Genomic DNA, 72,089 nt, shown 5'->3' with positions numbered 1-72,089 from the left:
ATTTGGGAGATTTCTAGGAACATTATGAAAAATTTTTTGGAAAGTTCTGGTTTAATCTTAATAGTCATTTAGTATGTTTTACTTTATGAAAATTATGTTATGTTATATAACTAAAGGTTTCATATATAATGTTTAATTTTAGACTTAAATAAATATTGGACATCCTATGGCTTTACTTTTATAATCTTTAATAAATACCAAATTTGTTTGTGCACACGGGAGTCTTACTAACTAAACATATAATTATTAAAGTTTAATGAATCAGTTTTAAAATTTTTATTTATCTTGTATTGTACAGTTTACACATTAGTAGATTACATTGAAAAAAATATTATTAATATAATAAATCTATACTGAGACTTTAGTTATACACTTAATAACAGCTTTGATTAGCTTTTACCCATATTCAGCTATCAAACAAGTTTAAGATACGAATTCCAGGGTTTTCAAAAAACTTTGAAACCTGGAAAAACCTGGAATTTAAACAAAAATCACTAAAAATCTGAAAAATTCTGGAATGTTGAACAATTTTTACGTGTAAGTTAGAAAAATTCTTATTTTACACCAAATATATACACAAAGATAAAAAAAAAGTTATCATCAAAAATCTATTTTATTAGAATCAAATTTCAAGAAGTTTACAATATCTTTTTAATGTTTTTATCGTATTTAAAGAGTCTTTTCAGTAAAACATATTTTTTAACCACAGATAGACCAAAATATGTGTACTTTTAAAAACTTTGAAGAAATTTTGAAAACCTGGAAAAAATTTGCCTAAAACATTTTGCAACCCTGATATTTACAGCTGTGTGTGGAAAATTTAGGCTAGTATGAACTTTTTTTTGATAAACTCAGGCTAGTTTTGACATATGTTATGAATCTCATATAAGTTTTTATGACAAAAACGACTTCTTACAAGTCAGTCGGTAACTTTTTTTTGATATTTAACTTTAATTAAACTTATTTTTTTATGTTTTTTAGAACAATAATAGTTAATATTTTATTAATAATTAGTAGCCCTGCTAATAAAGAAAATTGACCATAATGTCAAAAAGTACTTCTGAAAATAATAAACTAAATAAGTAAAGTACGCGTTCCAAACAATAGAAGAAAACCCTAATATGTTGCTGGTAGTCAGCCTGCTAAACACTTCGATGTTGTTTATATTGATACAAAGTATAAGATTATACAGTTTCTTTTTAAATATACCTAGAAATAAATTTATTTTTTACTTAAATAAAAAAGTTTAAGCTCAACATAAAGTTGTTTAATATTTTTTATTCAAAGACTTCTACACAATAATTTTTGTTGAGTTATAGTTTTGAAATATTTTATGGTCATTTGATGCATTTCTAAGTAGAAAATTGTGCCTTATATAATTGTTTTATAAATAAAATATTTTTCGTTAACTTGATATTTTACTTGGTTTTCGTCTTCTATTTAAGATATATTTTCTCATAACTTTTACATAATTTTTTTAATTCTTTCTTAGTATAATTTTGATTAAATAAAAAACATTTCTATTGTAGGATTTTTTTTTTAGTTTTTAGTAAAATTTTGTTTTCTTTTTTTTTTTGTTAGCAATGAATTATAGTTTTTTTTTTACCTACAAAATATTTTTTATTAATGTAAGGGACATTTCTTAAAAGTTTTAGGTTAATTGACAATAGAAAATGAAAGAATATATTTTTAATAGGTTTTTCAAAATTCTGAGAAAATCAGAAATGAAAATTTTTCTTCCATATTTTGTGGTGAAAAATGTTTAAACATCTGAAGTGCAAAAATTAGTAAGCATAGTAAATGTTTAATAATATATTTGGGAGATTTCTAGGGGCATCATGAATTTTTTTTTTTTGAAAGTTCTGCTTTATTTTAATAGTCATTTAGTATGTTTTACTTCATGAAAATTATGTTATGTTATATAACAATAGGTTTCATATATAATGATTAATGCCAGATTTAAAATGAATATTGGACATCCATGGGCCTTACTTTTATAGTCTTTAATAAATACCAAATTTGTTTGTGCATATTGGAGTCTTATTAACTAAACATATAATTATAAAGCTAAAGTTAAATTAATCAGTTTTGAAATTTTTATTTATCTTGAACTGTACAGTTTACACATTAGTAGATTACATTGAAAAAAATATCATTCATAAAATAAATCTATACTGAGACTTTAGTTATACACTTAATAACAGCTTTAATTAGCTTTTAAGACACATTCAGTTATCAAACAAGTTTAAGATACAAATTCCAGGGTTTTCAAAAAACTTTGAACCTGAAAAAACCTGGAGTTTGACAATTAAGGCCTAAGAACCTGAAATTTTAAACAAAAATCACTAAAAATCTGAAAAACTCATGAATTTTCAATGATTTTTACATGTTAATTAGAAAAAATCTTACTTGACACCAAATATATAAATAAAAATTAAAAAAAAATTATCATCAAAAACTTATTTTGTTATAATCAAATTTGAAGTAGCTTTACAGTATCTTTAAAATGTTTTTATCTTACTGAAAACAGTTATTTCCGTAAAACATAATTTTTAACTAAAAATAGACCAAACGTGTGTACTTTTAAAAACCTGGAAGAAATTTTGAAAACTTGGAAAAATTTGCCTAAAACATTTTGAAACCCTGATATTCAGAGCTGTGTGTGGCAAACTTAAGCTAATATGAATTTTTTTGAAAGACTCAGTATAGTTTTGATATTTTTTACTAGTTTTTATGACAAAAACTATTTCTTACAAGTTTTGATTTTTTTAACTTACTTTGTAATTATTCAAGTATCTTTGTTAATTTAAGCTTGATTTATATTAAATTTATTCAAAATTTGGCTCACGAAACCTTTTTATTTCTTTTATTTTTAAACTCTGACTAGTGTGAGGTAACCCATGTTGACTTCTTTGTGTTGAAAATTGAAATTTCTGCTTTTTATTAATTCAGCTTATTGATAATAACTTTCACAAGTGGACATTTTGAAAGTTGTTAAATAATTAGGAGAAGCAAAACTTTATTCATATTTTTCATACAACAGTTGAAAAATTTGGTGACATAAAAGCACGTTTTTAAGATTGATATTTTTCTTCAGTTTTCTTAGTTTTGTTCTTATATTTAACAAAAACTCACTAATTCATTACAATAACTACATAAGTTTAGTGAAATTTTAATATTTTCTCAAGTTTTCGAGCATTAGAAGTCATTATTTTATGCACAACCGGTATGCTACTGCTTCTGGTTAAGATTTTCATTCGCTTTAAGTATTTTTAAAATTGATTTGCAGTTTTTGATTTAATTTTCCAACTTTTCTATTAGTTTTGAAATTTCAGTGGCTGGTGTTTATGGGAGATAGTTTGTGTGGTCTTATTTACTGTTGATTGTGCTTGTGTAAGTTGCTTTTTTTTCTCGTTTGCACTCAGTCCGATGTGTTTTTGTAAATTGTTTTCTGTTTAACTTTTTGCCTAGTAAATAACGATTTCTGCCCTACACTCATTCGAAGGAGAAAACGTTAATCACCAGGCAACAAATGAAAGAGGAAATAACTAATAAAAATACATCAAACTGAGTGCAAACTAGAAAAAAAAAATTTCACGAAGACACTTTTGCACGGCGTCACTTTTGTGTTGAGTCACTTTTTCATGATGAGTCTATTTTAAGGAAAACACTTTCGCTAGATTTAATTTATTTTTGTTCAAATTTTCATTTTTATTCAAAGCATAACCGTTACCCCAAACCCTTGGTCGGTAACTTACTCGTTTAACAATTTTTCAGTTTGTTATTTATTTGCTTTTTTTCTTTCATACAAAAACGATCCTTCGTGCAAAAGTGTCTTTGCGCATATTTGACCCGCCCTACTGAATAAAAATACACTCCACTTTTAAAATAAAAACTACGTTAGAATATACTTTATTTTTAGCGCACTAAACTTGCGATACCTCACTTTAAAGCCTGGACACGCCAAGCATAGGTACGTATGTTTAAAGCTTACTAAAAAATATTTGTAGAATCTATAGAACTAATTACTTTTGCTAATCTGACTTTAATTTAAGTCATAATTGAGTTATGTGTAATACGAATAAGAAATAAGATAACTTAAACAGCATTAAGGGCTTGGTCACATCATTATGCCATAATAAATTTCAGTTTTGGAGTATAAAGATAGAAACGAATGAAATAATTTGAGTCTCGGTAAACAACTTATAGTTTATCTGTTTTAGTATATGTAACTTAATTTTATTTTTTCATCAACTACCTTTCAGATATTTTATTCAGCTGGCAAAATGCTTAAATTAATGGTGGACTACTTACTCGAAAAATTTTCAGACGCTGTTTGGTTTTTCAGAGGGCTGACAACGGACAGACGTACCGCTCTGGTGGTAGAAAATGAAATCTATGACGTCATATTCGAATACTTGGAATTTTTAGATATGATAGCTCGCGTGATCAGTCGGTTTGAGAGCGCTGGAAAACGCGTTGACATTGACAAAAGAAAATTCTTCACCGTCAGAAAGGAATTTTTTAACTTTTTGCTTGCCCACAAAAAGCACTTTGAGCTGAAATGGATAATGCTTAAGCTTGAAGACTTGGTTGTGTTCAAAATGAATACAAGCGTTGTGGCTGATGGGGAAAATTTTTTGACACTAGAAAATGTTTCAAATTATGCCGAAGTGATCTTAAGCACTGATCCAAAACCGACAATGTGCTTTGGAATTAAAGTTATCAAAAAAGAGGTTATTAAAACCTTAAGTCTTGCGCCCGAGTACGCAGACGCGCAGCACTTTTTAGACAACCGCTACTTGGTGGGCAAGAGCAACTTCAACCCCAAGTGCTCTACTTACCAACAGCTGCAGGCTTACATCAAGCTAAGGTGTAAGGACTATATGAACGAGTCGGTTTCTGCGGAAAACATCGAGAAAATGTCTTTTAAGTTCGCAGGACCAGCAGAAGAATTCGAGGGCGAAGAATCGTGCGGAATATGCCTGGAAGATTACAAGGCTGGCATGGAAGTTTGCCGACTGCCGTGCAACCACTTCTGCTGCAGAAAATGCACGGAGAAGATGTTCGCTATTCCGTTGGTTAATTCAGACAATGATTCAGACAATGATTTATTAAATGATTTAGGCAATGGTACAAGCAATGATTTAAACAATGGTTCAGACAATGATTCAGACAATGGTACAGACAATGGTTCAAACAATTATTCAGACAATGATTCAGACAATGAAATATTAAATGATTTAGGCAATGGTTTAAACAATGATTCAGACAATGATTCAGACGATGATTCAGACAATGATTTAGACAATGGTTCAAACAATGATTTATTAAATGATTTAGGCAATGGTTCAAACAATGATCCAAACAATGATTCAGACAATGATTTAAACAATGATTCAGACAATGATTCAGACAATGATTCAGACGATCATTCAAACGATCATTCAGACAATGATCCAAACAATGATTCAGACAATGATTTAAACAATGATTTAGGCAATGGTTCCGACGATGATTCAGGTGCCCACTACCAGTGCCCAATATGCCGCGCCGACTGTACTTGAGTGTTTTTTAAGCGTATATTAAATGTAAAAGACAATATAAAACGTGTAGTTATTTAATAATGTATGCGTGTTTGATTTTTTCAAGCACTGATGAGCTCTTTTAGCAAAACTTAGTTTGCTAACAGAACTATGAACTGTTAAACTATTAAGTTTACAGTTAGTGCGTGATTATTGGATGTTAAGTTATGGTAGTCGTTATTTTATTTTATATTTGAGAACCAGTGTTTCCATAAGTAGCTGCGAAGCACAACATCTTTGTAGAATAATAATTTTTTTTTAAAGATGACTATGAGTACGCCTAGAAGGCGTTAATTATAGTGATTAGTGATAAGCTTATGGAAGATTGTTTTAGTCTTTTAACTATAAAAATCCCCTTATTTAAAGCTTTTAAAAGCTTGATGCTTTTAGCATTTAATTACCAAAATAATAGGTTTATGCTCTAAAAACCCTTACATAAAACTAAAACAGCTTAAATAAGTAATAAGCTGAGTGTGTATACGTATAATGATAAATTTAAATGAAATTAAAAACTTTTAAATTCACAAGATTATAGCATACTTTGTTTTATGAAAAAAAAGTAATGATAACAATCAAATCATTCGAATCAATTTTGAACTTGTAGAAAACTGATTTTAAGCTGTGGTAAAAAATAACAGATTTTTCTACTGGTCTAATCCAGGGGTCGGCAAACTGCGGCCCGCGAGTAGGTTGCTTTTTGATTATTATGCGGCCCGCGAGCATGTACAAGCGGTCCGCTGAGAAAAGTTTTCTTTTCAGTCCATTGTTTTTCAGTAGTTTGGCTTCATTTGACTAATCTCGTTTTAAGCCCTTGTGTAGCAATTAAAAAAAATGAAAAGATTTTACTACTTTGGCTTACAAATGTGAAAAAGACAGACTAGCATTAGACTATTGTTCTCGCACATTTCCATTATAATTTTCTTCTTGCAACAGCAAGTTGTTATCTGAAAAAGAGTATAAACAGTGCTTGAATGTGCAAACTAAATGTTCTATTTACAACCAGCTTTCGGTGAAAAAAACTGCGATCTCTTCAAGTAAAATAAAATAGTAAACTGCACATATCAATGTAGCTTAGTTATATGAACTAAAGACTACTGTTTTCCATTTTGTACAAAAGTAGTGCACAGTGGTTAACTAATATATCATTTTTTTAAAGTTTAGGTATTTTGTTCAAATTGTAATTCAAACCTAAGTTTTTTTATAAATGTTATATAACTTATGTTACATTTAAGAGTACACAAAAACATTTGAAACCCCATAAGAATAAAAATTAAGGTTTTTTATATTTTGTTTTTGACACATTTTGATTCTTTTGAAGTTTTCTGTGCACTTTAAATTAATTTCTATGTACACAGATGTAATCACATGCTTGTTTTTTGAACTTTTTTTTTTATTTACCTAGTTAGGTTAAGTTTAGTTTAAAAATAAGATTTTTACTATTGTTTCTACAACACCTAAGTGCGTACGGACACATTTAAGTCAATTTATATGACATACATTAAATTATTTTTTGTTAAGTAAACATCTTCATTTTTTAAACAGAATTTTTCGGCAAACTTTTGGTTCTTTAGCCAGTTTTACGCGTTCTTTTATAAACTATAATTTTCCTTAATTTACAAAAAAAAAACATTTTCAATTAAGCCATCGCCTTGGTTTAATTTTTGGTTGTAAATGTGCGGTCCACTTCAACTGATTTTTTTGTGTGAGTTTTATAGCATCTGAATTTAATTTCTAAAAATTGAAGGTCAGAAAGTCGTGTGGAAAACTCGTCTGTTTAGTTTTTAATTGCATATAAAAAATCAAAATCTTTTTCCAAAGGTTGTAAAATTTTTTACAGTTTTTTTTCTTTTATTTGAATCCCAAATATGCTTAACTTTGTTTTAAAAGTCGTAACATTGTACTGTATCTCATAGAATAACTTGTTTCTTTTTTTTTTGTAATGTCATGTTAGGTTTGTTTAGTTGCGATGTAACACAAACCAGATACGCTGAAAATAATATCGAGTATTTATCTTCTTGAAAAGCAATGTTTACATTTTTACTTTCAAGAAAAGATAAAATTTCATTTCATAAACATAAACTCTTTATAGCATCAAACAAAAACTTAACCAAAGAACACACCAGAAACAAACTAGGTCAACGTGTTGACTTTTCGTTTTTCTACTACTCCTCGTAACTGTCGGCGGTAAAGTTTGTTTCACAAAATTGATTTCACCACTTTAAATGTCAATTGCATTAACTCCTTAAGCTTGTTGTTTCGCACATATCGTTTATTACCAAGTGTATCCAATTGATAAACAAGACATGTCCAATGTCTGGTTTTAAAACGAAACCGCATTACTAGCATGTACCACAACAGTAATGGAGTGGCAACATTGTTTACAACTCAACAGCCATCACGTTGGTGCATTACACCTTTGCTGTTGAAATTTATTTACCCACTGTTGTGCTTTGCATTGGAAGTAAACCTAAAAATTCTTTTATAATGTCAGAGTTAGTAAAAATATTTCTAATAAAAATTCTAAGATGAGCAGTATTTGTTGTATCTCTCATCTAAACAGACTGATTAAAATTTAATCTGATTTTTGCGGCTTTATAATCTTCAGAAATCTCCTAAACAAGACCTCTTGTTGTCACTTAAGAATTAAACAAAAATATTTTACTACCGCCAAAACAATTCTTTAAAAAAGTTTTCGTTTTTAACGGTATCTCCTTTTTAGTAATTACTTTTGCTACTTTATAATTCGCCCTTGACAATGTTTTTCTGATCAGTCTGTAGTTATTGAAGATAATAATGTTCTTTGTTGAACCTGTTTTTTAATATTTCGTTTTTCGCAATAACTCTAAACCAACGTTTTTAAATTCCTCTACCTCGTCTTATATTTCACATTTACCTTTTTTGAATTGCTATAATGCTCCATAAAAAGTATGTTTTTCTACTTCGTTAATAGCTTAATAAAATTTTACACTTTCGTAAAAACATTTAAGAAATTTATTTGGCTATTCAAGCTGACTTATAATATTATTTTTTAAATTTATCTTATTTACTCTTTATTTTGTGAACTCTATATTAAACAGGGCTACCAAAAAAAGGCCAAATAAAAGAGATGAACAACTCAGACTAGGTTAAACCTGTTTAATTTTTTAAACTCAGGTGTGCGTAAAACTTTTATTTTAAACACTTTGAATAAATGTTCGAATTCTCAGAATAGATTTTATGGTTGTATTGTAGTTTATTAACTGTAATTTCTTTCTTGTCCACTTACATATTTTGTACTTTTTTAATATGATGATATTTTAGTTAGGTATTTAAGTTTGATAAACAGCAAATTTTTAGTATTTTCAACTTTTAATAGACTTAGACTGGTTTAATATAACTCCGAAATTTTTGCTTTTTAAGTGGCAACCATGTAAAAGACTAATTAATTATTAATAAATTATTTTATAAAATTATTTGACTAATAATTATGTTTAAAAAAAATTAGTGTTTCTACAATACAAATAGGTATTAATTTTATTTAATTATCTATTTAACGAATTTCTAACAGAGTGCAAACCAGGGGCGTAGCGTGGGGAGGGACACTCGCGCATGCGTGTCAACCAAAAAAAAAAAAAAAAAAGAATGTAATATTTTTATCCTTTATAGTTTATTTTTTCTGCGTAATTTTCCTTTATTCAACTATGTTTATCTAGTATTCAAAAAGTTTAGCGAAATTTTGAATACCAATTAGTGACAAAGTTAGGAAAGTACATGTTATTACTCAATATACTGATTCGGTGCGTAATTGCAAATGCGCACCGATGTTGATGAAAAACTTCATAAGGAAAATTTTATAAGTTCATGAACTTCATAAGAATTTAGACTAAAAAAGCAAGCAATTAATATAGCGCACCGCTGTAGTATAACCTTATGGCAGATTATTTTTCTACAAAAAGTTTACAAAAATACGTCACGCTTAAAGAAAAATTAAACAATTTTACAATTTTCTTTTTATGCTACATCGTTAAGACTACTGCTGGTTTTCTGAACTTTACTTTTGTAAACATACAAGATAAGCGTGTTAGCCTATGAGAAATAAACTTTGTTTGTGATTTTTATTTTAAACAAATGCAATCAAATGAATTAAATTGTAAAAATATACTTTTAACTATTTTACAAAGTTGTAATAAACTGTAACAACAGTTATAAAGTTGGTCTATTTTAACTTCTGTGTAACTTTTTTAAAATTATGTACAATGAGGTGTTGTTGTCACTGTTGTATTGTATATTAAAGAGATTGATATTTTTTTCGCAAATAAAACAGATACTTTCGTTTTATTGAAATATTAGTTTTTAAAGATATAAAGTTTACTATAAGTAATAAAAACAATTATTATTTAAAGTTTACATTTTTGCAAGTATAAGTAATTCTAATGAAATTTATATTTTTATATAATTGTTTAATTTTGTAATATATAGATATTTTTTAAAACAGTTAACGAACTTATTTTACTTAATAAATTTATTTCAATTATATTACTTATAAAAAGTTTTTGTTATAGCTAATTACAAAAGTTTTAATTTAGAAGATTTTTTGAGAAAAAAATTTGCGCACCCCCTGACCAAAATACCACGCTACGGTGCAAACAATTTAAAACGCAATCATTATTTTCAAAAGTAAATATTTTAAAAATTTTGAAAAAGTGGTTCATAATACAAAAATGTATAAAAGTGCGCCATAAATTATTTCAAGCTCGGTTTTTATATAAAGTTAGATTGTAAGTAAAATAGTAAAGTTTTAAGTTAAATTTATTAAGTGTTTAAAATAGTATATAGTTTATCAAAAGTTAAGTTTTGTCAAATTTAAATTATTCCAATAAATTTGTATAAATTAGATAGGCGACTTGTGTGTAGCTAAAACTTATTTAAGTTGTCGCTATCAAGGGTTCTAATTATACACTATTATTGGCCTGGTTTATAACGCAACGTGCGCTTTAACTTGTATAGTAGATGCCCCAAGATAACGCTTAAACTATAGTTGACTTAAATAAACTAATATGACTTACTTACTATTTACTGAAGGTTTAATAAATCAGTTACTTATACTAATTCAAACTTAGTTCGAATCTGTGATAATGATTATATTTACAATGAAATTGCGGCACGAAATGATGATAAAATACTGCACAACATAAACTAATAAATCGAATTATCAATTCTTTTATAAGACGACAATACTTGAATCAAAGAAACAAAAAACTAAACGTTTAAATCAAACTCAAAAATTGTTCTAAAATCGAAATAAACTCAACAACAAGATTGAAACCATTAAAACTTAAGTGCAGAAAAAAGCTGCACTGACTTCAGTTTGCTGCAACGCAGTAGAAACTAAAAGTCTAAATCACGCGCGATATTCTTAATTTATACTCGCTTGAGAGAAAAGAAGAAAATAAAAAAGAGACAATTACCGCGTAAGCGGCACAAAGTAATAAACTGAATAAAAGTAAAATTTTCGTTAGTATGACTAAAACTAAAACCAAGAGATTATTTAAAGGTCACTAAAACTAAAACTAAAGCCCGCGAAGATATGGAAACTTTAAAATTTGGCCCGCGAGCACCAACTGCCTGCCGACCCCAGGTCTAATCTAATGTATGAAGATTAATCGTTAGAATAAAGTACCCTAAATTTTACTTGATATAGTATATTTAGTTCATAATCGTCTGGAGAAAAATCCGTTAAATTAAAAAAATTCTAAAAACCCAGTGGCTTGAATGTTTATGGTATATAAAAGTTAGTTTAAAATAGTGGTAAAAAAAGTACAACAACACCAACAAATGAAATGCTGATAAAAGAAGGAGAAGATGAAGAAAAACTGTTGATTAAGATTGTAGTTTTTGAACTCTAAAAATCAGTTTTTAGATAAACTGATAACACTTTTGGGCTCACAGATTATTAGTATTAAACACGTTAAAAGTTTTTATTGCTTCGTAGTGCAGTTTATTTTCAAAATAGATTAAAATTAAACTAACAAAAAAATTGTTTTAAAAATTCAAATCTTCTAGCAAAATTTTTTTTCTACATTACGAAAAAAAGTTACTAGAAATTTTAGAATAGATATTTTTAACTCCGGTAATGCTACTTTGAATAGCATAATGTTTTAAGCTTTATTCGGAACTCTGATTTAACTTTAAATTATTTATAAAGGTAAATAACATCTGATTTAGTCTTTATTTTTTCAAGGATAAACTTTTTCTGAACAAAAAAAAATGCTTTACTTCATGTGCAATTATTTATTTGCCCCTTTTAATTCTAAGTTATAATATATATATATTATATATATTTATTTATATATAACAAACAATATCAATAACTAAATGAAAAAACCTTGGTGACACATCATTTGGAGAACACTCAAAAGTTTAAAACCTTTTAAGTAACTATACAGTGTTTATTTATAAATTTTTAAACACTTATAATTTTTCTTTTAAGTCAGTTTTTTCTTTTAATAAAAGACTGAAACACCTGTTTTATAAAATAGTTGTACTTCTCTATTCTAGAATTTAGAATATTCTCAGTTCATTTGAAAACTAGGAAAAAGTATAGTTTTACAAAAAAAAACTAAATTATACACATTAGTTTGCTTGTTAATTGATTTTTCTCTGTTTTCCAATACTTTTAGTATTAAGAGCTATGCAATGTTTATTTTAGTTGGTTTTTTTTTAACTTGCCAAAAATTTAATTTTAATTTTTTTGTACTAAGAGCTATGACGAAAATTTGTGCAATTAAAATTCTTATTTCAAAGTTCTCTTCTTTATTTTTTTTTTTAAATGTAAGTCTAAAAGTTATATTTTTGAATTTATTAGTTTAACTAGCTATTTTTAATTTACTTTAAAAGTTTTTTATTTTTTCGAACACTTTAATTAATTTTGCTTAATTATACAAGTTGATATTTGTTCAATACTGTTTATTGAACGATAAAAAAAGCGCTCAAACAGTTTGGACTAAGGACGTGGTGTGCAATAGTTTCTGATGAAATAGTCTCTGATGAATAAATTCTGATTAAACCTCTAACTGTTTACTAACTCAAAATTTAGTTTTAAAATTAATTGCTTAATAACGTAATTTAATAGTGTTCGCTTAAATCAATTTTATTTGTTTGCTTAATAAAAATACTTTTGAATGAATCATGTCTCAAGTTTCTGTTTAAGAAACTATTGTGTATAATGTTATAAATATTATTCTCCTTACATATAAATTACGAAGTTTTATTGTAATCTTATAACTTAAAATTACACAAAAGCATTGAATTTTGCTGAATTAAATAAATCTACTTCTCGACCAAAATCGGCCGGATAAGCGAGGAATCAGATAAATGAGGACCTGATAGGTGAGGAAGTAATATATATATATATATGAATTATTACAACAAAACTAACTTAAATATTTCTGTTTTACTTTTACTTTATGAAGTTTTAGTTTTTATTAAACGCCTTCTTCAACTCAATCATTTTTGTTTGAATAAGTAGTGTGTTTTATATGTTGATATTTTCTACTTTGAAGATTAATTACGTGTACTACTCTTTATTTGTTAATAAACTTTTATCAATATTTATCATTTTATTCTGTTTTTATATTTTTGTTATGCTTTGTTTCACGTTTGTGTTATTTATGGTAAAGTTTATATTTTCAACGTATTTAAAAATTTTAAATGTTTTCTTACTTCTGTTTGTTTAATAATTGTAGAGTGTTTTTTTTTGTAGCCTAAAAATTGTTTTCATAGCTTTTCATTTGTAATAAATAACAAATAACAACTTAGTACCAAATCAAAGCTTTTTGAGTTTTCTAAACTTTAGTAATAGTTCTTTAATATTAATGATTAAAATAAATAAATCTAATAGTCATTTAATATAGACACTTAAAAACAATTTATGCAAGTTTTACTTTTAGTTTTTTTTTCAACTTTTCAAAATTTTATTTCAATTATAAATAATCGATGTAAATAAGTTTGGGATACTTGAAATAGTTAAGAGATTATTTAGAAATACTATTTTAATATAGTCTTGTTAAAAAAAAAATAAAAATAAATTTATATTCCTAGATGAATTATAAATTTTTTTTCCTATAGTTGTTAAAAAAATATAGTTAACAACTACTTAATTCATGTTATTGGCTTCTAGTTCATATAAAAGTGAAAAACTGTTGTATAATAATTTGTAATGATAAATTTTCCTCGAAAAGACATTAAACTATATCAAAGTAGTGTACGACTCGATAATTAAAGTATTGTTCGTACATCAGGATCTTTAACTGAACTTTTTGTACGTTTTATTTTGTCCAAAAGACAATATTAATGCTAACTGCTTGTCTTCCATCCTTATATGTTATATTTTGATCAAAATTGTCGCTTTTTGTAGTTTCTAGTTGCACTACTATTTGCTTCAAATTCTATCTAAGATTATGCAACTCACCTTTAGTTTTAGAATGCTAACTATCATTTCTCCATTTTGAAAGAGGGTAAAAATCTCAAGTCAATATTTCAAGTATTTTAATCATGGCAACTGTGCTACACATGAAAAATATAAGATTGTTTTTTTTTCCTTTATTTGGTGACTGTTTAATGTTTGTTTAATTTTCACAGATATATGTTATTTGAAAACTATGGAATATTTTTGTTGTTACTTGTGGCAAAAGTAAAAAAAAATGAAAACGTTTTTTACTGGCAGGTTAGTAATTTGAAAATTACTGTTTTTAAGCATAAGCTTTAAAAGTGTAGTTTGTTACTATTATTTATGGTTGTGCCTAAGAGGTTCAATATACCAATTTATTAAAACGATAAAAAAGTAAGAAAAAATTTGTAGTTTCTTGTTTATAATTGCCAAATCAAAGTAGCTGTTAAATCAAGCTGCTTTTTTGTATTTTGCTTTATCTCAAATTTATTTTATTCAAAATGTGTTAAACGCATCTTATAGCTCAGTATAAACAAGATCACACGGTGAAAAAAAGTGTTTTAACCCCCTATGCCCTTAGATTTATCCTTACCTTGCACGGATGCCTAACTCTTAAAGATACTCTTTGAATGCAATAGATAAATAATAGTAGACTTTTTATTTTATTTTTTTAAATTATATGTGCTTACTTACATAGTTGTACAAATAAATAAAAATAAGGAAGTGATGGGCTTTGAACCCTAACACATTAATTATCAGACTAAAGAAAGCCGTCTTACCCACTCGTCCATAATGAATATTAGTTCTTTGCAAATTTTGCGTTTATATATGTCATAATTTTAACAATTTTTAAAAAGCTTTTGCATTGAAATTTATTTATAATTGTTAATTTATTAAAAATATGATAACATTATTAATTATTTACATATTTTGTTAACATAACAAAACAACTAAATCAATATATAAACTAATTTAATCATTTTACTTAATCAAGTACAATTCTTGCTTTTTATAAAAAAAACAGAATAACAAAACAAAAATTATACGGAATACACCCAACAAGTTAATAAATAAAACAAACAAGATAGATGACTAACTTAAACTAAGTAAAAATAATAGTTATATTAATTTAAACTGTTATGCCTAACAAGCTTAATATTTTAACCAACAATATAAAAACTTTTTAAAATTCTACGCCTACCCTTTACACTCATTTTATGTCTAATTCATATGGATCTCATAAAATTTACTCATTTGTAAAAGTAATAGTTACTTTAATTTAAACTGTTATATTAAGTTTAATATTTTAACCTACAATTAACCAATTAACATACAATACAATTTAACCTACAATTTAACCTACAATCCCCCATATTGCAAATCAGTAAATACAAACATAGGTAAAAAGTTTCTAAAAATAGTAAACAAGCACTTTGGAGAAAATAGTAAGTTAAAAACATATTTAAACTAACAATATAAAATTAAGCTACAGCTGCATGTCAAACATTGAAACAAATATAAAAAACCACAACTAAAAAGTAATAAACAACATTAAAGTAAACAAAGATAAATCATGCAACTGCAGAAAGAATGAAACTTGCCCCCTTGAAGGAGTAGAATGTAGGGCAGAAAATGTAATCTACCAGGCAACAATAGAAACAGATAATTTAACAAAAATATACATTGGACTAAATGCTAATCAACTAAAAAAACGCATATCTACACACAACACAACAATGAAAAGCAATCCAAATGACAAAAACTACTTCCAGTATAAACAAGCAACTGAACTCTCAAAAATAACCCATAAATTAAAAAATGAAAATAAGAAATATAAAATTAGTTGGAAAATATTACAAACGGAGAAAAAACCAAAACCAGGAATTATGAAATGCAGGTTGTGCTTAAAAGAAGCTCTATTAATACTTAAATCCGGTACAAATTGCATCAACAAAAAAAAAAAACGGAATTAATGAACTCATGCAGACACAGAAACAAAATTTATAAATTAACTGGAAAGCAGACAAAACTTAAACCAACCATAATTAAAGTAAAAAATAGGTTATTTTTCTTGATTTTTTCATTGAGTTTTGGTGACATTTGGCTTAAATTGAAGAAAAGTAGTTTTTTTTGGCCAGTTCTTAATTCAACTTAGATAAATATTTAGAATTTTTTTTAGATAGTTCTTAAACCCGTTTGAATTTTGACTGTTATGTTAATTAACACAAATTAGATTTTGAAATCTTCAGTGACTTTGAGTTTTATTAATGTTTTGTTGACTCTTGACTTAAAAGCACAATTTTGGACAATTCTTTATTTCATTTAGATAAATTTCAAGGTATAAATGTATTTTTTTACTATTATTACTTTTTAAGAAAAAGCCCTGAATTCAGTTTTTTTATTCGACTCATTATATCAATATTAATTCAATCCGTTTTTTTTTTTAAACTAGTACCAATTTTACCTAAATATACTCTGATATACTTGAATTTTCGAATATGCAACTTTTTAGTTTTTGCTTATATTCTTCACGCATGAATAATTTTTAAACAACAGTATAATTAACTAACATTGTTGTATGCAGTTTCATATTTTGTTTTTGCTTGAAAAGGTCGCAATCTCTTGCCACCGAAACCGGTCCCGAATAAAATATACAATTTGCATAAATTTATTTAACCTACAATTAATAAAACTTTTGAAAATCCTACGCCTACCCCTTACACTCATTTTATGTCTAATTTATATAGATCTTATAAAATTTATTCCTTACCAAACTAATTCTTAACTATTTTTACACTTTTGTTTTTCAATAATTCTAAAACCTATTCAAATGCACTTTTGTGTTTATTTTTGCCAAAAAAAAAAATTATCTATTGTAAGTTTATATAAAAAACCTGCTTGGAAAATTTTTTTTACTATTTTTTATTTATAATGTTTTTGAACGAAAAAAAAAGCGTTCAAATGTTTGGTCCTAGGACCTGGTGTACGTAAAAACTTTCGGTTATCGATTCATACACCAGGATACAGTTTAAAGTTATGTCAAGGACATATGTGATATATGGGGAAAAACCTCGACTCAAGATGATTGATAAGAGTTTTTATTTTTATTTTACTTAATTTTTTGTTTTCTATAAGTGTTTTCCATTAAAGCAGCTTAAAAACAAATAAAAAACATTTATTAGAAAAACAAACAATTATTGTAATTCATTACTAAACAGGTTATCAACCAATGAGAATTTAAAATAAAGTTTTGAATGTACGAATGTTAACCTTTATTTAATTCCTTTGGTAGACCTGTTTGAACCATATACATTTTATTCTCTCATTTATGTTTTAAAGGGCTATAAGTAGAATTCAAAATATTTTAAATATGATTCCGTGTCTGTTGAAACGTTAAATTTTATTTATACTTAATTTTTCTATTAACTTCTCATAAAACCATATATTAATAAAATTTTGATATTTACATACAAAAAATTGATTTAGATGACGTTTAATTGTTTATTTTAAATACAAGATATACTAAGTATCATTGATTTTGTTGAAACTGATTAAGTTATAACGTCTAATTCTTTATTTTAATTTTGTTACGTTTTTTTATTGTTTTCCTGAGTTTTAACATAAAAGTTTAATTACTTTTGATATTTATATATTTTTTACCCCAAAAGTGCGTTTCTTTTAGTTGTTTATTTTAAAATTTACGTAAATTTGATTTTTATAAGTAATTATTAAAAAGTTTATTAAAACTTAGTGGTTTATAAAAACACAATTGAAACTATTAAAAACTAGCGATGTACCGGACCCACAATTTCGGGTCCGGTTAGACCCGGATCCGGAATTTTTTTTCAAATTAGAATCCGGCCGGAACCGGACTTTTTTTTCAAACTAGAATCCGGCCGGAACCGGACTTTTTTTTCAAATTAGAATCCGGCCGGATCCGGATATCAGACAAAAATGGCAATATCCGGCCGGACCCGGATAGTGAGTCCGGTACATCACTAGACTATAAACTAGCCTGAGTCAGAATTAGGTTTTTAAAAACTGAAAAAAAAGAACTTTAATCTAATAATAAGTAGAACAGCTAGCTACAAGGTTTACAAATTTAGTTGTTATTTACAATTAAAAATCTGAAATCAAGTTCTTGAACAAAATACACTAGAAAATTAAAAAATATTGAAAACTGGATCAGCTCAAGCTCATTCAAAATCTAAAAGAAAACTAGCCTGAGTTTTATAAAAGACTAAACTATCCTTAGGCAGTCCAAGATTTTCTAAAATTCCCAAAAATTTTCAAACTAGCAGTGTTGTCTGTGTTTAAGTCAACAAAACTAGCTAGAGTGAGTATAAACAAGCCTGAGTCAGAATGAGGTTTTTAAAAACTGAAAAAATTTCTTTAACCTAATAATCAGTAGAACAGCTAGCAAAGGTTGACAATTTGGTAGTAAAGTTGTGGACTGATTGTGGTACACTTAACTTATTAGTACTACCCATTATAACTAAATCCTACCTTATTTGATTAACATCTAAAAAATTCTAAATTCTAACTGAGACTATTTTCTATAATCAGACACGACAGTTTTGAGTGATGAATCTTTATATAAAACACAACAAGAAATACTAGCATATACAAAACTATTAATTACTTTGGTAACACTTTAAAAACTGGAAGCTATTTAAATCTATATCAAAAGACTTAAAACAATAAACTAAAAATTAAATAAAACTTTTGGTAAACAAGAGACTGTAAAATTTTTAATTAACTATTAAACTATAAACCTGGCTTAAATATTTAAACAATTAAACACCAGTTGAAATATTCACTTTTAAAACAAAACACTACTTACAATAAGCATTCACAAAAAAGTTCAAGATATTTTGTTGCTTCAAGCTGCACACCAAACTAACTAACTGCTTACATATAAACTGCCTGTCATGTTCTGATGTTTTGTTGCATCAGTATTTAGTTTGAAACATTTCGTCATATGATTCTCATTAGCTCGTACATTCAACCGTATTTACCCTAAATATTCTCTGAGCTCAAATTTAAACAATAAATAATGCAAGTATTCATTCCAAAGTTTTCAATTTTACAACATACATAAAGAGTTGCATTTCTGAAATGTTTATTTCATAGTTTAAATGTAAACAAATGTAAATTAGTCACGTGTACAAAATGAGCCAATCACGGTAGGTGTTTAATTTTAACTGACAAAAATGACTCTTATTAATTTACACAGGGTTTGTTTTTGAAAAAATACTTTTCAGTATGCTCTTTTATACTAACAAGATCCGGGTCCGGCCGGATCTCTGTTAGGATCCGACCGGACCCGGACTTTTTTTTTCAAATTAGAATCCGGCCGGAACCGGACTTAATTTTTCAAATTAGAGTCCGGCCGGAACCGGACTTTTTTTTCAAAATAGAATCCGGCCGGATCCGGATATCAGACAAAAATGGCAATATCCGGCCGGACCCGGATAGTGAGTCCGGTACATCACTATTAAAAACTAATTGTTTAATGTAATTTAAGTTAATTTTCAAGTTAAATTAAAGTAGGCAAGTTTTTTTTTACATTATTAAAAATATTTGAGTTGTTTTGGATTTTTTATCAACAATATGTTTGCTTTTTAATGTTATCGCACAATTTTGTATTAATTTAGAAGAATTTAAAAACGTTTATGCTCTTTAGCGCCAAAAATTTTAAACAAATCAGCGACTCATTGGTGGAATATTCAGCAGATAAAAACTAATAAATGTTTGTTTATTAATAAACTGATAACCAATTGATAAAGCTTTTTTAGTTACTTTTTCAATTAACTCAACAAGTATTTAAGACTTATGTACCACTCAACAACTTGTTTAGTTTGTACTACTTTTTGAACATATATTGAAAATTTAAATAATTTTTAAATAAGTTTACTAAAAATAACTACAATTTTAAATATTTCTAAAACTATTAATTACTAAAACAAACTTCTTTTTTAACTATGATTTTTAAACTTATAAATATACATTTGTATGTATTTAAAGTACTAACAACTATTTTTTACTAGAAACTTAAAACACTAAGCATTAAACTAAAAATGTATGGAGGAGCTGCAAATAGTAAAAAGCTTGCAAAATCTATTGCGGCTACGCGGAAACAGCCGTTTGTCCCGGGTGATCTTGCTGCAGATTCGTCAGCTGAACGGAAGTTCGCGCTAAAAGTGATAGCGCTTCAATTGTCAGAATCTGATGAATCACAAAATGTCAAAAACGATGATAAGAAGAAACGAGCATCACAAAGCGTCAAAAACGAGGATAAGAAGAAACGAGCATCACAAAGCGTCAAAAACGATGGTAAGAAGAAACGAGCATCACAAAGCGTCAAAAACGAGGATAAGAAGAAACGAGCAGCACAAAGCGTCAAAAACGATGATAAAAAGAAACGAGCAGCACAAAGCGTCAAAAACGAGGATAAGAAGAAACGAGCATCACAAAGCGTCAAAAACGATGATAAGAAGAAACGAGCATCACAAAGCGTCAAAAACGAGGATAAGAAGAAACGAGCAGCACAAAGCGTCAAAAACGAGGATAAGAAGGAACGAGCATCACAAAGCGTCAAAAACGATGATAAGAAGAAACGAGCATCACAAAGCGTCAAAAACGAGGATAAGAAGAAACGAGCATCACAAAGCGTCAAAAACGAGGATAAGAAGAAACGAGCATCACAAAGCGTCAAAAACGAGGATAATAAGAAACGAGCATCACAAAGCGTCAAAAACGATGATAAAAAGAAACGAGCAGCACAAAGCGTCAAAAACGATGATAAGAAGAAACGAGCATCACAAAGCGTCAAAAACGAGGATAATAAGAAACGAGCAGCACAAAGCGTCAAAAACGATGATAAGAAGAAACGAGCAGCACAAAGCGTCAAAAACGATGATAAGAAGAAACGAGCATCACAAAGCGTCAAAAACGATGATAAGAAGAAACGAGCAGCACAAAGCGTCAAAAACGAGGATAAGAAGAAACGAGCATCACAAAGCGTCAAAAACGAGGATAAGAAGAAACGAGCAGCACAAAGCGTCAAAAACGAGGATAAGAAGAAACGAGCAGCACAAAGCGTCAAAAACGATGATAAGAAGAAACGAGCATCACAAAGCGTCAAAAACGATGATAAGAAGAAACGAGCATCACAAAGCGTCAAAAACGAGGATAAGAAGAAACGAGCAGCACAAAGCGTCAAAAACGATGATAAGAAGAAACAAGCATCACAAAGCGTCAAAAACGATGATAAGAAGAAACGAGCATCACAAAGTGTCAAAAACGAGGATAATAAGAAACGAGCAGCACAAAGCGTCAAAAACGATGATAATAAGAAACGAGCAGCACAAAGCGTCAAAAACGAGGATAAGAAGAAACGAGCATCACAAAGCGTCAAAAACGAGGATAAGAAGAAACGAGCATCACAAAGCGTCAAAAACGATGATAAGAAGAAACGAGCAGCACAAAGCGTCAAAAACGAGGATAAGAAGAAACGAGCATCACAAAGCGTCAAAAACGATGATAAGAAGAAACAAGCATCACAAAGCGTCAAAAACGATGATAAGAAGAAACGGGCATCACAAAGCGTCAAAAACGAGGATAATAAGAAACGAGCAGCACAAAGCGTCAAAAACGATGATAATAAGAAACGAGCAGCACAAAGCGTCAAAAACGAGGATAAGAAGAAACGAGCATCACAAAACGTCAAAAACGATGATAAGAAGAAACAAGCATCACAAAGCGTCAAAAACGAGGATAATAAGAAACGAGCAGCACAAAACGTCAAAAACGATGATAAGAAGAAACGAGCAGCACAAAGCGTCAAAAACGATGATAATAAGAAACGAGCAGCACAAAGCGTCAAAAACGATGATAATAAAAAAACGAGCAGCACAAAGCGTCAAAAACGATGATAAGAAGAAACGAGCATCACAAAGCGTCAAAAACGAGGATAATAAGAAACGAGCAGCACAAAGCGTCAAAAACGAGGATAAGAAGAAACGAGCAGCACAAAGCGTCAAAAACGATGATAAGAAGAAACGAGCATCACAAAGCGTCAAAAACGATGATAAGAAGAAACGAGCATCACAAAGCGTCAAAAACGAGGATAAGAAGAAACGAGCAGCACAAAGCGTCAAAAACGATGATAAGAAGAAACAAGCATCACAAAGCGTCAAAAACGATGATAAGAAGAAACGAGCATCACAAAGTGTCAAAAACGAGGATAATAAGAAACGAGCAGCACAAAGCGTCAAAAACGATGATAATAAGAAACGAGCAGCACAAAGCGTCAAAAACGAGGATAAGAAGAAACGAGCATCACAAAGCGTCAAAAACGAGGATAAGAAGAAACGAGCATCACAAAGCGTCAAAAACGATGGTAAGAAGAAACGAGCATCACAAAGCGTCAAAAACGAGGATAAGAAGAAACGAGCAGCACAAAGCGTCAAAAACGATGATAAAAAGAAACGAGCAGCACAAAGCGTCAAAAACGAGGATAAGAAGAAACGAGCATCACAAAGCGTCAAAAACGATGATAAGAAGAAACGAGCATCACAAAGCGTCAAAAACGAGGATAAGAAGAAACGAGCAGCACAAAGCGTCAAAAACGAGGATAAGAAGGAACGAGCATCACAAAGCGTCAAAAACGATGATAAGAAGAAACGAGCATCACAAAGCGTCAAAAACGAGGATAAGAAGAAACGAGCATCACAAAGCGTCAAAAACGAGGATAAGAAGAAACGAGCATCACAAAGCGTCAAAAACGAGGATAATAAGAAACGAGCAGCACAAAGCGTCAAAAACGATGATAAGAAGAAACGAGCATCACAAAGCGTCAAAAACGATGATAAGAAGAAACGAGCAGCACAAAGCGTCAAAAACGAGGATAAGAAGAAACGAGCATCACAAAGCGTCAAAAACGAGGATAAGAAGAAACGAGCAGCACAAATCGTCAAAAACGATGAAAAGAAGAAACGAGCATCACAAAGCGTCAAAAACGATGAAAAGAAGAAACGAGCATCACAAAGCGTCAAAAACGATGATAATAAGAAACGAGCAGCACAAAGCGTCAAAAACGATGATAATAAGAAACGAGCATCACAAAGCGTCAAAAACGAGGATAATAAGAAACGAGCATCACAAAGCGTCAAAAACGATGATAATAAGAAACGAGCATCACAAAGCGTCAAAAACGATGATAATAAGAAACGAGCATCACAAAGCGTCAAAAACGATGATAATAAGAAACGAGCAGCACAAAGCGTCAAAAACGATGATAATAAGAAACGAGCAGCACAAAGCGTCAAAAACGATGATAATAAGAAACGAGCATCACAAAGCGTCAAAAACGATGATAAGAAGAAACGAGCATCACAAAGCGTCAAAAACAAGGATAAGAAGAAACGAGCATCACAAAGCGTCAAAAACGAGGATAAGAAGAAACGAGCAGCACAAAGCGTCAAAAACGATGATAATAAGAAACGAGCATCACAAAGCGTCAAAAACGATGGAAATGGAATACAAGCAGCAGAGAAAGAAGAGGGTGGATGGATGGAAGCTGCTATGAAATTTTTTTTTGTATTTGCAATGATTTGCCTTCTTATAGCAGCATTTTTACTTTTTTTCTGTTAAATTAGCTAGAGTTTAGAAGTTGAAATTGTTTAGTCTGTCATTTTTTAACCAAATGGGTTATTTTATGATGTTTATGTTTTTGTCTTAACTACGTGGTCTCCAGTAACTTACTAACTGCTATACTTACGAGAAGTAAATAATATACTAACAGTATAAGTTACAAAACTATTTCCTAAGTTATGTATAAAACACACTTTGAATAAATGCAATTTACTTTATTTTCAATAATAATTCTTAGTTCTAAAGAAAGAAACTATTAAATCACGACACAAATAAAATCTATAAAAAGTATCAACAATCGTAAAGTTACATAAATACTAACATCAACTCCGCTATGTAGACGTTTTCTTTATTCTCGAAAATTGAAGTAAAACGTTGAACTTAATCGTAACTAGATCGTACCGCAGAGAAACTTTGCAACTAACTTTAACGCTTATTTGAAAGACAAACGCCGATATATACTCGTCGGAATGAAATTAACTCCTTGAAATAATAAAAATGTTTGTTTTTAATACTGGAAGCACGTCACGAAATCTGCGTAGACAGTTTACAACATCCGCTTTAAAATACGAAAATGAGATGTTAATATCATTACATTGTTTCTTTTTAAATTTTCAATTTTAACGTTTTAAGCCTGGTTTTAAATAATTTAAATCCTTACAGTCCTACTTAACTTTAAACTTTTTTATAATTATTAAAAGGCCGCGTCAAAAAAAAAGTAAGAAAAAGAAACTGAATAACTTATTATCTCAAAAATTACATAATTTACAAAAACTTAGATAAAACACAACAAGGTAACAATGATAGTCATTTAGTTGTCCTCAGGCTTCTTATCCTTGGGGTTCTTGTCCTTGTGCCTGTTGTCCTCGGGCATCTTCTATTCCGGCGTTTCTCTTCCGATTTCTTCTTCTACGGTGGTCTATTTAGCAGGAACGAATTGTTTTAATTCGCTTGTTCTTCTCTAAACTTCAAATTCAAAAATTCATCGAATTCACATGTTGACATAGAAAATATTCATCTTTTCATTTTCCATCATTGTAGTATTCATTTGAAAGAATTCATTTCAAAAAATACGCCGCTCAAAAAAAAAGTTGAGATATTCTTTCAAGAAAGTTTAGTAAAAACTACTATGTTATTATGCCACAAGACAATAACGAAACTGTCAGTATTTACGTTTAAACCTATTATTTTATACAAAACAAAACATTTTAAGCATTTAAAGGTGCATTAAATAGAAAATTAATATTTTAAAACACATGAAACATTTTAATTTTGTTTTTAACTTAGAAAAACATATGTTCTTAATATTTAACTCGCAAACTTTAATAAACAAAACAGAAAACATTTTTTTTAAAGTATTTTACAAAACAATAAGTACTATTTTCATGCACAAACTTTTATAGGATTCAAGTATAAAGTATTTCTTTATAAAGTGACACAAAACTTATGCATTATAGAAATTTATAAAGAGAAAAATTTAGCGAGTGCTTTTTGATCGTCAACAGTCAAAACTAAATGGGAGTTGAAAATACTTTTAAATTCAAAATTTATAGGAAAAGTTTATCACGAGTCGAATTTGAAAGCCTTAAACTTGAACTTGATTATTTTACGAGCAAAAAATCTGATAAATCAGTTTTGTTTTAAAGTTAGAGAAAAAAAGTAGTTACTAAAATTTTAATGCAAAAAATAGGCTTATTAAACTTTTCTTTATTATAATTGCTATTTGATAGCTTTTAATTAATAGTTCAATTACTAAACTGTAATTTATAATATAAAAAACTTCATAACACATCATTAAAAGTAAAAAAGCTATAAACTTTACAATTCAGAAATTGTATCAGAAAAGAATACAAAATAAATACACTTAATAGGTTCTTTCATTTTAACTTCTTAAAAAAATTACCTGAGTTTAAAAAATATTTAAATAGATTTTTATGTTAACAAAAAGTCTGTTTCGTTAGTTTTGTGAAAATGTTTATATTTTATCTTCAAAAGGGCTTTATGATAAATGGTAAAAGTTTTAGACCTGCTATTAGTAATTCTGACTCTTTTTTATTCTGTGTTATAATTTTTTTTGTCAAAGGAATTAAGTACCGTCAAATTGTTTTTCTCTTTAGCTAATATGTTGCTTGATACGCTAGTTTGTGATTTTGTTTTTGAAGAATTGTAATAGCCTGAGTCTTGTTTATAACTTTTAAGCTGCACTGTTGGCACTTGATATTTTGGCTTGCTATCATACTTTTTATTGTAACTGCTATTTTTCTGATGTTGTTTCTGATGTTTTTCTTTGATAAGTTTACCTTGTTTTGCTTTAAAAGCAAAAGCTTGCTTATAAGCTCTACTAGCTTTTCTTTTCTGCTGTTGGGGGTTACTAGAATGATAGTTTGCGTCAAATATTTTTTGTTGAAGTTTTTGGTTGTAGTTTGAATTCTTATCTACAGCATACTTAGACCCTTGAACTGTTTTACCATTAGGACCTGTCACGTTTGCGGCTTCTGACATGTTATTTTTACCTACAACAATATCAAACTGGACTTTTTCTCCTTGTGCAAGAGACCTTAAGAATTTGTTAGGGTTATTTTTGGCGATAGATGTATAATGAACAAAAACATCGCTGTTCCGATCATCACGTTGAATAAAACCGTAACCTTTGCGAACATTAAACCATACTACTTGACCAGTTACTCCAATTGCTTTAGTGTTTTTGGTTTGTGAGCTGCTGTATCTGCCCTGGTATCCATTTTCTTCTGTTTGGAGCGCGTGGTGATTTGTTGTAAAGACAACGGTTTATAAGTATCTTTATTCTTATTATGATGTTTCGACATATGATTTTAATAAAGTAGGTTTAAGCTAAAATATATTTCTTTTTTAGTTGTGAAATTTATTTACAAAATTATAAGAGAAATAAGTGCATGCAAAAACTACAACACGATTAAAAAATAATACAATAGTTACAAGACTAACAGTTTCTTCGAATGTATACTAACTATCACCCAACAATCGTAGTGAATTTCCGAACTCTTAGTCCCTTATGCGTCGATAGCAACTATTGATTTAAATATCTTGAGTGAATAGATTCTCTACGACGTTACTTCCCACAGTTTAACAATGTTTAGTGACCGATGGTTTTTAGAACTCACTCTTTTAAGAAAACGCGCTGATTTTATATTCATTCAAAGGAAGTTTTTCTCCTTATATAAAAAAATGTTTGTTTTTTTATAAAAATATGTTTGTTTTTTTAATACTGGAAGCACGTCACAAAGTCTGCGTACAACAGTTTACAACATCCGCTTTAAAATACGAAAATGAGATGTTAATATCATTACATTGTCTTTATTTTACTAAAAAAAAATGACGTTTTTGGTGTAACTTTTTAATAAATACAGATCAGTTCTTTTCCCACCTAGTTAAACAAAAAAAAAATTTTTTTTCACTACGGTTTTTTACAAAATAATCAGTACTTATTCGAGAAACTGTAAAATTAAAACAATATACAATTAACAAAAACAAAAAAAAACACACTACTGTAATAATTCACACACCCTATTTACAAAAAAAAAAGTGTTCAGTCTACTTCCAAAACTTTTTACAGATGTCAATTATTCCTGACAAAAAAAGGAACGCTGTGTACGTCCGTGATATGACCTGGTAAGCTGCCTCGGCGCCATCAATCAATGTTCTGTAGTCCACTCTTCTTCTTCTATAATCCGGAAAATCGTCAACAGAAGTATGATGTCTTCTAATGTGTCTGGAACCTCTCGGACTTCTAGAGCGAGTCCTCGTTTCACGTGTGGGTGTAAGTCCGTTGTACATTTTGAAATATCAATACAATAAATTTCCAATGGCTGCTCGCATTATATAACGGAAAGGAAAAAATTTGGAGTCGTTTTTTATGCAAGAAAAATACCAATAAAAATTAACGATGTCAAAAACGAAATAAAACTGTCGTAAAATTCATTTTAAAAAAAATAAAATTTTTATTATTGCATTTAAAAATTCGTTTGAACAAACCGTTGTGAAAACAAAATCAAGGAGTTATTTGTCAAAACGTTCCATTTAAGTTATTGTTTAAAATTATATCGAAATTCGACAAAAATAATACTCGCATAGACAACTTTCAAAACCGTTTTAAGATCATTTATATAGTTCGAAAAATATACAAACAATCTCGAGAACAATTTAGAAATCGGTATAGTTTATTATTATAAGGTATATTTGTTGAAAAATTAAATGAATTTAAAATTTGAAAGTTTAGTTAAATAAAACGACATTACATAAATTTGGTTAATATTACAACCGTAATTTTAAAATCTAATTCTAATTACAATTCAGTAAAAATTTGTACAATATTTGATATTAAAGAATTCAAGTTAAAATACTGTAGCAATAGAATTTTAGATTATATCTCTAGTATAAATTATTAAAAATACTTCTACATACACAAGTTCAACTTATTGTTCAATGTTTTTGGTCTAAGTTTCTGGTTGAACCATTCTTTCCTTTCTACAAGCTTTTGAAACACATTCTCTGACGGTTTGGATTATTACGATCACTAATAACAAGGTTATACCAATTGTGTACACTTTAGTCAGAAAATCTAGAACGTTCTCAGTTTTTCCCCAAATTCCGGAACTAATTGATTTGAAAATATCTGTAATAAACGATGAATCGAACTTCCGACCTTCAACTAAATAAGGTTCTATATCAATGCCATTGGCCTCATATGTCTTTTTTGTGAGGTAAATTAGGTTGTTTAACTGCTGCTTTGTATTTTCTTCTTCGGAATTCGCTATACGTTCGAAGTCGTCCGCCATTTCTGCTTCGTCTAAGCTGAACAATTTTTCGTTCAAGTTTAGGTCTTTGATGGTTATGCGATGAATTGAAGGTTGTTCATCTACTAAAGTTTCATTTTCGAAAAACAGGACATTTTCTCCGAATTCATAAGATTTTTTGTTTGTAGTAAATACAGTATTAGTAATAAGTTTTGATAAGAATCGGCCTTGGCGTAAACTAGCGGTAATTGTTTCCAAGCCAACATAAACCTTAAATAAGGGTCGATCAGAAATACGACCCTTATGTTTCAAGGTAGGCTGCAAGTATGCTTCCACCATAGTGCACTTCAACTTTTTAAGGATTCCAGCTGAATATACAGCGTTTACATTGTCATTCAGTAGGAAACTCAGAGTTTTGGAAGGATTTAGTTGTTGAGAACCCATTAGGGAAATCAAGCTGGCGCGTGCGTTTTCACATAATGCGTTTTCGAAAACACGTTGGAGTAATTGAATATTCAAGAGATTTGCATTCGCTACAGTCGTTATTGCAGCGTAGATTTGTTTAAACTTTGCAGAAGTGTTCATGAGCCCTGAAGCTTTTGTTAAAGAAACATTCGCATTTTCTTTAACCTTCAACACATGCCCACTCAGGGTACAAAGGAATTTCTCCCCCTCTTTTTTTGAAATGCACTTCGTAGCTTTTTCCTCACATTTAGCCAGAACAGTGCTTATTAAATTCGTCCCTTTTACTTGATAAATAACTCCATTTGCAGTCGTATGCAAAATAAGGCTAGCGTTTGATTTCTTAGGAATATTGTGACAAGTTTTCACTTTCTCCTCCTCATAAAAGATAGACCAATTATCAGATGAGCATATATTTTCTTTGGAATCGCACTGAAGGTCACCCAAGGTAATATGAGAAAATTTATTTGTGAATAAATCTTTTTTGATCGAGAGATACGCTAAAACAAAATTCTCATTTTTGATTGTGTTAGTATACCACCAATTAAACACTGGTTTAAGGATATTCCTCGTAGAAAGTTTGTGTACATCCTCCGGAAATAAAATTCCTTGTTGTGTATATCTATTTCTATGGGCTCTTTTGCACGAGTCAGTATCCACTGGCTTATAGATAACATTCGACAGTAAGCAACTTTCAGCAAAAAAGAAAGACAACTTGCATTTGTGAACTTCAATCTTAATTCGACATGCTGTAGCTTTGATATCTATCGTGTTGTCCATTGGCTTATACACATCAATTGGGAATATAGTCCTTGTTGAGTTTTCTGATTTGCACGGGCCTGGGTCTCTCAGCATATACGATTTCACTGGAACGTTTTCGCACAATGGCAAAACATGTTTGCGGATAACTTCGTCCGCTTCAACGAAATTTAAAGCGAATAGAGCAGTTAATACTGTCAGCATTTTTAGGTGAATGCGTTGCTTCTAAACGATTCTAATTATATACCGAAACGGTAAAACAAAAAGAAAAAAAAAATTGCCATAAACTCATTAATATTTATTATGTCTTATGACAAAAGGAGTTTGCTTTAAACTAGACTAAACATTAAATTTTAAAGTTAGTTAATTCTTATTACTGCAGGTGTTTCCGCTGTTTCATTTAATAAAAAAAACGTAAATTGGATAGCAGTTTAAGTTTTAAAAGTCGTTATTGTTTTACAACACATGTGAACTTCATAAAAGAAGTTTATAACTAAAGAATTGTAAAAAAACATTTATTTATAATGTGTCGTAAAATAAATTTTGACTAAAATTTAACATGCACTCAAAAAAAAAACTTATCAAAGTTTAACAGAAAAAGAGAAAAATAAGCTGTTGTCATGTGCACGTGGCGAAAGCAATTACTTAAGGGAGTAATAAGTGCTTTATTTTTATCCGTAATAAAACGTCAAGTATAAACTTGAACTTGAATTTGAATACGTGAATAGAGTTTGATAACTGTATTATTATAAGGGAAAAATTTAAATAATAATAAAAAATGAAATTTAATTGAAACCTGTCACAACAAAACTCTGTTTAAGACATTAACTTTGTTTCAATAAGCGTCATTATTTAAAATATTTCAATAAATGTATTCATAAGTTGCTACATAACAACAGTATTTATAGAAAAATTTAGAAAGAAAAAAGTATTTCACAACCAAAAAAGTTATTGAACCCGTGTTTACTGATAAGTAATTCTGTTAAAGTTTAAAATTTGTGTTTCCCAAAAAATTAAAGTTTATAATTAAAATTACTTTTATTTGCAATTTTAGCCTAGACATTAGTTTCGTCATCGGACGAACTTTCTGCATAATTAATTTTGTTTTTGCGTTCCCTTAAGTTATATGCCATGCTTTTCCCTACTATTTCACCTTTTTCGTTAAGGTTTTCCCTGGGAATATAAGCTTTAATGTTTCTTATGCTTACTTTCAAAAGCTTTGAATTTTTATCAATAATCGCCGAGTGTTCGCTAAATGAATGCACGGGGTAAGGCCCTTGGTATAAAGAACTGAGCTTTTTTCTACTTTTCCGTTTTAACCAAACCTGTTCGCTGTTAAACAGTCCCGGTTCATAATAAACGGATTTCTGTTTGTAATTTTTTTGTACTTTCTTAACCTTTGACATTGTATGTAGAAAAATTCTAGATTCAAAAACATCATTTTCCGATGCGATATCGCTTACTTCGTTTAACATCACACGACCACTGACATTCACACACGTTCCCAACGCATATTGTGATGGTGTAAAAGGTGAACCTTCCATGAAAGAGTTGTTTATGCTTATAGTAATCAATGGCAAATGTAGGGGCCAGTTTGTTTTGTCAGGAAGTGCTCGAAGTGCTACATTTATTGGACTATGTACCCTCTCGATGAATCCATTAGTTTGAGGACTGTAAGGAGGTGAAAATCTATGATCAATACCAAGTTCCTCGAAAGTGCGAGTTAGAATCGAGTTTGAAAATTCACGTCCATTATCAGTCATTATGACTTGTGGAATGCCATAGTGACCACACCAGTTTTGAATAAAAGCTTCTCTGACTGTTTCTGCTTTCTTATCCACAATCGGAACAGTGGCTAGAAAGCCAGTTGATCTGTCTCTCATTGTAAGAAAATAGTTATAATTTTCCGATTCCTTTTCAATCGGACCTACGAGGTCTAGATGTACGAATTGAAAACGCTCGATATTGGCTGGGTATAGCCCAATTTTTGGGCAGTTATGCCTAGTTGTTCTCGTGGCTTGACAGGTATAGCATGACTGAACCCAGTACTCTACATCTTTTCGTAAAGTTGGCCACCAATAGTCTTTTGCAGTTGCTAACACTGATTTCTCTTTCCCTAGATGTAAATAACCATGTGCTATTTGGTAAGCAGATAATCTTAAAGCAAAAGGTAGGATGATTCTATGCTGTTCATTTTCAACTATTACTGCCAGATTTTCTGGTTTTAAATATTTGACTGTTTTTTTATGCTCATATGCTGTTTTTATCAAATCAGGCTCTTTACTTTGTAGCTTAGCTATTTCTTCCTTGTTTAAAGATTCTGAAGTAATAACTTCTTCTTCGCTTTCAGATGACTGATAGTCAGACAAACTATCTTCGGTATCTTCTTCAGATGTATAAATGTAATCCGAATCATCATGTGACGTTTTAACGTACATAGCTGTTACTAAAGGTGGTCGACTTAATGTATCGGCTACTTTATTTTCATCTCCTGTAATATGCATAACTGTTGGATTAAATTCTTTTATTGCGGCAATGTAGCGCTGTTCTATTGGAGATTGGTTCCCAATAGGATTATTAATAGCTTTTGCCACGGACAGACTGTCAGTCTTAACAAACAGTTGTCGTCCTATAATACGACTTTGAAAATGTTTTAAACTTAAGTATAATGCACGCAATTCTTTAAAAAATGTCGATTTGACAGCTTTCAAGGCTGGCAGTTTTTTAGAAAAAAATGCGAGGGGACGTTTTTCACCATTCTTACCCTCTTGTTCCAGCACTGCTCCGACATGGCTGTCGGATGCATCTGAATAAACAATTAATGGTTTTTCATGGTCTTCAAAAGCGAGAGTCGCTGCTTTTGATAACGTAGCCAACGTGTCGTTGTAGGATTTAATTTGAGTTTCGTTTAGATGCAAAGGTCTCCTATTTGTAGATTTAGGGCCCCCTGATATTTCGTTAAGTGGAGCAGTTGTTTCGGCTAGCTTTGGGATGTGCCTATGGTAATAGTTACATAACCCAAGAAATCGTTTTAGCTCTTTGCGGTTCGTAGGTTTGGGAAGTTCCCTAATTGCTTTTATTTTGGTTTGTAAAACATCAACCCCGTCAATCCCTACCGAGTGACCGAGGAAGTCAAGTCTATGTTGAGCAAAAACGCATTTCTTCATATTAAGGTATAACCCATTTTTGTGTAAAGTTTGAAAAATTTTTCTGAGGTGATTTAAATGGTCCATTTTGGATTTACTAAAAATTAGAATATCATCTAGATAAACAAACGTAAATTCATAACAACCCGCTAATATGCTTTGCATCATGGACTGAAACGCCATAGGGGCATTTTTCAGCCCGAATGACGTGCGTTGGGGTATGAATACCCCGTGGTGAGCAATGATTGCGGCATATTTTTGAGAGCTGGGTTTTATAGGTAATGAGTAGTAAGCTTCTTTAAGGTCTAGACAAGAAAAATACTGTGTTCCTTCAGGTATAATTTCTGCAAGTTCATCAATCCTAGGCAAGGGGTAAGACATTGGGCGTGTGTGTGCATTAAGAACTGTATAATCTATACATACCCTAATACTATTGTCTTTTTTTGGAACAATAGTAATGGGTGAAGCACACATGTCTGACGTACCACGTGACATTGCTCCCCTATTTATAAGATCATCGAACGTTTGTTCAACCATTTTGCGTCTTATACCATTACATCTACGCGCTTTAACTAATTTAGGATTAAAATTTTCAACTATGATTTCTAAAGAATGCCCGTGTTTTACCGGTCGAGTATAATCAGGTGTTTCTGTAAGCTCTGGAAATTCATTAAGTAGATCCCTACATTTATTTTGAAAGTCCGAAGTAATTTCACTATTAACTATTTCTAGATTGTGCGAAGAAACTACTACCGATTTAGGCAATTTGTCAGCTGTATATAATTTGACTACACGTTTGGTTTTGTATTGATACAACCTCAGTTCTTCTAAAGAAATAGAGAGTTTATGAGTTTTTAAGAAATCTAACCCAATTATTCCATAATCCCTATATTCTTGTGTGACCCAAAAATTATGTTTAACAGCTTTTAAATTACCAAACTCTAATATAACATCAACACTCCCTATAGGATGTATAGGAGTGTTACCTATTCCTTTAATTGTTTTACTTTGTGGTTTAAAATAGTGATTAATGCCATTTGTAAGATTTTTGGGAAGGATGGAAATCTCACATCCGGTATCCACCAAAAATAAAACATTAGAATTATTATCTATGGTGAATAGCAAGTTTTGTGGTAGTTTATAAAAATTAACAGGTGAAGCCTTTTTAATTTTGAAGTTCCAGATATTATTACATTTTGAACTATTAGTATTAAGGTTATTGTTAGTTATTAGTTTAGTATTTGAGAGAGAATTTTTTGGACTATTTAGAGTTAATTCAGGTTTGTTATTGGAATTTTTAAAATAATTTAATTTAGGATTTCGCATATCGTTGGTTTTATTATTTGTAAGTTGGTTATGGTTTGTACGATGGGATATATTAACTCTTTTAACAGCGTTACTAAGATATCTATTAAGAGGCTTATTTCTGCACCCATCGTCTCTTCCTCTTATTGTCGGGACGACGGGGAATCGTTTCCCTGTTGTCGACTTTGATTGTTTGTATGAGCATAAGGACGTGAATATGAATTTGAATAATTGTAGTCTCTCCTTTCATTATCTCGGTATCTTTGAAAAGATTGGTTCGAGTTGTAGTTGTTTCTATTTTGTTGTTGATGACCAAGGTTGTTGTTTGTATTATTATTTCTAGGATAAGACTCTTGTTGAGGGTTAGAACGCATCCTTCTTTGATAATTATTTTTTTTGGTATAATGATCAGGTCTGTGATATCTATTGTAATTCACTTGATTCGACTGTAATGCGCTTTCCTTATGAGCGTTCCATATAGCTTGACTTTTACGTCTAAAGACGTCCAGTTCTGCATCGTAATACTCTTTAATTTTACTTTTTATTGAGGATGGCATTAAATACGCTAGAAAAAACTTTATTCTGTCTTCTTCCGGGCACTTCGCCCATTTCGTGGCGGTGGAAAAGATTTGATTAAAAGTTGTTTTAGTTTCCCAGATAGGAATCTTATCTAAAATTTCAGTTAATTCGTTGTCGCGGTTTAAACAAAAGTTTTTTAGTGAACTATAATTTCTTTTATTTCTTTCAGACATCTTATAGTAATCAGAAATGTCGACCCTTGGCCAAAACCCTATTAAATAATTGTATTTTTCTAAATCGTTTACAATACCTTCACCATGTAGTTCTTCTTCAAAGTAGTTAATAGTATCTCGAGGATTTTTTACAACGTCTAATCTCTTAAACTTTTTACTTAATCTTTGTGCTCTGAATGTATCGTTAAAATTATTATTTATATAACTTTGATTTTCGTAATTTTCAAAAAAAGGGTCGCGTTTTAGTGGCATTTCGCGCTCGTAAGGCTCTGGTATTTGTTCTACCCTATTATAGCCTAATGTAATATCTAACTTACTAATTTCGTTTCGCAATTTAACTAGTTCTTCCTGCTCTTCTAATTTTTGGACCGCTGCTAGCTTTTGGTTGTACATTTCTCGTGCTTGCGTAAGATCGTCTAGGCCGCGGTTTTGAGAAGCTAAATTAATATTTCCCTGACTTTCTTGGGGGTTAATTGACGGAAAAGAATTTTCCCCCTCGCGTATAACGTTATCTAAATCGGGAGCATTTGGATTAAAGGTAGACTTTGCGCGATTTCTTCTGTTATTTTTTTTGTAACCGTATGTTTCGAAGATTCCGGGTTATTATTGGACGCTGTGTGATCTCCACTGTGAGCTGCTATATCTGCCCTGGTATCCATTTTCTTCTGTTTGGAGCGCGTGGTGATTTGTTGTAAAGACAACGGTTTATAAGTATCTTTATTCTTATTATGATGTTTCGACATATGATTTTAATAAAGTAGGTTTAAGCTAAAATATATTTCTTTTTTAGTTGTGAAATTTATTTACAAAATTATAAGAGAAATAAGTGCATGCAAAAACTACAACACGATTAAAAAATAATACAATAGTTACAAGACTAACAGTTTCTTCGAATGTATACTAACTATCACCCAACAATCGTAGTGAATTTCCGAACTCTTAGTCCCTTATGCGTCGATAGCAACTATTGATTTAAATATCTTGAGTGAATAGATTCTCTACGACGTTACTTCCCACAGTTTAACAATGTTTAGTGACCGATGGTTTTTAGAACTCACTCTTTTAAGAAAACGCGCTGATTTTATATTCATTCAAAGGAAGTTTTTCTCCTTATATAAAAAAATGTTTGTTTTTTTATAAAAATATGTTTGTTTTTTTAATACTGGAAGCACGTCACAAAGTCTGCGTACAACAGTTTACAACATCCGCTTTAAAATACGAAAATGAGATGTTAATATCATTACAGGTTACCTGAGCTTTTTCTTTGGCTATTTGTGACGCTTTAGTTATATTAAATGTTTTTGTGGGTAAGTATTGATGACACGACAAACACTGTGCTATGTTAACATTATTACTACTATTACCATTGTATGATTTTCTTGGTTTAAAACTATCTCTATCTTGGTTATGTTGACGATAATTGTAATTATGATTAATACCATTATTTCTAAAATGAAAATTTTGTTGATAATTAGGACGAACTCGCTCATGGTAATTTATTTTAGCCCTATGCTGACTTTGCTCATACTGCTGTAGTCTATTGTAATTAACTTGCTTAGGTACTAATGCGTTTTCTTTATAAGCATTCCATATGGCTTGTCCTTTTCTTTTAAAAAGTTCTAAGCTTTCATCAAAATGTTCCCTAATCTTATCTTTGATCGAAAAGGGCATTAAGTATGCAAGAAAAAACTTAATTCTATCCTGTTCTCGACATTTGGCCCAACTTACGGCTGTAGCAAATATTTTATTAAAGTTTGTACACTCATTCCAAATTGGAATTTTATCTAAAATTTCAGCTAATTGATTGACCCTATTAAAAAAAAAGTTTCTTAAAGAACTGTAGTTTCTTTCACCTCGTTCTGTCATTTTATAATAGTCTGACAACTCTTCTCTCGGCCAAAACCCAGTTAAAAATTTATACTTTTCTGTATTACTAGAAATATTTTCATTTAACATTTCCTCCTCGAAAAAACTAATAATATCACGAGGGTTTCTTACAAAGTCTAACCTTTTAAACTTTTTACTTAGTCTTTGCGCCTTAAATGTGTCGCTAAAGTTATTAAAATCATTTTGATTACTATTTTTGTAATCATCGTAAAAAGGTTCGCGTTTTTCTAGCATCGCACGTTCGTAATGTGGTGATCTAGACTGCTTTAATCTATTATTTAGTTTTTTTATTTGCTTTTGCAAAATTCTTAACTCTTCTTCATTTGTTAGCTGCTTAACTTCGCTTGATTTTCTAAATTGTTGTTGAATGCTGTTTGACGGATAAAATTCAGCATTATCATTCATCATCTCTGCTTGATGGGAATTATTAAGATTGATATCGTCATTGTTGTTTGTGTGCATTTATTTTGTTGACTGCTTAAAGATTCCTAACCAGAAAATTTAAGGTTCTTAAAAGACACTGCGTGGTTTCCACTTTAACCAAATAGGTCTCCACTTTAAACAAATAGGACTTTACTTTCGAGCTAGTTTAATATAGTTACAAACTTATTCCTAAGTTATAAATAAAACACACTTTGAATAAATGCAATTTACTTTATTTTCAATAATAATTCTTAGTTCTAAAGAAAGAAACTATTAAATCACGACACAAATAAAATCTATAAAAAGTATCAACAATCGTAAAGTTACATAAATACTAACATCAACTCCGCTATGTAGACGTTTTCTTTATTCTCGAAAATTGAAGTAAAACGTTGAACTTAATCGTAACTAGATCGTACCGCAGAGAAACTTTGCAACTAACTTTAACGCTTATTTGAAAGACAAACGCCGATATATACTCGTCGGAATGAAATTAACTCCTTGAAATAATAAAAATGTTTGTTTTTAATACTGGAAGCACGTCACGAAATCTGCGTAGACAGTTTACAACATCCGCTTTAAAATACGAAAATGAGATGTTAATATCATTACAATTTTAATATTAAATAAACTACGAGTCTAAGCATGAATTATCTTATATAACTGTAACCAATCTAAATTGCTAGGGGTAATTAAATGGGGATAGATATTTATAGATAAGATAAATACATCTAAGATACTTAAAAGTTAACAAAAGTTTATTTACAAATATAAATTAGACACACGACACCTAACTAAAACTACAGTTAACACAAGTAACAAGAAGTATCTTAAACTAAAGAAAACAAAGCAATTCAGACTTAAACTTAAACATTTTGTAATACAACATTTCAAGCTTTACCAAACACAAATAACACTGCTACTGCAAGTAAATGCAAGTAAAATTCCGTTTTATAAGCACTGAAATAAATGTAACTCCTTTAAGTAAACAATATTGTTTATTGTTTTAGAAAATTGTTTTAAGAGTTATAAAAACTGTTTTGGAAAAGCTTGTTTTGAAAATAATGAAAAATGTTTTGGAAAAGCTTTTATTGTTACAAAAAATTCCATATTTATTCACAAGCTTTAAAATACTAAAATGAAATGTCAGTTTCATTACATAGCTTATAACTCCTAAGCAATGTATTAATCTGAACTGATTGTTTCGGTAAGACCTGTATCTTAGTGTCTCCGGGTAAATTTCATGAGCTAGCCAAAAAAACGATCTGTCACCAATAAGTTCAAATTTCCATAAATAACTTATGTGCATTTAATCATATGAAAATCATCAAACTTTTGTTTTAAGTAACTTTGTCTTAGCAAGAGTAGAATAATAAAAGTAAAACAAGTCTTAATCAAATTAATCGTTTTAAATAAAAAGTCTTTTTTATTTTACAAAAAAATCTACAAAGTTATAAGTACTCGTTACATTGCCTAAAGTACTTTCAAAAAAACTCGTCTTTAGTAGGCAATTATATTAGAACTGAATTAGTTCAAAATTTTCTTGCTATAAAAAGTTTTAAAAAAATATATTATGACGTAGTTAATAATCAAGTTTTAAAGTAAACTTTGTTTTAAAATGCCTGGCTTTTAAAATAGTAAATTTTGTTAGTATCTTTAGTTTAAACTCGCAAAAACTAAATGAAATTAAATAACAAAAAATTAAATAAAATCAAAGACAAAGGACTAAATGAATTAAAATTGTTAAACTTTGATGTGTTTGATTTAATGTGGTATAATACTTTAAAAGATACTAATAAGATTTACTATTTGAAAAACTTTTTAAATTTTCAAAGCCAGGCATTTTAAAACAAAGTTTACTTTAAAACTTGATTATTAATTACGTCATAATATATTTCTTTAAAACTTTTTATAGCAAGAAAATTTTGAACTAATTCAGTTCTAATATGATTGCCTACTAAAGACGAGTTTTTTTGAAAGTACTTTAGGCAATGTAACGAGTACTTATAACTTTGTAGATTTTTTTGTAAAATAAAAAAGACTTTTTATCTAAAACGATTTTGATAAAGACAAAAAAAATCACGGAGAACAACACACAACCAAGGAAAGATTTGAGATACTTAAAACTATACTATTCTTACTGTTAATTAAATTAAGAAACACTATTTTTGTAACTTCTATATATGCTAGTATAAATATGCCAGTATAACATAAACGCTAGTATGAAACCTACTTTAAGTTCAAATATTAAATTATATGCGCTTTACTATTAGCAGTAGAACATTTTAATAGCATTAGCTAGAATATAAAAAGATTAATCAGGCAAGGTACATCCTTTTACGTTCTAATAGTTCTATTATTTTTCACGAACTTATTTAAAACACAACTAACGCCAAATACCTTGGATGCGAAACTGTGACTGTCAGGTTCTGTGTTTTCATTTTTAAAAGCTTATCAATATAAAATTCTGCTTATATACTATGAATTTATACAAAAATATGTTTCAGGTTAATTAAATGAGTTCATAATAACACTGTCTACAGTAAAAATTTATTGTTGCTAGTTCAAACTACAACGACTTCCACTACAAAAAGACAAAAATTAAAAGTAAATTTTTGTTCAATGGAGCGTGTGGAAACAAGGCTGTGTTTTGTTTAAAACGAAAAAGTTTTTTTTTGTAGTGTTGATTGAAATGTTTAAAAAAATATTAAATTAGTTTTTATCAGAATAAAAACATTGATCAAGTACTATAAAATAAACGAAACGAATAATGGTATTTTAGAAGTCATAAAAACAGCTTTTGATATTTTACAAATTGTGCAAAACATGAAACACAAGGTAATGAAATTAAGGCTTTAATAGCGTAAAAAACAGACTTTAACCAAAAAAAGTTCATGGCTTCAAAGAACAGCGACTTTAAAGCTCTGATAAGACTAAGCGAAGTTTGTAATCGTTAAAACAGTTATTTAAAACAATTCTCAAAAGTAAATTAACTTGCCATGGAAGCGTAAAAATCGCTACTTATTTGCTCTTGAGTAAAATGTTTGCATCGTTATTTTGATTGCGTTTCTCTTTTAAGCTGAAAACGAAAAATTAAAACTAGTATTATTTCGTCATGCGACCGAAATTCCACTTTTCTATAAAAAAAACTCAGTATCGTTGTGACGTCGCTTTGCTCTGTGACGTCACAGGCCGTCCTGCAGCAGCTGCCGGAGGTTCTTCACCTTGAGCAGCTGGTCGGGGGTGACGCGGGTGGAGCACATCGGGCACGAGCCGTCCTCACCGGTCACGTGGTCCTGGAAGGGTTCGTAGAAGGCGAGGAACTGGCACATGGGGCACCTCGTCACCGCCTCCTTCGTCGAAATGTGCCGGCCCTGTCGGTTGAGTGTTGAAGGAAATTAGTGGTGCATTTTTACCGTTGCAGCCAAACCAAGTTTTTCTCAGAGTTGTTTAAAATGTGCGTGTTAAATTCAATTCTCATAAAAACATATTTTAGATTTTTACAAGCCTTAAAATAGAAGTTTAACCTAAAAAAATGCAAACAGTTTTTATGGTCAATTTAAAGTCTTTCGAGTCGTTACAGGTGGTTTGTATGACATAAAAAAGCGATCGCCAACAAACGACTCACAGTGGCCACGCAGTAGGGAATGTTGTTCCTGCAGGACGGGCACACCAGCTGGAAGTCGGCCACCTCGAACTGGCAGAACGGGCACGGGGAAGTCTCGTCGTCCGCGTCCGCCGCGTCCCTCATCTCCCGCTTCCTGTGTGACGTCATAATCGGTTAGGTGACGTGACGTCATGACATATGTTGCGCGGGTTGGTTGCAGTGAGTATTGTTACATTTTAGTTGTGGAGGTTGTTACACACTTAAATATTGGTAGAAAAAAAATTGACAAAATACTAAAAGCAATTTTGAAATTTTTGTTAATTGTTTGGTTTAAATATTTTATTGTGCACATTATTCGTTTTTTTTGCACATTGGCTAAGTATATAAACTTGCAAAACTCTCGAAAATAACATATTCTAAATTAAAGTTAAAAAGAAATACAAGTTCTTCTTTTTTGTTGTAAAGTAAAAAAGCCGAATACTTAAAATCTCAATTAAAGTGAAAGCTCTCGAAAAAAACCTGACGATGTTTTCGATTTTCCTCCTGATTCCGGGCATGATCAGGGACCGGTACTCGGGCCTGAGCACCATGGCGGCGTAGCCGAAACTGGACTGCAGCAGCTTGGACTTGTGGCACTCGACCACCGTCGACGTCAGTATGTTCACTATGTCTGTGTGTGTTTGTTGTAGTGCGGTAATTATAAATAATGATCAGCAATTTTATAATTGGTTTTCTTTAAGGTTTTTGAGTATGAGCTGGTTGAAGTGAACTTAAAACTAAATAACGTTGAAAGTAGTAAGAACAATAAGTTTCACAGTTTAAAGTAGTTTATCGTGTTTAAACAGTTGTAGTGTGAATAACTATTTATTGAAATTTTGGTTCGTAGTGTTTGTGAAACAAACCAGGACACTTAAATATTAAAAAATAGTTTTTTTGTTATATATTCCAGTGAACTTGTTTTGCTAGGATCTTTTGTTAACAAACGCTTAAAATTATATTTTGAATAGTTAAATAAATTTTGTAATTTTAAAACTTTACATATGAAGAAGCTGTCATTATAGATAGTTCTAAATAAAAAATACGTAATTACTACATTTAATTTGAACATCTGATCAAAAGTTACAAACAAGTACCGGTTGGAAGCTGCCATTGTAGTTGTGTATACATTTTTAGACTTTAAAACGTAAAAAAAAGCGAAAAATTTGTTTAGCTTTGAACGTTAAAATAACTTTAAAGAGGGAAAAACAGCATTTCAACGTTTAATTAAAACATTTTTACATGAGCGGTCGAAACTAACGGTTGGGGAACTTGGAAATGTTCTCGGCGACGCGGACGAGCAGCCTGGCGGCGGTTAGGTGGTCGCCGCCCTTCACGTGGTGCTTGACGATCAGGTAGCTGTGCAGGATCATCAGGTTCGTCTCCATCTCCGTCGGCACCTTGATCTGCCGCTCCTTCAGCTCCCGGAGCATGCTGCGTGGATGCATTGTTAGAACTAGAGAGTAGGGGTCGGCAGGTTTATGTGCTTTAGAAAACACTTTTAAAGCAAATTTTTTTGAAAAAAAAATTAGGCTATTTTTATCCTTTAAAGATAACATTAAACTTTTATTTTTGCGTTTTCAAGAATGTTAATATATTAAACTAGTTGAATAAAAGTTTTAATTTGGCCCGCGGGCCGCAGTTTGCCGACCCATGAACTAGAGAGTCGTTCCGCAACGGGGAGTATTGGGAAAATAAAACAGCGTTTTGTGCAGAGTTTGTTTTACTGTGCGCACAACAATTTATGAGTGAAATGTTTTAGATGCAGACCTGAACGCATGTGAAAACATTTGTTTTCAACAAGTTTAAATGCCATTTAATCATAAATACAAATGAAACAAAATACGAGTATAGTTTCAAAATGATTTTTTTAAACTAAATGATCTAGTGTGCGTTATGAAGTTATGCAACAAAAACATCTGAAAAACCAACGTGATATTTTTTCTATATAATGCTTCAACAAACAATTTGTTGAGATTTTATTCTCAATATGTTATATTTCTCTATATTGTTTTTGATTGATGTATATCATAAGTAAATTTTTTTAATAATAATCATTGTAGCAAAGTTGGTTTTTATCTAACTAAAGTTATTTTCTTAATACTCAAGTCTGCATCTAAAAACTTCTTTTCCCGTTTGTGAGTGTTTACTGATTTTTTCTTGGCATATGTTTAATAAAAACAACAAAATAAAGAAAAAAATATCTAATTTCAGATCTCCACATGCATACTTAAGCGTATCTTCAAATAATTTCTAAGCTTTTTACAACGCCAAACTCGAAACTTTCAACTTGGCCTCAGTAACTGTTTCTCAAACCCACTCAACCTCAAACCGTTTTGTCAAAACTTCTTGAACCAACAGCAAACGAAAAACCTGAAGAGCAGGTCGTGGGCCTTCCTGTAGTTTCCGTTGTTCTGCTCTTCCTTCGAGATGATGATTGCCGTGTGGGCCGCTTCTCCGTACTGGCCCAGCGCCATGTACATCTTGAACAAGTAATTGGGATCCTGCGAAAATTGCGTAGAGTTAAATAAAAAAATTATTGAATTTTGGTGCATTTAAACGTTTATGCATATTTATTTCCTTACTTTAACTTATACTAATATGGTTAGGACACGTTTGAAATCCACCCGCATTCAAAATACACCCGATCAAAATCCACCAAGTCAAATTCGAGAAGCGCTTTCCGAACGAGGGTAAGGGTTAGGGGTAACAGTGATAGTGAAAAATAAATAAAAAAAAACTTTAAAAAATTCAAAAAGTATATCAAACAGATAAGTAAATAAGGAAAATGTAAAAAAAATCATGCGGATTTTGAACGCGGATGGATTTTGGTAGTATACCAATGTGGTTAAACCAGACATTAAAAGTAACATGGTAAAAATTACTCAATTCATTTCGACAAAAAACTATGTGACCTTTCTTTACTATATCTAAGGTAATTTTCAAATTTTTCTTCAATTGTAAGTAAAATCTTTTTTTTTTTGGTTTTTATTTTCAATCCCGAATATCGATGGTAAGTTACAAATTTTGGTTTAGAAAGATTTACATGCTCACGGGCTGGATTCCACTTAACTCTGTAAACATTAGAGGGCCGGATCAGGCCCGCGGCCGTACGATACCCACCCCTATTATAACGAGTTCTAAAATTATATTTAAATTTATACTCATATGAAATGGCTACTACTAATGAATGAATGATATGTCATGATTTTTGTAAGGTCTTGTAACATTTGTAGTTGATTAAATCATAGTTTCGGAGACAACTGTAATCTATCAAAGTGTGTTATAGGCTTAAGTGAAATCATAGTAAACCTATTTAAATTACCATGTACGTCTAAACAAGTAGTTTGGATCCTACAAAATTAAAACTTCTACGAGTAGGGGTAGCAAGTATTTGGGTGATGTTTGCTTGACTTATAAGTCCATATGATGCAGATATGTTTTTGCTTCATTAAGAAAAAACTGCAAAAAAAAATTATGCCAACCAAAAAACTAATTTCTACCCCAAAAATCGCATATTTTTCGATTTTTTGACTTAAACAGTAATAAAATAACTTTTTCATGTCCTAAACTTTTTAAATCTTAAATGAAAGCTTATACTTATTGACATAAATTTAAAAACATACTAACTGCTTTTGATGGATTATGAAGTCATGATCACCATAAATATGCAAATTTTGTCTATAAAATGGTGCTTTTTGGAAAATTAAAAAGCATAGCTTGTATTAGTATATAATCAACAAGTATTTCACAAAAATAAATACATATAAGAATCGTAGCAATCTTGTCAAAATGTTTGCAATACAAACCTTGGGAAGGTTGTCGTTTTCACCGAGCAGATAATCGGATAATTGTCTGGTTAATTGAACATCCTGGGCAGCCGCAACCGCTTGCACGGATAAATGAATAACTTCTTCCTCGTCTTCAGTTTCACCGCATTTCAGCAGATGTTTCAGCGCCTGGTTGTAATTAAATGTGTATAAATACGGCAGTATAGCTTTCTATTTTTAAAATTATTACAAATTATAACAATAAAATGTTATACAAAATGGTTATAATAATTTCATGATAATATTGTATGTTTTTGTTTTAAGAAAACAAATAATATTATTATTATATTAATAATTATTAGCTTGTAAAATCAATTCTTGAAAGAAGAAACTCATAATTTCAAAATAATATCAAATTTAAACAGCATCCGTTTTTTATTACACTAACACAGGTTTCTGTGTGTTAACAAGTTAACACACTTCAACGGAGCTCTGTAAAAAATGATCACTGTAGGAAATAATAGAAGCTAAAGTAGCTATAGGGGGGCTCAGTGTGAAAAATTTAATTTATTAAGTTAAATAACTTAATTCTATATATATATATATATACGTGTTTAACAAAAATAAGAATAAATACTATAGATTATTGTAGATTGATGGTTAATAGCAGATACAATATATAATGTTAAATCCAACTGTTGTAAAATATTTTGTCACTATTAAGTATGAATTATGAGGAAGTAAAGTTTAATACAAAATAAAATAACAATTCATAATATAAAGCACTCACATGAAAATTTAGAAATACTGATTCATAAGTTTAAACCGTTGTTAAACTTCAAGAAAATATATAACAATTACGTCTAATTTACGCTCTACTACATAAAATTAAAGCAAGTCATTTACCTTGGTTTGCAAACTAGATAATTTATTTTTTATGTTTGAAAAAAGGAGTATGACACTTTTATTAATTATAAATTATTATTTAATAAAAATACATTTATTTTAAATATATAGTAAGTAGTCTATTATAAATAAAAAGAAGTAAAACAAAATACATTAATTACTAAAATAAATTAATAAATAGCTTAAGGTGGTTAAAGCCATAGAAACTTGGGGTAGTATGCATTTATAAAATGTTTATAATGGTAAACTCTGCATTATAACATTACTAAAGTTAGATAGAAGTTAAAATAACAAATTTAAATATTAAAATTTGAACCACTTACACGCAGACCCGGAAGACGCCAAAATTAAAATTGTTATTTACCATTCAAAGCGCTGACCAATAATTAAGTTACAGCACCGTACATAAAAACAACACAACTTAAACTGTAGATACATTACATGTTAAGTAAGATAATTAGTTAATAGTTTTAAAGCCAAGAACGATAAAAGTAAAAATTGTAACTATCGTAAGTCGGGTAAAGTAAATTTCTGTTACAAGGTGATATTTGTTACGGGGCTACGTTGAAGTGTGTTAACTTGATAACACACAAAAGAATGTGTTAGTGAAATAAAATATATTTCATTGTTATATTTACCAGTAAACTTTTTTCGCTAGGATCTTTATTAGCAAACGCTTAAACTTATACTTTGAGAAATTGTAATAATTTCATAAATATTTGTGCAACCTAATACTTTTGCGAGCGTGCAAATTAGTTAATTTAAAATTTTAATTTTTCTTATAATTTTCAAATTTTTTCTTTCAAATATAAGATTGAGAACTTAAAATTACTTTGAATTCTATAATTAGATTGTAGTCTCAAAAATAATAAATAAATAATTTTTTTTTTTAATATAGATATATCATTCTTTATATCATAATAATGAATTACTAGCATTATTTGTTGATGTATGTAAGAAGTATTCCTTAAGCACAAAAGGTCTCGACAAAACTAGTTTCGGAGACAAAGCTAATATTAAATCGATTTATTGAAACAAAGGCAACGATGCTTCACCCCAGATGGATCTTCAGGCCTACAAAATAAAAAATAAGAAATTAAATAATAAAAAAAAGTAAATTTACTTATCCATCTCTTATTTTTTATTTTGTAGGCCTGAAGATCCCTCTGGAGTGAAACGTCATTGCCTTTGTTTAAATAAATAAACTTAATATTAGCTATTATTTGTAATAAGTAGTGCTTAAATTGGTTATAAAATGATGATTTTTTAATATTATTATAATTATAACATCAATCAACATGTTTCATTATCCACAAAACCAAAGGCTAAACCACATCATAAAGTAAACTAAACTTTTTATAATATATACAACTCTACGAGACTATTAAATCGAATTAACCGGGGTCTGACCAAAATCTCAAAAATAGAAAAGAATTGAAAACATAACACACTTAAATAAAACCAAACCGAAAAACCTTGTAATACTTGCCTGTTATTTTTATATAAAAAATGATATGCTAGCAATTAATCGAGCAAAATTTTAAGTACCTTATAAAAATCAGTTGTTTTTTTTATTGTTGTAACATTACAAAAACAGTTGAAAATACAAGATATATTACCATTTTAATCGAACAAACCTTATGTATTAGTATTGTAACGAACCTTGTAATACTTGCCTAATACTTATATAAAAAAATGATATACTAGCAATTAATCGAGCAAAATTCTAAGTACCTTATTAAAATTGGTTGTTTTTTTTTAATTGTTGTAGAATTAGAAAAAAAAAATTAAAAAACACTATAAACAACTATTTTATCGACGAACCTTGTGATACTTCTATTGTTGTAACATTAGACAAAACAATTAAAAATACAAGGTATACAACCATTTTAATCGAACAAATGTACTAGCATTGTAACAAACCTTGTGGTACTTTTTATATTGGTATAACATTTAAAACAAAAAAAAAAAACTATAAACAACTATTGCAACAAACCTTGTGGTACTTGCCGCACTTGAGGAAGAACTTGCCTGCCATCAGGTGGTTGTTCTCGCTCTCGAAGTGGAGGGCGATGCTGAGGAAGTCCTCCTCGGTGGCCTGGTCGCCCACTATCTCCGCGTACACCCCCATCTGCGAGTGCAGCTTGGCCGTGTGGAACGCCTCCACGTTGCAACCCGACAACACCAGGAACTGAATGCCCGAGCCGTAGTCGCCCAACTGTGAATATTTGGAGAATTTTGGGTGATTTTATGATACAGTAACCTCTCGCATCTTTACGCACTCGTGACGTTACGCACTCTCGTTTAGTTACGCATTTTAAAATTCTAAAATATTCAAAAATTAAAAACTTTAATTTTTTTAATATTGCTCAAATAAGTTTATTGTAAATTAGCATTTGGATAATTTTGGGTAATTTTATGATATTAAAAAAACAATTTATTGTGTTTTTTGATTTTTTTATATGGCAAAATAAAGGATGTTTCTCAATAAAGTTTTCAAATTTTAAACAATTTTCTGGTTGCGTTTCGAAGTAAAACAAAAATATACTGATTGTTCTATGGTTAAAAAAGCTGATACTAAAAGTAAGGTTTTTTGCCAGATACTTTTTGAAGTTAAAGAAAACTAAGGTATTTACATTTAAAAAGAAGTAAATTACTAAATTTTAAAATTTTCAACATGTTTTAAGCTTTTTTTTTTAATTTTACTTTATCTATAAAATACTCTTAAATACTTGGGTTAATGTACACGGAGAATTTAACGACTACTAAAAATTTACATATAAGTAAAGTGCTTATTCACTTATCCGGAAAGTTTAGTCGAGAAAAAAATTAAAAAATTTTTCAATATCCACACATACATTTTAATGTGATACAAATATTTAAGCTTTAATGCTGTAAAAAAAATTTAAGTGAACTTATAAAGTCTGCAATTTAGTTCATTATTATGATGTAATAATACTACTAAAGCTTACATTCTAACTTCGTTTAAAACTAGATTAGTTGTCAAAAAAATTATATATATAAAGTAAGTCAGTTTAATAAAAATTTCTTAACAATGTTATTAGAAACATGACTTAAAGTTATTATTTAATTTCTTAAAGTTTTCTTTATAGCTGATTAAATTCCAAGTTTTTGTTTAGAAAACAAATGTAGAACAGTTCTTTTATGTTTGATTCTTGATTTAAACTATAACACAAAAGTTGTTAACTCAAACAATTTTAGTTTAAGATGAGGTGCATGACAATTTTTATTGCTTTTTATCATTTAAAATAATCTTATCACACTCAACATACCAGGTTTAGAAATGGAAAAGAAATTAAAATAAATAAAAAAACAAGTTGCACTAACCATTAAAAAAAAAAGTATTGCGAAATGGTGAAAATAATGTGCCAAAGTTGTTTATAATCGAGCGGTTTAGCATAGACAGGTCGGCTTTGTACGACATTTTGAAAATTAAAAAAAAGTTTAAAGCAGAAAAAGAGCAACTAAGCTTTTATTATTTATGATGCATTGTATAATACACAGCAATTATATTGTTTTATGATAAAATTATTTTTTGTGCTTATCCGGAAATATGCTTTTACAGAAGAATCTCGCCCAACATGTCCGGATAAGTGAGTAAGCACTGTACAAACGTTTAGAATAAGCTTAAATGTTGTTACTAAAAATTAAAAACACTAAACAATCAAATACTTTAGTCTGACGTTAAACCTAAAAATAAAGCTACATGTTTTATGGTAAACTATAACAATTAGATAACACAACTACAAAAACAATCAATAAAAAAAGCTAACAAAAAAAGTTAAAGTTTAATCAACGCACTCACTCTAATAAAAATCTCACGACAACCTTTTTATAAGAGTTAATATTGAATTTGAAAAACATCAAAAGTAAAAACAAAAAACCCCGTCTGACCTTGATGAAGAAGTTGGCGACCATCTTGGCTCCCTCGCTCGACCCGGACGCCTTGACCACCCTCACCGCCCTCTCCGCGTCCTTCAGGTGGTCCAGGCACACCCGGACCTCGTGGTCGTACTCGTTGGCGCGGTGGTAGGCGTCGCACGCCTCCGCGTACTTCCGGTCCTGCTCCTTCGCCTTCGCGTACTGCAGGTGGATCTTCAGCGACGTCACCTGTAAGGAGTTTGGTTTGTAAAGTGGGGATTTTTTTTTATTAAATTAATAGTTAAAATAACAGATTTCGATTGGTTTGTAATTAGGGGATTTTTTTTTATTAAATGTACTGTTAAAAAAAAAACAGATTTCGATTGGTTTGTAAAGTGGGGATTTTTTTTTATGAAAATAAGCTATTTTGGCTTGAATTCAGTGGTGTCACCTGAAATTTTATTCGGAGAGTTTGGTGGTAAATTTTTGAGAATAAATAATTTTTAAAGGTTTTTGTTCAGCTTTTAGAGAGTGTAATTTGTAACTTTTAATGTTTAAAACTTGATTTTTTTACATGACTTTTTAGCTGAAGAAATGAATCAGTTGTATGTGCTGTTTGAGCTTGATTTGAAGCTTCAATTTTTGCTCATTCAACGCTTAGAAATTAGGTTTTTTCTTTTTGAAAATTATCGTAAACAGTGGTTAAAAATATCAAAAAAGTCAAGATGTTAATAAGTTGTTAACTATGATCTTCAACCAAGACCTTTATTTTAAATATATATTTGAAAAATAAAGACAAGACTATTTTGCAGTTCAACATTTTTACTCACCTTAGGCAGCAGTTCGCCCACTTTGTTCCAGTTTTTAGCCCGGATGTAGACGGCAGCCGCCTTGTCGTAATTTCCACTTTTCTCGTACAGCGAAGCGCTTTCCAGGAACTGGCGCATTTGCTCCAAAATCGCAGCGCACTCCTGCGAAGATAAAAACACTTAAGACGATTTTTATGTGTCATTATATTTCAATAACTAGTGTAAAGCTAGTAAAAACACACCAACATGCGAAAAGTTTGTCAGAACTAAAACCAGTTTGCTATATACAGGGTTGCCACTCGTTTTTTCAAAAATTTTTCCAGGTTTTCCAAATTTCTTCCTGGTTTTTAAAAGTACACATTTTTGGGTCTATTTGTAGTTTAAAGTTAAGTTTAAGGTAAGAATCCGTTTTAAATAATATAAAATCATCGAAAATATACTGTAAAGCTATTTCAAATGTGTTTTTTAAGGAAAAAAAATTTTTATGATGACAAAAGTTTTTTATTTGTACGATAGATTTTTTGAGTCAAATCGAAATTTTCCTACTGATAATGTGAAAATTGTTAAAATTCCTGGTTTTTCCAGATTTTTTCATAATTCTAAAATTCCAGGTTTCCAGGTTAAGTGGCAACCCTGTATATACGTAGAGAGACAATGAGAAACTTAACAAAAAGTTATATAGATCGAAACCAACTGCTACATATTCATAACACAAAGTGCACCCAATTTTTCGAACATACAAACTTTAATAAAGAATTTTGAACAGAAAAACAAAGTGACTTATACATTATCAATTATAAATGGGTAGCTTCGAAAACCATGTAAATCATTAACATAAAAGTAGCAAGTCACATTTGCTGTAACAGCAAAAAAAGAACCTTTTTTTAATGTCATTTTTTATCTTAATCACTAAACATTATTTTTTGTTTTTCTTGTTTGGGTAAGGTGGGCTAAAGATAACGGTACATATAAAAATATCTAAAGCTTTTTATCTTTTTTATATGTACATACCGTTATCTCATGTTTAATTTTTAATGATTAAAATTAAAAATGACATTAAAATAAGGTTTTCGCTGGCTCATCAAATACGCAAAAAATTTGCACGTTTTTCAAGATACCAATCGCAAATCTTCACCTTTTTGAGATTGTGGTTGGGGTGCTTGAGTGCGATGTCAAGCCCCTTCCTGATGTTGCCCAGCCTGATGAGGGTCCGGGCCAGCCCTGCCAGGCACACGTCATCGTGCTGCTCGTCCTCATTGGTCAGCCCCTTCTCGTAGTTCTGATTGGCTAAGACGTAGTTGCCCCTGCGTGCAAATATTTTGTGATGAAAGTTTATTATTTTATTTTATAACGTTAACGTTAAGCAAGTATTTTATCATTGCAACGCAAAGGTTGTACGATTGTAATAAAAACATCAGGAAAGAATATCCGTTTATTTTAGTATTAAAATTCGGGAAAAGTTGCAGTTGTTCGAACGTGTGTGCTTTTTTATTTTCAGAAAATATTTTATGCAAAGCCTTACAAAGTAGCTTACAGCGATAATCTTTTAAAATCAGCTTGCTTTATGTGTTAAAATTTTGGAAAGCTATAAAGTCAAAGTTATGTGAATAAAGGGGTTTCTTGGAAACTGAACCTGCACGCTAAATTAGGTTTGATTTTTTTCATACAAATTCGTTTAGACAATTTAATAAAAAAAGGAGTAAACAAAAACAATTAATACCAATACAGCTAAATTAACTATTAAGATAAGGACTTCCCAAAGGGGGAATACCGCAAACAACACTTTTTATTTGCAACGCAGCGTCACTGTATGCACACTTTTCAACAACACAGCACCAACGTGAACTCCAGCTGCTGGGCGTACTCCCTCGCGATGAACGGTATCTGGCTCTGGTCCAGCTTGCCGGCCAGCTGCAGCGCCGTGTCCCAGTGCATCAGGTCCCGCCTCAGCTCCAACGCCGCCGCCGGATTGGACGATTTCAGCAGCAGCGCTTGCGATTGGTCGAAGTCGCCCATGTACGACGCGATCGTTCCCGCCACCAGGTTCCGGTCTTCCACGTCTCTGTTGGGGTACTCATACTTTTTATATGGAAATTTGACATGTAACAGGTAAACATGACAGTTTTAAAATACAAATTTTAAGTTTTGTAGAAAATAGCGGTGCACCGGATTTTGGTTTGAAAAGAAAGGTGCTGGTTTTTTAGCAAAAAAAAATTTTATGTTAGATAACGGAAAACATGTTTAGCTAATGACTAGTTTTGTTTTTTATGGAAAAACGTAAACGTTATACCATCATAGTCCGTGTTTAAATTCTAAGTTTAAAATTACTTCAAAACAGTTGAAATAAACAGAGCCTTTATCAAAACAAAAGACAACTTTTAAAAATATTGAAATCTAAATTTTCCTATAAAGTAGAAAAAAACCGACAGAACATTTACCAGCACAAAGCACTAATTATTTAATATAACAAAACTTTTAATTCTTCAAAACACACAAACCTCAACTTCTGCAGTCCGAGCACCATGCCAGCGTCCTGCAGCTGCCGGTACACTCTGACGGCGAAATCCACGTCGAGGCTCCGCAGGGCCGCTTCACCGAGCAATTCCCAGCACTGCTGCTTGCTTATGTCCACGCAGCAGTCCCAGCACTCGTTCCAACGCTTCAGCGCGACGGCTTTCGCGAGGCAGCCCTCGTCGTACTGCAAATTGTGTGCGTGTGGTTGTGAAACAAGAAACAAGTGAATTTATTTTCATATAAACGGTTTTTAGGTATTGTTTGAGTGTTTTAGTCGTGATTACTAGATAGGTTTCTTGTCTCATGAAATTAAAAACAGCTTGCAAAATTTATTTCCGACCAAAGTTTTTTGTGATCCACATTTTAATGAAACAATACTGACAACAACACCTTGTTGTTTGTAAACAAAACAACATTTACAGTGTTGAATGTCAGTGTGAATATCATAAACCCTAATTACTTCTTTTGTGCTGACAAGCACAAATAAACAACGCGCTAGTTATAAAAAAAAACATTCATCAAAACCAAACAAACAACGAACCACCACGGTGTTTCCGGCTTCGTCCATCTGTAGGAACGAGTGGGAGTCCAGCAATAAAGAGGTGGCCTTCCCGCTGCCCAGCTGCAGGGTCACCACGCCGTTGTTCAGCAGCAGCGGTTTCTGGTTGAACGGCAGCCTCGTTTTTCCCGCCAATTTAATGTGCGCTCCTGTGCGTGCGTGGAAGGTTTGTTGTGAAATCGTTATATGATGAAAATTTAAGAGCAAAAATTTTTTAGATAAAAGTTAAAATATCTTTGTCGTCTTTTTCATGTAATATTTATGACAAACCAAAACTATACTTTTTGAAATTTTATCAAAAAAAAAACCTCTCTATCTGTTATCACCAAAAATTTAAAATTGTCTCATGAAAAAAAAACATAGTTTTATAATTTTTATTTCAAAAACATTTTCGACAAGCAAAATCTGTGCCAGTTGAAGTTTACTAAATTTTTTTTTTTAACTTATCCAACAAAACACCACCTTGCAGCGACTCCCTGTGCAGCACGTAAGTGTAGATGTTCTCCTCGTCGAACACCGCGAACACGTCACGGTCTATCAGGTTCGTCTCCCATAGCAACCCCCGCGCGTTGCTAACCATGTCAGGGATGGTGAGCACCAGCCCGTCCACAGGGTTGTATATGACTCTGTTCGAAATTTACTTATTTGTTTAATTCATTTAAAAATTCTGATAAGTTAGTAGAAACATTTTAGCTTAATACGTTACGATTAAAATACTGCTATGTTCTTGTTTTGTATTATAAAGATCAAATGTTTTTCGCAATAGTATGCTTGGAAATACGCTTTAAGCAAACGATCCTTTAAAACAGTATGTTAGTAAGATCAACCTTAATTGTTAACAAATAAATAAATGTGAATAAAAGTTTATAATTTAACCATTAAAATTATATATAATTACTTATGTAATGAGAGATTCAACTACTTTTCGTATATTTTCAGTTTAACTAAGTGAGAAATTTAGTCAGTTATAAACAAGGATCATATGTATAGAGTTTATTATTTGAGTATTTGTTATCTCAATTAGAATTAACTAAATTTTAGAGAACTTCCTTATACAAACTATTGTGTAGATCGAGAAACTATCAAAAACATCACTGTGTTTATACGAACAATAAACCTATTAATATACATGTATATTTAAACATTATAAAACCTTTAAAATATACCAATAAATTTAAAAAAATTTACACAAATTATCTAAGCGTTTGCTTATCAATTAATTGGAATAGTTCTAAAAAGTTATTTTCATTCTAGTTCTTGAATTTTTACTGTTTGAGTTTTTGTATAGAACATACATTACATTTCCATTCAAAAAAAAAAAAACAACTAAAAACTTGTAAATCTTAACATTTTCCATATTGTTAATATAAGACTGTAGCATAACTAAAATATTACAAAAAATCTGATTATGAAAAAATAATAACAGAATGTTAAAGAGAATATCAATTACAAAGCACGTCAATATAAAAATGTGATGTTTTAAAAAATTAAAAAATCAATAAATATTTTTATCAAAAACTATTCAATTCTGTCATGACAGCCAAAAACAAACCCTTCATTGTTGTGGTCGATGAAGGCTACGTGGCTGCCGCAGTCGTTCATGTGAACTTGCTTGATGCTGTTGGCGTGCTTGTAGCTTTCCACCTCGCTCCAATCTTCAAGAAGGAAGTATACCACGTTACCATTCTGCACATTTGTATATTAAATAACGTTTTTGTGATTGAATTTACTGTCTGTTTGTTTAGACGGCAATTAAATGGAGCATGATTAAGGTTATATAAAAAGGTACTTAAATACATATTTAAAAATTAAATACCACAAGTAGTAATTTTAATTAGCCAATTCAAACATAAAAACTGCTGTTGTATTTTTATTAAAATAAAGATTTAGGTTAATTATCAATTGAAGAATGTGTAGGTTTATCACCAACTTCCAACTAATTAACTGTCTATTTGAACGCAACCTAATCTAGTTTTAAAAAAATATCGTTTGCGTTTTAATAATGAAAAACGACATGTACCAAAATATTAAACTTATTGAGTTAAAATTGCTTTAATGTCTCAGATCGTTTCAATATTTTTTTCTAATATTGCAAGAAACATTTCCTAAAAGTAAGAAATTAAATTATCAAAAATTGAAGGAGAAGATAAATTTTAAGTTAATTTTTCAAATTCTGAGAAAATCTGCAATGAATAATCAATCCTCCATACTTTTGTATCGGAAATTTTTACGCATATTACTATATCTCATAAATCAATTAACTTTTAGTAGTTCTGTAAAAAGCATCTTATAGCTTTGTAACCAATGTTATTTTTTGCAAAAAAAATGTCGGACCCCCTCCCATGTGGCCTTAATTATATTTACAGTTTGACGCACCTGAGTTCCGTATACTAAAAAGTCATTGGTGAGAGTGCAGCACGTGATGTGATCTTCAGCGCCATCCGGCGGAAAAAGTTTTTCCTGTCTGAGTTGCTGCGTGTCTCCGTTGCTCATCTGTTCGTAGTTGGATGCTTCTATCTGTTTTAGAGTGTTATGTGTGGATGTATACATGCAGTTTTATAGAAAAATTAACAAGTATCAAACCAAAAATTAGTTTGGATTCATTATCATTTTAAACAGTACGATCAGCTTTATTTATGATTAACTTAGCTCTTGAGTCAACAAATCTTACGATAGGTTTTCAAAAAGTTTGTTTCTAATAATAAAAATAAAACTAATTAGAGCCCTATGAAGAAAAAAACTAGTCTACCATACTTTATATTTTTAGAATTTTATTTTATAAGTAACGGTGTTTAAAATATTACCATTAAAGCTTTCAAAAAAGTACAAAGATTAGATAAAAAACCTAAAGGACCACTTGAAGATATACTTAACAATCTATAAATTTTTCTATACTCAGGAAAAAAAAAACTTAAACTAAAAATCAAAAATTCTAATCAATTTCTTTTATAACATATTGTGTTCTCCTACTTTAACCTGCAATATCATTTTTAAGCTGCGCAAATCAACTTATAGCTTAGTTAAATCTCTACAAATTAAGATCAAGATGTATAAAGTTATTAACCCTTCCCCCATATACCCTAAAATCAACCTATAAACAAAAAAACTATTAGATATATATATCTACCATATTTCAAGCAATAAACAGGGTTTTCACTGGTTTTTGAGAAATTACTTCCAGATTTTCTGAATTTCTTCCAGGTTTTTGTATCTATTTTTACCTTAAAATTAAGTTTAATGTAAAAAACTGTGTCAAATAGTGTAAAAACATTGAAAAGATACTGCGAAGCTACTTTAAATTTACTTTTTTATTTAAAAACTTTTTGATGATGACATTTTTGATGATCGATTTTTTTTTTAATTCAATGTTTCTCCAGTTTTAGCAATTTTTGTTCAAAACTCTAGGTTTTTCCAAGTTTTTTTCAAAATTTCCCAAACTTTAGGTTTTTTCAAGGTTTTTTGATCTAAATTGACAAATTCCAGGTTTTTCCAGGATTCCAGGTTTTATGGCAACTCTGAACAAAGAGTTTTATGTATTAGTACATATAAGAATTTCTATTTAAACTATAATTAAACACTATCTACTATGTTATCAAGCCTAGTAGTATTGTTGGCAAAAAATCAGTCTAAAATGTTTAATGCTCCTAGTTAGATAAGACAACTTCAAATAACTAATTAAATAAATATAAAGTATACTAGCATTTCAATGCTGTAACACATAAATTTCTTTTTTGTATTTACATAAATAAATCCGATCTATTATTATGGCATTTAATACACAGCTCGGTAACAATCAACAATTACTTGATGAAGCTGCAGCTTCCCATCAAACATGACAGCTGCGTGGGTCAGGTTCATGCTCATGCTTTCAATCGTGCCCAAGTACTCCTTCGTTGTTCCCATTTCTGCAGGTATAAGATAATAAGCAAGTAAACTTTGGTTTAAGTGATATAATTTTTTAAGTCGATTTTCAACAAGTTTTTTTATGTGTTGATAATTAACGATAAAAGTCTATCTAGCAATAAAAAAAATAAACATGACAAAAAAATCAATAAAAATGAGTTTTAAAAAGCAAAAGTAAACAACGAAAAAAGAAAAGTTAAACAAAAAATAAATAAACTCTCAAAATTAAAACATGACAACATTTTTTGCGGATTTTAAAATATGTTTAAGTATTAAAAAATTTTAGTTAAAATAAACCATGTATAAATAAACTATAAATTATTAATCAAAACGAGTAAGTAAATAAATAAAATAAATTCATATTTTACCGTCTTCGGTGAAGTCCCCGGGGGCTACCCTGTAAAACCAGGCCCTGTTGTTCATGCCCACTGAAATGTGGTCCGGTCCGCACGCCACGAACGTGGGTTCCACGGACACTTTTTTGACCCGGGCACTCTCGCCCTCCACACTGTTGAACACCGTTACTTCCAACAACGACGTCAGGTAGGCCACTCTGGATGGATGAAAATGTCAAATAGAAAAATATAAAAAAATGTAATTTATAATTCGAAAGCTCAATAACACATTTATACCTGCACATAATTGTTTCCGCTTAAATAACAAAGACTTTAAGGCAGGTCGCTTTGGATGAAGATGAAAAAAAAATGTTTAAAAATATTGAATTAAAAAGTGCATTAACAGGCGACTCTTGAGAGATGAAGACGAAAGATAGAGATAAGCAAATTAAATCAATAGTTTGTAATTTCATTGAATTTTAACTCCACTCACTGTTTGCAATTTGACGTGTTTTATTAACTTTGAAATTTTACTGTCCCTATCTCTAATTTATAAATTGCGCGAATCTTAATAAAAAAACATCAAATTTTTTTCTAATGTTTAAATGGATATATCAATTCGTAAACCTGTTAACTTGTAATTATTTTTACTTGTTTTTAAAATAATTTTAAATTACGCCACATGAAATAATTTGACGTAAGACCATTTTATAGATAATGATATTAAATCTCATACACGTTACCTTTAACCTAAATACTGTAATTATAGAAAATAATTAGTTTTGTCAAATTGAGATAATTTATCTACATTAATTACTTTAAGGAAGTTTGAAGTATTTCACGAGTTACTTGTTTTGTTATCCTATACAAAAAAGTGACAATAAAACTTGTGCGAACAGTTTTATTTTTTAGTGATTAAAAGCAAAAAAATCTGGGACACTTAAATCAAATAATTGGAAGTTTTTTAAATGCAAACTTATTACGATTTAAAAACATATACAAAAACAGACGTTGAACTACCAATCATCATTCAATACGAAAATGTTCAATCAATGAACATTTTTCAAATGTGAACTGACCTGGTGCCGTAAGTGTCGGCCAGCATGGGTAGCTTGGTCAGGTAGCAGTGGAGCCTCCCCTTCGCGGTGCTGATCGCCAGCAACTGCCCGTCGCTCGTCCACTGGATGTCTTTCAGACCTGAAAAAATTGTTCTAATGTTTACAAAAAACCGAGGAAAATTTATATAAATAGTGCTACCATGCATAACTGTAAACGCTATACTAGTTTTAATTGCAAGTTTTTTTTTTCACTGTAAGAGTAATTTTTGTTATGGCTTTTCTGTTTGCTAACTTAATTTTATTTATGTATGTATTTTTTATTTAAATAAAAATTTTCCTAGAATTTCTTAAGTAATTTTATTGAACATAGTTACAAAGACCTGAAAAGTTTCAGACCTGAGAAGATTGTTCTAATATTTACTGGAAACTAAGACTTAATCAGTGAGATTGTGATAGTTATTTTTTCTATTAAAAGAGTATTGATTTTAAGTTCTGCTAGGATATACATAACTTTATTTCTTATTTTAGTGATAATAGAAGTTTTTTTTTTATTTTGAAAAATATAAAAAATTGTCTGTAAGTAGTAAGTAATTTTATAACCCGTTTTTTAATTTTTTAAAAGTATCATTAATTTTTTGAGATATGGCCCTTGAACTTTTTTCTAAATGATTTGAATTTTTGAAATTTTAATCATCCAAATTTTAATTTTCGTGTACCCTCTTAACTCAGTTTGAAATCAAAACAGCCTGAGTTGCCCTAAAGAACGAAAACCTTGAAATAAAATTAACATGATTTTATTTTCAAATCCATCAAACAGTTTACTAAAACTTTTATTAAATAGCCAACTTCTACATAGTTTATAGAAGATCTACCTTTTCTGATCTCAAAATTCAAAACGGCCTGAAAAAACAACAGCCCTGACCTTAAACTATCATTAAAAATTTAAAGTTTCACTCACTAAATAAAACTTAACCTTTCTTGTGCTTGGCAGCGATGATAATTATGAAAGAAACTAAAAAGAAACACCTAAAAGATTTTCTCAAAAAATATTGAGCTTTTTCTACAAAACGGCCTGAAAAAGCAACAACCCTGACCTTAAACAAACATTATTTTCTTAACCAACTCAGCAACAAATCCAACCTTTCTCGTGTTCGGGGGTGATGATGGCGCCGATCTCCTCCAGCTTGCTCATGTCGTCGTGTATGTGCACCGAGGAGTCGCCGCACGTGGCAGCAGAGTTCAGCGACGGGTTGACCGCCAGCGAAGACAGGTAGTCGTGGTGGTTGCGCACGTGGAAGATCTCCTGTGAAAGTATTTTTATAATATCCTGTGAAAGTATATGTTTACGTGGAAGATCTCCTGTGAAAGTATATGTTTACGTGGAAGATCTCCTGTGAAAGTATATGTTTACGTGGAAGATCTCCTGTGAAAGTATATGTTTACGTGGAAAATCTTCTGTGAAAGTATATGTATTAACGTGGAAAATCTCCTGTGAAAGTATATGTATTAACGTGGAAAATCTCCTGTGAAAGTAAATGTTTATGTGGAAAATCTCCTGTAAAAGTAAATGTTTACGTGGAAGATCTCCTGCGAAAGTATGTGTGTATTTTTATAATGTCCTGGGAAAAAAGTTATAGTTCCTGCGAAACTTTCCTTTATGATATTTTTCTGTTCTTGATCAAAAGATCTGCTGTGAAACAACATATGATGGTAATAATTTGAAGTGTGTATGGGTGTAATGGGAAGTAGGTATTTTAATAATCTTTAAATGTTTACTGTATATGTTAGTGAAAAGTGTTGCATACAAGTCACAATTAAAAAGCACTCGAAGTTTAAGCGCCTCTAAGTTTTTTAGAATGAAAGATCTCCTGAGAAAAATGTACGTTTATAATAATTTGTAAACAGTTAAAATGCAAGTATTTTTTAAAAAATTTAAATATATATTGTATGTGAACCTTGCATTCTAAAGATTGCTAGAAAGCACCTAAAGTTTTAATGTGGATGATCTCTTATGAAAATGTGTGTTTTAGAATCAACTTGAAACAGTAAAACGGTGTTCTTTTAGTTTGCATTCCACACAAAAAAAACTAAATAAATGAAGCGGATCGTTGTACATTAGAGCTAGAACTAATTAAAAACAAAATATGCTTAAACAAAATTGACATTTCTTTTTAAATGTGCGTTTGAGACAAACTAAACGTTTTTCTTTTCAGTTTTAGCTTAGAAATACTTAACTGGCTTGAGTAGAGCGTGTTTTTGTATTGTAAAAACGCAAACATGTTTTTTCAAAGCTGTTTGAGCATAAATTACAAAAAAGCTGAATACGTTAGTGCGAAATCTTGCATACAAAACATCTTTAAAAACAACTTAAAGTTTTTTTGTAATTAAAACAGTTAAAAATTTAGTTTAAATAACGTCCATGAAAATTTTCAAGTTACTGTTACTAATGTAATACTATTTCCAACTACACGAGCTCATACAAAACTGTTAGGAATTTGCAACAAAAAACCAACCTTTCCAATTTCGTCGGGATGGGTCGATATGGACACCAAGTGGCCGTGTGAAAACCCGATCATTATGTAGTTGTCTCCGTACCAGCTGTACGACTCTATTTTGCCGTACCTGCAATTGCAGAACAACGTTATACTTTTATATTTAAATTGAACAGTATTAGTTCTCGTACAACGTAAACACAAGGGGGCGTTTGTGACGAGCATTTGTGAATAGCTTAAACTTGCAGAACTAATGGACGTAACAGTTACAAAACTTCGTTGTCAGAATAAACAAGTATGATATTAAGTTCAAAGAAACTGTTATACTAAACACGTAGTAAGTTTTAAAATGAGAAATTAAAACATTTGTGTGATGTATTTTCAAATTTTTCTTTACAAATTCAAACACACTTGGGTTGAAAAGCGAGCTGCGAAGGGCCGTCCGGGTCGCCAAACTTGTATATGAAAAGAGTCTTTCTTCCTAAAACCACCGACATCTGTTCAACAAGCAAGTTATCACAATGAAATGTTTTTGATGACATTTCTTAAAAAATGTTTACAGATGTTTAAACTTTTAACCATAAAGAGGTGTGTGAACCTTTGAAAGTGTGCATTGAAACTTTTAAACATAACTTGTTAACTTGTCATCTATATTGTATTTATTATTCTATTTATATTTTAAAATAGCACACTGTTGTTTTATTTGGCAAAACACCTAAACAAGCTTATAGCTTATTTGAACCTCATGGTCAAAGAACTACATAGCCTTTACATTATAACCTAACCGAATAAAACAATTGTATCAAACAAACAGTGTTTTCAACGGCCATGGATTTGGAATTGCCCTTCATTTCGGAGAACATTAGCAGCGATGGTTGGTCGCTCACGTGAAATTGCTGCGTCGTTTTGCCATTAGAATCACTTATCTGCAATTTAAAAAATTATATTAAAAAAATTCTGAATTTTGAGTTTTTTTTTTTTATTAACAGTACAATGTCATTGGCAGGATAAATATAGTTTTAAAATTTTTAGTGTTAATATTTAAAGTTAAATAAGGAAAATCTAACACTACAAAGGATATGAACAGCAACAAAAGAAATATAAAAAAACTCAGTAAGCTTATGCTTGGAACTTGGAAAGTGTACTTTATAACAAGTGGTTAAGCAAACACCTTATATTTATAGAACTATTATTTTAGATATTTAGTAAAATATATATTGCTATTGGAAAATAAAAAACTTAAATTAAGGTGACATCCGTTTTACAAAAATACTACATATCATAAATCACTGTTAGTAAAACTATAAAGTTCTTTGAGCTATCATAGTAACACTATCATTTGAGTTTACAAACTAAAATTAAATACGCTGTTCTTTTATAGTTGACGTAAATGTTTTGCCATATAAGATTAGACAGCTGATAGCATTTTTTTAAATTGTATTTTATAACCTAATCAGACTCTAAACTTTGTAAATCCTCAATTGAGATACCACTCAAGCCAAACGTGAGCACTATTGCAAGCTATAAATAACTGACAACACAACCTAATTACCTTATTATTCAAATCTTATTGTATGTTAGTATTTATAACATACATGGACTGTCTAATGTTTAAATCAAAAATAAATTTCAACAAAGATATTTTTTTACAACTTCAAGATTATGTCATAAGTTAAGAAGACCGTTCGCTTTCAATCTAGTTATTAGCAATCAAACTACAAACGAGCTAATAACTTTAAAAACTCACAGTTATCAACTTGTCATCGCCTCCCAATCCGAACAAATTGCTCTTGGCGCTCCAGCAACCTGTGGTGATTCTCTTGCTGTGCTTCCCCAATATCGGCACTTTCCTGCCCAGCTTGTGGTTGTACAGTATGCAGTTTCCTTTGGCTGTGCCTGTGAGGCACAAAATACTTGATTTGAATTTGCACACGTTGGTTTGAAATTTAAATAAAGCAGTGTTTGTAAGTTTAAATGAACTTACTTTTGTGTGTGTTTAAATTAAAAAAAAAGTGTATCATTTCAAAAATCCTTTGCAGCTTAGAATCGCAACACATTTCTTTTTTTTTTTATAATATCATTATAACTTTTGTTTGTACTTAGCCTTTGCAATAGCTAATTTAATAGAATGTGTTGCTAGCTTTAGGTAAAAATTAAATTGTGAAAAATTAAAGTTTCACTGATTTGATTAACAAAAATTCATTCCCACAATAGAAGTAACTAAAATAGTTTATAAACTATGATGAACTATGATAACAAAAAGCTTTAAAAAGTTCGGAAAACATAAAAGCAACTTATAAATGTGGTGTACCACTCGATAACCGAAAGGTCCCTTCACGTCTCGAGTCCTTAGACTAAACTTTTTGAGCACTTTTTTTATTGTTGAATAAACGTTTATAAACAAATATATATATACATATATAAACAGAAATAAATTGATTGACTTAATAAATTAAATTTTCAGCACAGAGCCCACCTTAAGGGCTTTTTAAATAAAAAGGTTTATTTCAAGATGCAAAAACATGCAGGACTCGAGTTTCGTGCGTATGCACTCCTCAACTGCAAAGGTTAAAATAAAGCACAAAACAAAACAAATGAAAGTTTATATATATAAATATATATGTAAACACCAACGTAGCTTTTACCCAACAAAAAACTTTACCTATGACCAGAACCGCCTCCCTACCGGACCAGGCAAGGACGGAGTGGGCGTCCTTGGCACCGCTGTCAACTTTCATTACTTTCTTCTGGGTGCTGTCCCACAGGAAGAGGTGGCTGCTCTTCTCGCTTATACAGGATAAGATGTCCCCGTCCGAGTCCCATTTCATCATAGTGCAGGAACTGGAAAAAATATTTTATGCAACACTTTACAAACTTTTAATATTTTTAGCAAAGCTTGCTTACTTGTGATCATTGTGCAAACGAGAAACAGTTGTAAAGTAAAAAGCTCAAAAGGAAAATGATTTTATTTTTACTTATTGTGGAGGACCTGAAAATGTATTTTTTCAAACTGATAAGTATTTTAGCAATTGGTTATTAATAATAGAGGAACTTATTATAGTAGCTTGCAAGAAAACTTGAGTAATCTAAAATTTAAAAATTTTCGAGTTCCACTTTATGCTCGTGCAGGGACTGAAAAAAAAAATTATTTAAGATTTACAAACTTTTTTTTTTTTTACTAGTACTTTTAAAGTTTTTAGAAAGTTCATTTACTTGTGGTCATCGTGATAAAGTGAAACAATTGTAGAGTAATAAACTCAGTAAAAATTTTGTTTTATTTATTAATTTTAGCTCTTTAGTTATGGAATTTTTATGGAAATGGTCATAGGTTAATTGGGGAATTTTTTGGAGTAATTTAAAGTTTTAAAATTTTCGAGTTCCGTTTTATGCTCGTGCAATGACTGAAATTTTTTTCTTATTTCATGTAACTTTCTAGAAACTGCTTGGCATACGTAAATTAAAGTGCATGATCAACTCATGTAACTTAAATGTTTTTCATTGGAAATGTTTAAGACAACATAAAAAAAAGTGCAAGAAAAAAACTACACAAAATATTTAAAATTTTGAACTCCAAAAAGTTTTATTTTAACCTTAAATTATTTTTTGTGAACCAGGTGCTTGCAAAGCTTGTTTGTTGTTTGAAAAGTTTTTTTTTTTGTAAGATCTTAACATGAGTTGAAAGTAGATGGTAGTATAGTAGTTTATACCTTTATGTGTATTAAGTTTTTACTTGTAAGTATAAATAAGTATAAAAATCGAATAAATTATTAAACAATGATTTAATAGAATAAACAAAAGTTTTAATTTAAAATGGTGATGTTTTAAATTTGATAAACACCAGTCTATTAGTAAACTTTAGTCAACTTATGCTCAACAAACTTCAATCAAACTAAAACTAAGAAATATATATATACAGGGTTGCCAGAGGTTTTATGAAACTATTTTTCAGATTTTCTAAATTTCTTCCAGGTTTTAGAATGTATAACTTTTTTGTGTATTTTTGGTATAAAAATAAGTTTAATTTTAGAAAATTTCTAAAAAAGTATAAAAACATTGAAAAAAACCTTAATATTTAAATTTGTTTGATACAAAACTTATTTTTAAACAGCGATACCAAAAAACTTGTTGTCTATGATAGATTTTTTGTACCTAATCAAAATCTCATCATTTTACATGTTCAACTTGTTTAAAAATCAAGGTTTTTCCAGTATTTTCAAAAATTATCAAATGCCAGCATTTTTTTGCTTAAATTGTTAAAAACCAGGTTTTTCCAGGATTCCAGATATTTTGGCAACCATTAATGCAATAAAATAAGTCAGTAAAGCATTCAAACAACACTATTCAAAAGAAATAAAACATCTTAGCAATGTTATAAACAAGGAGAAACAGGTACACATTTCAATTCATTCAAACAAATTCAAATTAATAAAAATATTTTAAAGGTTGCAACTCAAAAATATTATATTGATGAAAAACAATTGTATGTAGGTCTGATTGAAACTTATAAACTTTTTTTTTTCTTTGAAATGTATCAAGCATTTTTGGAGATATGGCTAAAATGGTATTGAAATATAGTAATTTATAGTAATTAATCAAATTCTTTACTTTTTTTTTTCTTGCACACACAAAAAAATATTTAAAGATATTACTTAGATTTACATACTTATTTTTATTTTTTCAAATATGTAATACTTTTTGAATTGTGGCCTTTTAAACATTTTTTTAAGAACTTGTATTTTCAAACTTTAAATTGCCATGTAACCAGGAAAAACAACACTTCCTAGTATGAAATAAAAAAATTACAAAACTTAAACTTTTACAAGTAATAAAAAAAAAAACTCATATCAAATGTATACGTAGCTAACTGACATTTAAAACACTGGTGAAAGCAAACTAAAACTACAAATTTTCAATTTATAATAAAAAAAATAAGCTAAAAAAGTATATAAATTAATTAAATAGTAATTAGTAAAATTGAAGATTTTTAAAAGATTAAACCATTGTTTTATTATGCAATTCTTTGGTTTTTTTTTTTATTCAACACACTTTTACAGCTAACTTACCCTGACAGTTGAAACTCCTCTATTCTCTGGCCGTGCCGATCCCATATCCTGACTACATTGTCGTTTCCCACCGTTGCCAGATAATTTCCAGACACTGACTGCCAGCAAAATTTCAATGGAGCTTCCCCCCCGTGAATTTTACTTTTCAGACTGAAGACTAACTGTGAAAAGATCAAAAATTTTGCTAGCGCTTCAGACACATACACATTAAATGAAGACAATTTTGACTGTATTAGTGCTTTAATTAAGTGTCTTAGAAGTGTGGGTGCTTAAGCAAAAAAGACATCAAAATAGTAACGAAGTTTTGACAACATTGGACTCTGTAAAACTACTTAAAGAAAAGCTCATCATCGTCAAACATGCGCAATCTTTTAACAATTTTTATAACATTATTGTTTTTTTTCTTATTGTTCAAAATTTAAATAATTACTTCTTAAACTAGGGACCTAAATTAGTTTTAAATACGTTTTTGAGTAAATATGTAAGCATTAGTGTAATTTAAATGATCAATTAATTTAAATTCTGTGGCAAGAAATATTTATCATAGTTAATAAAAATATACAAAGACAAGTTGCCAATTTCTGCTCTATTGTCAAACTAAACCAAGGCGGTCAAAAAAGTAAACTAAAAATTTAATTTCTATCAATTTAAATTATTCCTTTTATTATTTTAAATATCAAGTCAAGACTTTTAAATTTGACCTATCTGTTATATTTTTTAAAATGCTTATTAAAAAAATTGTAATCATATAAAATTGTTCTCTTATAGACTTGTAAATTAATGGTCTGTACTCTAAGTTATAGAATAAATACTTAAAATTAACTTATTGTTAACATTTTTGTTTTTACTTGAGTACAAAGCTGATAGAAAATAGGTAAATGGGTGCTTATGCAAAACAAAATATTAAACTTATCTACAAATTTTGACAAAAGTTGACCATGTAAAACTACTAAAACAAAAGATATGAACTTTTTATTTACAGATGCATCAATGTATAAACAATTTTACAATTTTTTTTTTTGTATGTAGAAAATTGATAGATTACTTCAAAAACCAAGGGCTAAACTAGATTTGCCTGATTTTCGATTTAATTAGTAAGCAGTACACAGTAGGCCTGAAAAAAAGAAGAAAAAAAAAGGAATTTCATTAAACAAATCTGTGGGTAGAAAACCAAGTTTTTAGTGTGTTTAGTTCTTCTAACTAAACCATAAAATCATGTTTAACAAAAGTTATACCAGTTGGTGCAAGGCGATTTAAAGAGTTTTTGCTTAGTTAAATTTTGATGATTTTAATTATCAAAAAACAACAGTTAATAAAAAACAATCTTAAGTAAATAAGTTAACAAAAATCAATAATTTTAAAATTAAAGTATTTTATTAGTTTTTTTAGAGCTAAAAAAAAATAAGAATCGTTAAAACTTAAATAAATATTTTAATCAAAGGATTATTTTTCTATAAAAAAAATAAAGCATTTTATTTATGTATTTTTATGGATATTCCAGTTAACTTTTTAAAATTAAACTATTTTCAGCATGCTGGCTTCAATGATATACATACAATTCCCACAAGCAATCAATTTCCATCAAATTTATTTTTTCTTTATTTACTTTTTTTTTTTTACTTGTTTTTATGTATCACTGTTACCCTTAACCCTTACCCTTGGTTTGTAAGCAGTTCTTGGATTGAGTGTGTGGGAATTGTGCCCGGATGGAAATTGTGCACAAGTGGGAATCGAATGCAGGTTGGAACTGGTTCTTGGCATCAATTTACAAATGTATTTCAAAAATCTTCAGATATTGTAGATTAAAAATTACTAGCAAAACATGGTGTCAGATTGCTGAAAGTACTTGAACTTTAGAAAGTTCACTAAAATGTTGATAAAAATATATAAAATAAAAATTTCTATTTTAGTCTTCTAAAATTTTATTATAAAAGCTTTGTATTTAATATCTACTAAACATCTACAAGCTTTTGCAAAACAAAAAATAAATAAAATAAGAATTTAAATTACCTTAATTCTAGTTTTATAAGAAACATGTTTTTATTATAAAAAATTAAAAAAGCTACATTTTAAAAAAGGTAAAATTTGGGTTACTAAAAGTCAGATAATTTTTCTTATACTAAGAATGTTTTTTATTTAGTTTAAAAAATTAAATAAATACAACTCAGGAGTTGGTTGATAAAAAAAGAAAAACTTAAATGTGCTTGAAAAAACATACTTTTTACAATTTTTTTCGAACAGAATTATTTAGGCAATATATTATCTTTTCAAGATAACACTTAAATTTTATAAAATATTTTTGAAAACAAATTTATATTACATCATCAAAAAAAATTGAATGCAGCCCGCAAGCAACAGTTTGCCCACCTCTATATAGACTACATTGAAATTAAACATTTTGAAGAATTGTAATCATTGCTTTTTTGAGAAATTTTATTCCCAGTTTAATGAGATTTGGGCCCACTATGCAGTAGTATCGCTTTTTTAATCAACTAATTATTATATTATAGTAAAAATACTTACAAGATAAAATATATAAATAACAAAAACAGGCTGGCAATCTCTGCTTTATGGTCTAAACCAGGGGTTGGCAAACTGTTCAACTAGTTTATTATATTAATATACTCAAAAAACAAAAATTAAGTTTTAGTGTTATCTTTAAAAGATAATCTATTGCCAATTTTTTTTTTTAATTTTTATATGTATTTAAGCACATAAAAAACTTTCCTTTTTTGACCTGCCAACCCCTGGGCTAAACCAAGGCAGCCCAAAAAGCAAACTAAAAATTCATTTTCAACTAGTTTTATTTTTATTTTTAATATCTAAAATTAATCTACCCTCTATTTTTTTTCATTCTAGTTAAAAAGATTATTTCAATTATCACTATTTTTCTAGACCAGCCAGTTGCTGGTCTAAACTATAGTAAGAATACAAAAGCTATTATCTTTCTTTTTATTTAAAATGAAAAGCTAAAGTTAAATGGGTCAGTTATTTGAAAAGTATAGTTTAAAAAAAATAATTTGAATTCTGAGTAAAAAAAAACAATTTTTTACATATAAATCTAAAATAAATACATATTAATAACATAAAACTTTTAGGTAGTAAATTTTATAATACAAGTTGTCACAGTATAATAACAAATTGCTGAAGTTAAAAAAAATTGTATTTTTTATTAATACTTTTTTATATAACCAACAACAAAATAACTATTTGCTTATTTTAAATTTCTTTTAACATAATCAAAAAGCTAAGTCTTACCTTCATTGTTTTTTTTTTGTATTTTATAATTTGGACCTTGTTTAATGTTTGCAGAGGTAGTAACTTTTCAATTAAAGCTATAAATAAAATCCATGAAATATAAAAGTAGTATAATACTTTTGAAATATTGTTGAACATGCTTAAATAATAATATGTTTTTATTAATAGTTATGGTAAATTTTTAGAAAATTATGTACAACAGTTTTCAATGTATCAAAAATATTAAAAGTTAAAGTACATAAAAAGGTTACTAGAAGTTTTGTAAATATGGTTGGTAAGATAAAAATTTATAAAAAGCTGCAGTTAACTTCAACTTATGTTAGCAGTTAAGTTAGATTGTCCAGCTAAATGTTTAAAATGTAGTTTTTACAAGTCTTGTATTCAGTTTATGTGTAGAGCCACACATACAAATATTATAACTGCTTATTTTTTATATGGTTTATAGTATTTTTTCTAAAACAATAAAAAATTTTCTTTAATTACTAAATAATTTTATCAAATAATATTTTTTTAAAGAAAAAAAAGTTTAAAATACTTTGTAAACATTTCAAGTTAATTAACAATACACAATAAAATGTTTGTTATGAGTACAAACAGCTTTAAACTAACTAAGCAACCAAATATTTATAAAATCAGCAGTTTCATAGAAACACAGTAAAATATACCACAAAAGTTTGAAACCCTACACAACTCTTTTAAGTCGCGTCAGTATTGTTCATTGAAAAAAAGAGCACTCAAAATATTTAATCTTAGAACCTGGTGCACGAATTAACCTTTCAATTATCACAAAGAAGTATTTTTAACACATAAACCTACAACGCTATAAAAAACTAAAGTAGAAAATCATTTATATGATTTTACAACTTTTTTTTGATTAAAGTTTCTTTTTTTTACAAGGTGTACAACTAGATAACTGATATGTTATTTCGTACACCAGGTTCTTAAAAAGCTGAAGTTTCGAAGATATTTGAAATCTAATACTCACAATTTTGAAAACTTATTCGCTATAAACATGTTTTCTTAAAAAAATAATGGAGCATACAATTCATATTAAATTTCGACAAAAACCATTTTAAAAGGTTTGTCTTGCTGTGTAGATATGACATTTTTGGTTGAGATTGAATAAAAACATCGAAAAATTATTACTATTTGACCTAAAAGAGCATCTAATATTTTATTTATTTAATATAAAACTAATAAGTTTCGTTAAAAATTAATGAAGCTTACAATTATTTTTCAATTTATATAAAGAAAGCATCTTAAATTATTTTTCTTGCTTTATAGATATTACAATTTTAGTTTACATTAAACAAAAACACAAAAAAAAAATCATAACTTAAAAACCAATCAAATTTTTCCGTCGGTTTTTTGAACAAAAGTAAGCTCTTTACAATTTATTTTTTTAATTTAATCTAGATTATTTTTTTAAACTGAAATAGAGTGGTAATAATTATTTTTTGTATTTTTATTAACAAGTGTATCAAAGAAAGAAGTAGCAAAAAATAAGATCACGAAGAGTATCGTCAAAATTTAAAGACTCTTACTTTCTAATTTAAAAAAATAAAGTTTGTCAATCGTTAGGTCTCAATTAAATACTTATTAGTTCGATGCAAATATTTAAGTTTATTTATTCTTTTAATACAAACAAGAATAAGACAAATTGTTTAAGATACTTTTTGTATAAATTTAATAAGAAATGTTAGCTTCAATTAATTGTTACATAAACGTGTTTATAGCGAATAAGTGTTCAAAAATTCAAATGTTTGATTTGGAATATCTGCGAAACAATAGCTTGGCTTGCTATGTCCGTTGACTAAACTTTTCCAGCGTTTTATACATTGTTCAATAAACAATTTTAGTTTAAATAAGTTTTGTTTTAGACAGTCTAGCAATAAGTAATTTCTAAAGTTTCTGAAGGTGAAAATTAAAATAATATACTTACTCTAAGTAAATAACTACTGACAACATTATGAGTGTGTGAGCATCCAATTCCAAATTACGACAATTGAAATTCTTAAAAAAAAGTGCCACACATATCAAAATATAAAGTAGATTTGAAAAAAAATAACAAGGTTTTATTATTATCTACAAGCCATTTTTAATTATTTGCACAGTTTTAAATATGTTTTGAGATGTGGCTTATAAAAATTTTAAAACAAAGAAATTTCTAATAAATTGTTAATATTGAATAGGCTTTCAAAATTTTGCGAAAAAATAGTGACTTGTAGATTTAACTAAGACTTTCAAACGTTTGTATATATATTTGTATATATTAAAGGTTTTATACAAAGTTCTGATCGATAGTGCTCGACAAATCAAATTGGAGCTTAATATTTATTTAATTATATAAAAACTATAATTTAAACAGCTGTTTCACACATTGAAATGTAAAATTTCATGTGTTCGTCAGTAAGTTACAGTTTATTATAATAGTGAACAGAAATTTCGATTTTAGAATTTTTTATAATAATTATGACGTAGTAATGGTACAGTTTATTGTACGATTAGTTGAATTTGAAATACGCTGTGAATGTTATTCTATGCTGTTTAGGAAAGTTTAAAAAGGTTATTTTGGAAAAATGTTTTAAGCTATTAGAAAAAAATTTTTAGGCTGTTGGGAAAAATGTTATAAAATGCTATAAAATACTATAAAATACTCGTGTTTGCCGCTTCGATTTTATTTTGTTTTAATATTTAGTTGATTTTAATTTTGTTAAAAAA

At 29.6% G+C, this 72,089-nt stretch overlaps 1 protein-coding gene across 3 annotated transcripts; it reads right to left on the bottom strand.

Moving 5' to 3' along the window:
• Positions 1-39,752: 39,752 nt before the first annotated feature.
• On the bottom strand, positions 39,753-69,431 carry LOC145842766 (WD repeat-containing protein 19-like). Of its 3 annotated transcripts, XM_082950245.1 has the most exons (27): positions 69,369-69,431; positions 66,111-66,271; positions 63,710-63,888; positions 62,795-62,943; positions 61,860-61,973; positions 61,459-61,544; positions 61,069-61,177; positions 59,696-59,858; positions 58,577-58,694; positions 57,531-57,715; positions 57,064-57,164; positions 55,636-55,776; positions 54,812-54,945; positions 53,722-53,885; positions 53,242-53,408; positions 52,685-52,884; positions 52,027-52,248; positions 51,322-51,490; positions 50,208-50,348; positions 49,411-49,626; positions 47,492-47,713; positions 44,629-44,778; positions 43,193-43,323; positions 42,081-42,253; positions 41,303-41,453; positions 40,805-40,937; positions 39,755-40,550 (listed from the first exon to the last, which is right to left on the bottom strand). In XM_082950245.1, exons 1-27 carry the CDS (start codon positions 69,372-69,374, stop codon positions 40,362-40,364), a joined length of 4,074 nt encoding a protein of 1,357 aa, XP_082806371.1. In that variant the 5' UTR covers positions 69,375-69,431; the 3' UTR covers positions 39,755-40,361. The 3 variants fall into 3 exon arrangements, with proteins under 3 accessions (XP_082806373.1, XP_082806372.1, XP_082806371.1); XM_082950247.1 differs by lacking the exon at positions 47,492-47,713 and having other exon boundaries at positions 39,753-40,550; XM_082950246.1 differs by lacking the exon at positions 52,027-52,248 and having other exon boundaries at positions 39,753-40,550.
• Positions 69,432-72,089: the final 2,658 nt, after the last annotated feature.

This window comes from Thalia democratica, chromosome 8 (assembly GCF_965202585.1).
Source record: "Thalia democratica chromosome 8, ktThaDemo2.hap1.1, whole genome shotgun sequence".
NCBI lineage: Eukaryota > Metazoa > Chordata > Thaliacea > Salpida > Salpidae > Thalia > Thalia democratica.
The sequence above is the reverse complement of the archived record's forward strand: the minus strand, read 5'-3'. Positions and strand labels throughout refer to the sequence as shown.

What these genes read in the sequence shown, in the direction of transcription:
- LOC145842766 (XM_082950245.1), bottom strand. An exon ending in CCATGGCCGTTGAAAACACT is followed by an intron (nt 61,545 to 61,859) that starts GTTTGTTTGATA and finishes CTTGTTGAACAG; the next exon opens with ATGTCGGTGGTTTTAGGAAG. An exon ending in ATCCCGACGAAATTGGAAAG is followed by an intron (nt 59,859 to 61,068) that starts GTTGGTTTTTTG and finishes ATACTTTCACAG; the next exon opens with GAGATCTTCCACGTGCGCAA.